Source organism: Oncorhynchus keta, chromosome 6, assembly GCF_023373465.1.
Source record: "Oncorhynchus keta strain PuntledgeMale-10-30-2019 chromosome 6, Oket_V2, whole genome shotgun sequence".
NCBI lineage: Eukaryota > Metazoa > Chordata > Actinopteri > Salmoniformes > Salmonidae > Oncorhynchus > Oncorhynchus keta.
The window spans coordinates 22,723,218-22,794,613 of record NC_068426.1 but is presented as its reverse complement, the minus strand read 5'-3'; the positions used below and the strand labels follow the sequence as shown (position 1 = coordinate 22,794,613).

General features: G+C 44.4%; 2 protein-coding genes and 2 long non-coding RNA genes across 7 annotated transcripts; 1 reads left to right on the top strand and 3 right to left on the bottom strand.

The window, feature by feature from the left end:
• Positions 1-25,344: 25,344 nt before the first annotated feature.
• Positions 25,345-31,462, bottom strand: LOC118385242 (general transcription factor 3C polypeptide 4-like). 4 transcript variants are annotated; one of them, XM_052521132.1, is made up of 6 exons: positions 31,099-31,248; positions 30,731-30,979; positions 27,146-28,878; positions 26,895-27,025; positions 26,153-26,241; positions 25,899-26,081 (listed from the first exon to the last, which is right to left on the bottom strand). In XM_052521132.1, the coding sequence occupies exons 2-6, from the start codon at positions 30,918-30,920 to the stop codon at positions 25,918-25,920; spliced, it is 2,307 nt and encodes a 768-aa protein (XP_052377092.1). In that variant the 5' UTR covers positions 30,921-30,979; positions 31,099-31,248; the 3' UTR covers positions 25,899-25,917. The 4 variants fall into 4 exon arrangements, with proteins under 4 accessions (XP_035628110.1, XP_052377092.1, XP_052377091.1 ...); XM_035772217.2 differs by lacking the exons at positions 25,899-26,081; positions 30,731-30,979 and adding an exon at positions 25,345-25,758 and having other exon boundaries at positions 27,146-28,882; positions 31,099-31,460; XM_052521131.1 differs by lacking the exon at positions 30,731-30,979 and having other exon boundaries at positions 25,901-26,081; positions 27,146-28,882; positions 31,099-31,462.
• On the top strand, positions 31,223-44,155 carry LOC118385244 (uncharacterized). The gene is made up of 3 exons (XR_004825986.1): positions 31,223-31,348; positions 43,765-43,815; positions 44,047-44,155. It is a non-coding gene; the product is annotated as an uncharacterized LOC118385244 (long non-coding RNA).
• On the bottom strand, positions 34,176-35,070 carry LOC127930755 (uncharacterized). The gene is made up of 3 exons (XR_008139336.1): positions 34,999-35,070; positions 34,565-34,900; positions 34,176-34,405 (listed from the first exon to the last, which is right to left on the bottom strand). It is a non-coding gene; the product is annotated as an uncharacterized LOC127930755 (long non-coding RNA).
• Positions 44,156-59,507: 15,352 nt separating the features above from the next.
• Positions 59,508-65,895, bottom strand: LOC118385243 (barH-like 1 homeobox protein). Its single transcript, XM_035772221.2, has 3 exons — positions 64,549-65,895; positions 61,038-61,263; positions 59,508-59,842 (listed from the first exon to the last, which is right to left on the bottom strand). Exons 1-3 carry the CDS (start codon positions 65,000-65,002, stop codon positions 59,551-59,553), a joined length of 972 nt encoding a protein of 323 aa, XP_035628114.1. The 5' UTR covers positions 65,003-65,895; the 3' UTR covers positions 59,508-59,550.
• Positions 65,896-71,396: the final 5,501 nt, after the last annotated feature.

The following is a 71,396-nucleotide window of genomic DNA, read 5'->3' as shown; positions in this document are numbered from 1 at the left end:
ATTTGCCTGATTGCCATAAACTTGGGAAATATACATTTGGGGGGGATTGGGGGGTGCAGCAGACTTTTTTTTAAACATTAAGTATTTATGATGCTTGATAGACATATAAACTGCGAAAAAAGCATTGACTTGAATATTGATTATTGCTAATTAAAGTTGCTTCCTCTGGACAGCCCTCCTTTTCACAACTCTCCTATTTATGCCTCCTCGTGACATTTATCTGCTTGTGGTTCGGTCTACCAATTAGCTGTGGGGAGCTTAAACAAGCCAGTCATTAGTTGTAATTAGGAAGTGGTTAATTGCGATGCATTAAAGGCAAGGCCCATCACGGTGAAGGATGGTTGTTGTCGCCACTACTGGAAACAGGGTCATGCTCACAACAAATACTCCCCTTGTGCAGAGTGTTTTTTTGTCTTGGTGTTTATAGTGCCTTCTCTTCCTCTTTGGTTGTTTTAGGCCCTCCATTTTTTATTAACTTCTAGCTGCAGCTCTTCTGTGTTAGAAAACCTCTCTAATACAGTCATTGAGCCTCCACAGATCTCACTAGACTGAGGCTGGGGTCTAGAATATTGGCCATACAGCTGCCTCACTGGGGTACAGTGTGGAAGGAGGGTACACGTACAACAGAGAGAAACAGAAAGTGATAAAGAATCACTTAGACGGAAATCATTCAGTGAGTCTCTCAACTTGGAATTGGGGCTCTGCATACATCGTAGTAGATTATGGAGTCTGTGTTCTCGTGGCTGATATTTTACATGAGAGTGAGGTGAACCCGACACTAACCTCATGCTCAGTCTCTAGTGTGCCGTGGTACAGTGGAGCATGTCAGACAAAGATATTAAAGATGGCAGTTTACAGGGAAACATCGGATTCTCCGGGTAACACAACTCTAAGAGAATTTGACAAATTGATTTAAAAGCATGAAATACGTTCCCCAATCCACAAACAGTCCCCTCACCTTTTAAAACGTATTTATCTCCTTGTCTCTCTCCATCTGTCTCTTTGGGAGTGTGCACGCTTTTGTGTGTGTGTGTGTGTGTGTGTGTGTGTGTGTGTGTGTGTGTGTGTGTGTGTGTGTTGATGTATTCAGTATTTTCGCATGCATTTTTTATGTCGCAACAGGGCTTTCATCGACTGCTGCCATCAATTGGTTCATTTCTTAGATTTTCTTTTGCACTGGCTTGTTTTGTGTGTGTGTGTGTGTGTGTGTGTGTGTGTGTGTGTGTGTGTGTGTGTGTGTGTGTGTGTGTGTGTGTGTGTGTGTTACTAAATTGCTCCATCCCCCATGTACAAAGTATGTGTTTGTTCAAAGGGAGACTGTGGCTATTCCTTTGTTTCCCTCCGCTGTCCCACATTAGGAATCAGACGTTATTCCCCAGGCAGCCCAGGGTTTCAGACGCCCCACTAATTGGCTGTAATCCCATTTTTAAATGTGAAAGCCCGCTAGCCTCCAGTCTCACAGTTTACAAGCAATTAATGCATGGAACACCAATATCGCTGGTCACAACTGGTGTCTCAATATTCTGATCTCGGCCCATTTCTGGGGCGGTTGACTCTTTCAACGTCATGGACCCAGTGTAAACAGACATGCAGCGGGGCCTGGTGGGGGTGAAGTTTGGAGGAGGGATTTGGTCGGAATTGTCAAGTGTCCGTGGAGACGTGGGCTTTTGGAATGGAGGGATTGTTCCTAGGCACTGATGAACTAATAATGCACACAGCGTTTGGAGGGGCTGAAATCTGCACATGAAAATCGTCTCTCTTTGCGCTCCTTACGTATAATGTGCCGCCGATGACAATCCCTGCCGCTCACAGTTTATATGCAAATAACTTCCCTCTCTGATCCTCCTCCTCCTCCTCCTCCTCCTCCTCCTCCTCCTCCTCAGAGAGTCACCAGCCGAGAGAGATAGAAGAGAAAAAGAGAAAAAAAGTTGGATGAAACAGAAAAGAGGGGCTTTTTTGTTGTGTTTTGTTTTCGTTTGTCTTGTTTATTTTTTAAAGTATTTTTAAGAGATGATAATATATTAACATTTTACCATTTGTTTTTCCCGAAAGGAGATATGCAGAGTCTCTGTACATTTTGGAAATTAGAGACTTTTCCTTTGTGTTTAATTGGAACATATCGCTGGGCAAAAGCATATATAATAAAATCTGTTGTGTAAATGAAATGTTAAGTAATAATTATATTATTTTAGTCTACAAACATCTCTCCTTCACCTCTGAAGTAAATGTTTTATTTATCTTCTGTCCACCTGTACTTTGTCTTATTCTCTCTGGTCTCTGCATTCTCTATCCTCCTTCCTCTGTCTCTCCATCCTCTATCCCCCTTCCTCTGTCTCTCCATTCTCTATCCTCCTTCCTCTGTCTCTCCATTCTCTATCCTCCTTCCTCTGTCTCTCCATTCTCTATCCTCCTTCCTCTGTCTCTCCATTCTCTATCCTCCTTCCTCTGTCTCTCCATTCTCTATCCTCCTTCCTCTGTCTCTCCATTCTCTATCCTCCTTCCTCTGTCTCTCCATTCTCTATCCTCCTTCCTCTGTCTCTCCATTCTCTATCCTCCTTCCTCTGTCTCTCCATTCTCTATCCTCCTTCCTCTGTCTCTCCCTTCTCTATCCTCCTTCCTCTGTCTCTCCATTCTCTATCCTCCTTCCTCTGTCTCTCCCTTCTCTATCCTCCTTCCTCTGTCTCTCCATTCTCTATCCTCCTTCCTCTGTCTCTCCCTTCTCTATCCTCCTTCCTCTGTCTCTCCATTCTCTATCCTCCTTCCTCTGTCTCTCCATTCTCTATCCTCCTTCCTCTGTCTCTCCCTTCTCTATCCTCCTTCCTCTGTCTCTCCATTCTCTATCCTCCTTCCTCTGTCTCTCCATTCTCTATCCTCCTTCCTCTGTCTCTCCCTTCTCTATCCTCCTTCCTCTGTCTCTCCATTCTCTATCCTCCTTCCTCTGTCTCTCCCTTCTCTATCCTCCTTCCTCTGTCTCTCCATTCTCTATCCTCCTTCCTCTGTCTCTCCATTCTCTATCCTCCTTCCTCTGTCTCTCCATTCTCTATCCTCCTTCCTCTGTCTCTCCCTTCTCTATCCTCCTTCCTCTGTCTCTCCATTCTCTATCCTCCTTCCTCTGTCTCTCCATTCTCTATCCTCCTTCCTCTGTCTCTCCATTCTCTATCCTCCTTCCTCTGTCTCTCCATTCTCTATCCTCCTTCCTCTGTCTCTACATCCACTGCCCTCAGCCTCCCGCTTGGCCTTCCTGTAGAGTTCTAAGGCCTGCTCCTCTCAGACGAAAGAGAATAGGAGAGGAGGATAGAGGGAGGACAAGATTGAGGGGGGAAGGGGGGGTGAAAAGAGAGGAGGCATGTCAGCCTGCTCTCCTCAGTCACGGACAGTTAGTTAAAGCAAACACGGGTGGGCCCCCGAGAGACCGCGGGGCGGCTGGGAGTGCCAATCACGGCCGAGCCCAGGGCATTCCTGAGCACTGCACGCCTTAAGCAACTTTTTATTAATTTAATAAACATCCCAGAGGAACTGAGTGGTATGGACGCCTCTGTTTCTGTATGATATGTTAGATTAAAGACAGACACAAATGTCAAATTCAATAGCCTTGTTCAAGCATTGTACAAGTCCCTACATACGGGGTCCAGGGAACAGCCCAGCTCGTCGATTACCTATCAACTAGACTCTGTAACAGCCTCCTCCCATCTGACACCACCCACCAGCCATTAACCACCAACCACCAGCCACCAGCCTCCAACCACCAGCCTCCTCCCATCTGACACCACCAACCACCAGCCACCAGCCTCCACCCACCAGCCTCCAGCCTCCAATTTTCTTTCACATACACACACATTTACTGAGGAAGTAGGCCGAAATAAACACATGTGGAGTGGTTTAAAAACGAGTTTTAAGGACTCCAACCTTAGTGTATGTAAACTTCTGACTTCAACTGTATATCTGTAAAGTAGAAACATAAAAAGCATGATATATATCCAAATCCAGTACTATGATGATGACTATTATGATTTTACTTCACAGTAAATAAAAAATAAATCTGATATTGACAAGATCAGAGATGTATGTAACAAATAAAATAAACGTTTATTGGTCGCATACCGAGATGTTACATCTGCTTGAGTTTTTAGCTCCAACAGTGCAGCAATACAATATCAATACAATACCAATATGCAAATAATCCAGAAAGTCCAAAACAAGAAGGAAATGCATCCCCCATACATTAAATGTATGTATATATCCAAAATGAAGTTGCAGGGGTCTTTTTGATGCATTGGCCAATACAATACTGTAGCAGACACTTTTATCCAAACTGACAATAGCGGGAATCAATTTAAAAAAGAAAAAATGTTTATTCACATTTTTGAACAGTCCATTTATATTTTCCAACGGGGTATACATTTGGGTGAGGTTTTTTTCTTACCTGAGTAGCCTCGTTTCACTACCAAAAATAAAATGAAACCATCTAGTGTTGAGCGAAATAACAACACAATGTCAAATACAGGTAGCCTAGTCAAATAATTAACATCCAATCATATTAACCGTTACTCTCTCGTGGTAATTCCACTAACGGGAATGCCTGACCGCTTGAAGGATGTTTTGGACACTACAGTGTAAATGGTTAACTTTGTTAATAAAGCAAGGCCCCTGAACTCTTGTGTATTTTCTGCACTATGCAATGATATGGGCAGCGACCATGGAATGTCACGTTCTTTCAAAATCGAACCCAGAAGCAGACCAGGACAAGGAGAGTAGGAAGAAGGTGAGTATTTATTTACAAGTGAATGTGAATGGGTAGATATATCCAGGTGGCGTAGCGGGCAGCGGTGGTGAGTTGATGGGAGTAAATAGGTGGATCCAATGGGGTAGCGGAATCCTCCGACGACCAGGTGGGAATGGGGTAAATGATCCGGGTGAGTAACTGAAGACAGAACAAATGGAGGTAAGTTTAAGGCAAGCAATACGTAAAAAACAGCTAAACAAATTCTATCCAACTTGAGGCTGATACTATGGCACAACATACTGTTCATGGCTAACGATCCGGCAGGGAATGGATGTCAGGTCCGGGCTTATGAAGAGGAGAGATGATGATCAGGACCAGGTGTGCAGATAGCTGATGGGATACAGGTGCGGGTAATCAGAACTCCCAACTGGCTACATTGCCCGGCAACCAGACAGGGTGCGTTCCAGGACGCCGGAAAAAACACTCCAGGACAGAACACAGGCAAAAAACAGACTCAGGAAACGTGATTCGTGACATGTAATGCTTTTACAACATGCAGAAGAGCGCTGGTTATCAAGGGGCAAACTATTGAGGCGTTTTTTTTTTAAATTGAGAGACGAGCTTAAAGTTTTCTTTACTGACCATAATTTTTACTTGTCTGACCGCTTGTATGATGATAAGTTTCTCACACGACTGGCCTATCTGGGTGATGTTTATTCTCGCCTGAATCATCTGAAGCTAGGATTACAGGGACTCTCCGCAATATTCAATGTGCGGGACAAAATTGAGACTATGATTAAGAAGTTGGAGCTCTTCTCTGTCTGCATAAACAAGGACAAAACACAGGTCTTTCCATCATTGTATGATTTTTTTGTGTGCAAATAAACTCAAGCTTACAGACAATGTCAAATGTGATATAGCGATGCACCTGAGTGAGTTGGGTGAGCAATTACACAGGTACTTTCCCCAAACGGATGACACAAACAACTGGATTCGTTATCGCTTTCATGCCCTGGCTCCAGTCCACTTACTGATATCTGAACAAGAGAACCTCATAGAAATTGCAACAAGCGGTTCTGTGAAAATTGAATTGAATCAGAAGCCAATGACAGATTTCTGGATAGGGCTGTGCTCAGAGTATCCTGCCTTGGCAAATCACACTGTTAAGACACTGATGCCCTTTGCAACCATGTAACTATGTGAGAGTGGATTCTCAGCCCTCACTACATACAGGCACAGACTGTATGGGAAATGATTTAAGACTGAGACTCTCTCCAATACAACCCAACATTGGAGAGTTATGTGCATCCTTTCAAGCACAACCTTCTCATTAACATGCGGTGAGTTATTCACAATTTGGTGAAAGATGGTGAAATAAAGAGCACAATTATTGATTATTATTATATATTTATTTGTGCCCTGGTCTTATAAGAGCTCTTTGTCACGTACACATGGTTAGCAGATGCGAGTGTAGTGAAATGCTTGTGCTTCTAGTTCCAACAATGCAGTAATAACCAACAACTACTGCCTTATGCACACAAGTGTAAAGGGATAAAGAATATGTACATAAAGATATATGAAGGAGTGATGGTACAGAACGGCATAGGCAAGATGCAGTAGATGGTATAGAGTACAGTATATACATCGGAGATGAGTAATGTAGGGTATATAAACATAAAGTGGCATAGTTTAAAGTGGCTAGTGATACATTTTACATAAATTTCCATTATTAAAGTGGCTGGAGTTGAGTCAGTATGTTGGCAGCAGCCACTCAATGTTAGTGGTGGCTGTTTAACAATCTGATGGCTTTGAGATAGAAGCTGTTTTTCAGTCTCTCTGTCCCTGCTTTGATGCACCTGTACTGACCTCGCCTTCTGGATGATAGCGGGGTGAACAGGCAGTGGCTCGGGTGGTTGTTGTCCTTGATGATCTTTATGGCCTTCCTGTGACATCGGGTGGTGTAGGTGTCCTGGAGGGCAGGTAGTTTGCCCCCGGTGATGCGTTGTGCAGACCTCACTACCCTCTGGAGAGCCTTACGGTTGTGGGCGGAGCAGTTGCCGTACCAGGCGGTGATACAGCCTGACAGGATGCTCCTGATCGTGCATCTGTAGAAGTTTATGAGTACTTTTGGTGACAAGCCGAATTTCTTCAGCCTCCTGAGGTTGAAGAGGCGCTGCTGCGCCTTCTTCACAACACTGTCTGTGTGGATGGACCAATTCAGTTTGTATGTGATGTGTACGCCGAGGAACTTAAAACTTACTACCCTCTCCACTACCGTCGATGTAGATAGGGGGGTGCTCCCTCTGCTGTTTCCTGAAGTCCACAATCATCTCCTTTGTTTTGTTGACATTGAGTGTGAGGTTATTTTCCTGACACCACACTCCGAGGGCCCTCACCTCCTCCCTGTAGGCCGTCTCGTCGTTGTTGGTAATCAAGCCTACCACTGTAGTGTCGTCCGCAAACTTGATGATTGAGTTGGAGGCGTGCATGGTCACGCAGTCGTGGGTGAACAGGAAGTACAGGAGAGGGCTCAGATCGTACCCTTGTGGGGCCCCAGTGTTGAGGATCAGCGGGGTGGAGATGTTGTTACCTACCCTCACCACCTGGGGGCGGCCCGTCAGGAAGTCCAGTACCCAGTTGCACAGGGCGGGGTCGAGACCCAGGGTTTCAAGCTTGATGACGAGTTTGGAGGGTACTATGGTGTTAAATGCTGAGCTGTCGTCGATGAACAGCATTCTCACATAGATATTCCTCTTGTCCAGATGGGTTAGGGCAGTGTGCAGTGTGGTTGCAATTGTGTCGTCTGTTGACCTATTGGGGCGGTAAGCAAATTGGAGTGGGTCTAGGGTGTCAGGTAGGGTGGAGGTGATATGGTCCTTGACTAGTCTCTCAAAGCACTTCATGATGACGGAAGTGAGTGCTACGGGGCGGTAGTCGTTTAGCTCAGTTGCCTTAGCATTCTTGGGAACAGGAACAATGGTGGCCCTCTTGAAGCATGTGGGAACAGCAGACTGGGATAAGGATTGATTGAATATGTCCAGAAACACACCAGCCAGCTGGTCTGCGCATGCTCTGAGGGCGCGGCTGGGGATGCCGTCTGGGCCTGCAGCCCTGCGAGGGTTAACACATTTAAATGTTTTACTCACATCGGCTGCAGTGAAGGAGAGTCCGCAGTGAAGGAGAGTCTGCAGGTTTTGGTAGCGGGCCTTGTCAGTGGCACTGTATTGTCCTCAAAGCGGGCAAAAAAGTTATTTAGTCTGTCTGGGAGCAAGACATCCTGATCTGCGACGGGGCTGGTTTTCTTTTTGTAATCCGTGATTGACTGTAGACTCTGCCACATACCTCTAGTGTCTGAGCCATTGAATTGCGACTCTACTTTGTCTCTATACTGACACTTAGCTTGTTTGATTGCCTTGCGGAGGGAATAGCTACACTGTTTGTATTCGGTCATGTTTCCGGTCACCTTGCCCTGGTTAAAAGCAGTGGTTCGTGCTTTCAGTTTCGTGCGAATGCTGCCATCAATCCGCGGTTTCTGGTTTGGGAATGTTTTAATCATTGCTGTGGGTATAACATCGTCAATGCACTTTCTAATAAACTCGCTCGCCGAATCAGCATATTCGTCAATGTTGTTGTTGGACGCAATGCGGAACATACTGTATCCCAATCCACGTGATCGAAGCAGTCTTGAAGCGTGGAATCAGATTGGTCGGACCAGCGTTGAACAGACCTGAGCGCGGGAGCTTCTTGTTTTAGTCTCTGTCTGTAGGCTGGAAGCAACAAAATGGAGTCGTGGTCAGCTTTTCCGAAAGGAGGGCCGGGGTGGGCCTTATATGCGTCGCGGAAGTAGGAATAACAATGACCGAGGGTTTTACCAGCCCTGGTTGCTCAATCGATATGCTGATAGAATTTAGGGAGTCTTGTTTTCAGATTAGCCTTGTTAAAATCCCCAGCTACAATGAATGCAGCCTCAGCATATGTGGTTTCCAGTTTAAATAGAGTCAAATTAAGTTTGTTCAGGGCCATGGAAGTGTCTGCTTGGGGGGGAATATATACGGCTGTGATTATAATCGAAGACAATTCCCTTGGTAAATAATTCTAAGTCAGGTGAACAGAAGGACTTGAGTTCCTGTATGTTGTTATGATCACACCACGTCTCGTTAATCATAAGGCCCCCGGCCCCTCTTCTTACCAGAAAGATGCATGTTTCTGTCGGCGCGATGCGTGGAGAAACCAGTTGGCTGCACCGACTCCGATAGCATCTCTCCAGTGAGCCATGTTTCAGTGAAGCAAAGAATGTTAGTCTCTGATGTCTCTCTGGAATGCTACCCTTGCTCGGATTTCATCAACCTTGTTGTCAAGAGACTGGACATTGGCGAGTAGTATGCTAGGGAGTGGTGCGCGATGTGCCCGTCTCCGGAGTCTGACCAGAAGGCCGCCTCGTTTGCCCCTTTTACGGCGTCGTTGTTTAGGGTCGCCGGCTGGGATCCGATCCATTGTCCTGGGTGGAAGGCAAAACACAGGATCCGTATCGTATAGTGTGTGTGTAGCAGGCTTACAATGTTGGCAAAAAACAACATTTGAGAGTGTGCTGACCCTGGTGCTATAGGGGGTACACGCAACTGGAGGTTGAATGTTTGAAGGGGTACTGGACTATAAAACGTTTGGGAACCACTGCTCTAATGAATTGAGCCACGTGCAGCACCTCTACATGACATAAGTATAATACAATACTGTAAAATACAATACATGATTACAATACAGGTGGAAGATGTATGATTGCCATCCCTATGAGCGTACCACCCTCCTTCAGGCCATGGATGAGGCAATGATTTCAATCCAGACCTATGTCAGGCTTGAATTTCCCATACCAAAAGGTTATTCCCCAGGTGCATGAACAAGTAGCATATTTACTGCGATTTCAATGAGAAACTATGTCCAAATGCTCAAGACAGGCTTGAGGCAAATTAGTGCCTGCTAAACATTATGTTTCTTTAATTTCTTTAATTTTATGATATTTGAAGGATCTCTTCAATGATCACACCTTTGATCACACCCAAATTATGGACATTTGATGTTCAGTCAATTTTAATGAGTCGTGGAAGTGTATTGCCTAATGTGAAAACAGTGTAATGTACTGTAATTTACAGTACTGTAGCATACTACATTCAAGGGGCAATTTAGATTTTTTTTATTGCTATTTTATTAACTGGTTGAGAAGATATCAATATGTTTTGGTGATTAAACCAGTAAACTCATTATATTTCACAGTAAACATATATTTTGGATCAATGGTTGTGTGGTGAAAGACGTCTACAAACAAAATGAATGCACAGTGAGAGATTCTGAACGGAAGAATGGCTGTGTCACAAGTGTTACCAGTTTGAAGTGTTGTACTAAGAGTTTTAGAACATTCACCACATGCTTGTGAAAATAGGCACCAAAGGGATTTCAAAAACTGTTAGGAGGTAATACACCTCTCAGATGATGAGAGGTGCTGGAGCAGAGGACCACAGGTGTGTGAGGATACAGCAAGCTAACTAACAACCAGCACAGCAGCACACAAACATGCAGAGGGGAGACATAACCAGGCCCTTGTCAAACACTGGAGGTGACTATTCCCCCTGTATTATGTGTGTGTGTGTGTGTGTGTGTGTGTGTGTGTGTGTGTGTGTGTGTGTGTGTGTGTGTGTGTGTGTGTGTGTGTGTGTGTGTGTGTGTGTGTGTGTGTGTGTGTGTGTGTGTGTGTGTGATGCCCAACCCTCTCCGAGTTGGGCATCTCCGGCGCGGCCCACGCTTGGATTGCGTCCTACCTGACAGGTCGCTCCTACCAGGTGACGTGGCGAGAATCTGTCTCCTCACCACGCGCTCTCACCACTGGTGTCCCCCAGGGCTCTGTTCTAGGCCCTCTCTTATTCTCGCTATACACCAAGTCACTTGGCTCTGTCATAACCTCACATGGTCTCTCCTATCATTGCTATGCAGACGACACACAATTAATCTTCTCCTTTCCCCCTTCTGATGACCAGGTGGCGAATCGCATCTCTGCATGTCTGGCAGACATATCAGTGTGGATGACGGATCACCACCTCAAGCTGAACCTCAGCAAGACGGAGCTCCTCTTCCTCCCGGGGAAGGACTGCCCGTTCCATGATCTCGCCATCACGGTTGACAACTCCATTGTGTCCTCCTCCCAGAGCGCTAAGAACCTTGGCGTGATCCTGGACAACACCCTGTCGTTCTCAACTAACATCAAGGCGGTGTCCCGTTCCTGTAGGTTCATGCTCTACAACATCCGCAGAGTACGACCCTGCCTCACACAGGAAGCGGCGCAGGTCCTAATCCAGGCACTTGTCATCTCCCGTCTTGATTACTGCAACTCGCTGTTGGCCGGGCTCCCTGCCTGTGCCATTAAACCCCTACAACTCATCCAGAACGCCGCAGCCCGTCTGGTGTTCAACCTTCCCAAGTTCTCTCACGTCACCCCGCTCCTCCGCTCTCTCCACTGGCTTCCAGTTGAAGCTCGCATCCGCTACAAGACCATGGTGCTTGCCTACGGAGCTGTGAGGGGAACGGCACCTCAGTACCTCCAGGCTCTGATCAGGCCCTACACCCAAACAAGGGCACTGCGTTCATCCACCTCTGGCCTGCTCGCCTCCCTACCACTGAGGAAGTACAGTTCCCGCTCAGCCCAGTCAAAACTGTTCGCTGCTCTGGCCCCCAATGGTGGAACAAACTCCCTCACGACGCCAGGACAGCGGAGTTAATCACCACCTTCCGGAGACACCTGAAACCCCACCTCTTCAAGGAATACCTAGGATAGGGTAAGTAATCCTTCTCACCCCCCTAAAAAGATTTAGATGCACTATTGTAAAGTGGCTGTTCCACTGGATGTCATAAGGTGTATGCACCAATTTGTAAGTCGCTCTGGATAAGAGCGTCTGCTAAATGACTTAAATGTAAATGTGTGTGTGTGTGTGTGTGTGTGTGTGTGTGTGTGTGTGTGTGTGTGTGTGTGTGTGTGTGTGTGTGTGTGTGTGTGTGTGTTTGTGTGTGTGTGTGTGTTTCCATCTACATTTCTTATTTTTGCACTCTGTGGCCCTCTGTCAATATCTCTATTTTTCTCTTTCTCCCCTCTCTCTCCGTCTTTCACCATTTCTCACTGTATCACTCCATATATTCATGAATTCCTGTTTGTGATGAAAACTTATGCATGAAAACAGAGGGTGGAAAAAACAAACAGAGAGTGAATGGTGACGGAGGTTCGTCTGGCCTGGGCACCGCGCGTAGCGGCAGACGCAGGGTGGTCCTGAGGGACATGCCAATGCGGGAGACTATGATTCCATCTCTCTCTCTCCATCTCCTTTCCCCTCTCTTTCTTCCTTTCCACCCACCCACCTTTCATCCCCCATCTTTCTCTCATCCCCCCTTCTCCTCTCTCCCTTGTCTCTCTCTCCCTCGCAGTGTCAAAGCGAGTTACAGGCAGAAGAGCACTCCCTCTTAAATAATTCACAGGTTGATTAATAGACTCACAAGGGTATAATTAGACAGGGGAGAGACAGTGGCTAGTGTAACCAGTACAGTGCTTAGGGGAATTAGAGAGGGAGCGGGGTTACTGAGGAAATAGAGAATACGGAGGGGGTGGAGGGGGGCACCTTTCTGAGGCTAGGCGGTGTGTGAAGCAGCCTCTCCAGGAGCATTGAGCCAGGGCTTGTTTGATGTGTAAATTGGACAGTTTGATTCCGTCTCCTTTAATTTTTCACAACGTACAGGGCCCCCTGGGTACTCCACCACTAAAATAAAATTGTCCTCTCATCTTTTCACTTTTTAAACCCCTCTTCTTTTTTGATTCGCTGTATCATCTCCATACTTTTCAGTTATCCTCCTCCGATCAGAGTACAGGGTTTCACCTGTATTCGTGTCATGGAGCCATCAGCATGAAAATGCACTTACACTGCGTCTAAGGCCTCTTTTGTATTCTGAAAGGGATGTGCTTTCCACTGCCAGACCCGTCTTCAACACAAACAAACAAACAAACAGAACAATGAAACAATAGATCTCACTTTTCAGCCCAGACATCATTTCGGTTGTTGCTGATCTCTGTCGGCTTCACTTCCACTGTTAAAACAACAACAACAACAACAACAACAACAACAACAACAAATCTACTGAAATACATCCAGACAGATACACAGACGCAGTGTCTTTTCAGGGGCTTTTCTCCCCTTCTGCAAAGTGACTTCTGACTGACTTATGATACTCATATATGTTGTTCTTCCTCCTCGTTCTCTCATTCTTTGGTGTTTCATTGTCGATTTCTCAGCTTGCTTTCCGCAGACAGACAGACAGACAGACAGTCCTCTGTGTGTGTGTGTGTGTGTGTGTGTGGTTTCACAGTGAGGATTGGAAATGTGTGTATCCAAACAGGCCCGATGTGTCCATCCAGATCTGGGCTCTGATGTGCTGCGTGTCTGGCCGCATGTCGGCTTGTCAGCTCTAATTTATCCCTCTCTGTTCTTTCTATGTTCTATCTTCCGTCTCCTCCAGATGTTGCGCCCGGTGTCAAAATGGATCTCTAGATTTTCCACTGCAGAAAAAGGGGGAGAACATATTCTTCTGTTTGTACAAGCTGATAGATACACTTTGAAATTCAATTCCATTTTCTTTCATGCCACAAGACACGCAGGAGGAGATGAGCCCCATTTGCTGAGATCTGTCTGCCACCTTGATGCCACTGGCGCTTTCTTTCCTCGGTTATTTCATTAGGTGTGTTGACTCATTTATTTGAGTCCCCCCACACACAAAAAAAATGTATCCAGTGCCCTACCTCTCTGAGTCTATTGCCTTTGATAATTATGCTTTCGTTATTGATTATGTACAATGTCATTGGCCCTTTCTTTGTTGTCCCCTCTAGCAATACCAAACTAACGATGTTCTGGCACCAAAAAGCCCTGGTACTTGTTGTTCTCCTGCCCCGCCACCAGGAGGCGCTGAGAGGAGCAGTAGCCCCTGCATGTGTTGATTTATTTATCTGTGATGGATTAAAGCCTGTATACCTGATAAAGGGGATGTCAGAACAGCTTTGACAGCCACAGAGGCGGCAGAGTGTGCACGATTTGGTCGCCGTGCGGTGCCGGCAGATACAAGGAGCGTCTCTGGCATCTTTGAAGTCTTGACAGACGAGAGTCTCTGAACATCCCCTTAATCTTGCCTTCCCTCAGAGAAGCAGCGCCAGCCAGGTATATGAGCGTGCTCACTTCTCTGTTTGCCTTGTTCTCTTAATGACACAAACCATTCAGCGACCATGCATGATAGCATTTCATCTAGCATAATGTATGGTGGCTGCTTTCTTCAAACGCCCCAGTGCCTCTCTCTGCATAAGCCAGCTGGAGATAGCAGCAGACACAGACAGGCCTTTGGCACACTGGGATATTGTGTGCTGTGTGCGCTGTTTGATTGTGCCTCATTGTTTTTGTGAGCCCACTAAAAGCAAACACAAGGAAACTGCCGTGTAGAATTGTCTGGAAAGCAGATCATTGGAGATGTGCTTTGTACCTGGATGGCTGTGTGTGTGCCTGTAATGGCCTGTAGTAGATATCGACAACATGTATGTACTTATCATCATGACAGTGCTAATGGAGAGCACTGAACCTTTAACCATCATAACCATGCTACTACTTCAACACCTACTGTATACCTCATGTCTCATACTGTACCTGGAGGATATAGTCAACCGTAAGTGAAGGATATAGTATTGATACCCTTTACATGTCCTTCTCTTTGGTTAGTCTATCTTTTCTCCATGTTGATCCTCTCTCTCATCGCACTCCCATGACTTGCAGTTACCCCTTTCTCTCTCTCTCCTTCCCTGTGGTTGAGTCTGGAACTGGGGCTGTGTAGAGTAGATGTAGTTGATGTGTAGTGCTGCTGAGGCTGCTGCTGCTGAGAAGGCTTGGTGGATGTGTGGAGCTGCTGTGAAGGCTTGGTGGATGTGTAGAGCTGCTGAGAAGGCTTGGTGGATGTGTAGAGCTGCTGAGAAGGCTTGGTGGATGTGTAGAGATGCTGGGAAGGCTTGGTGGATGTGTAGAGCTGCTGAGAAGGCTTGGTGGATGTGTAGAGCTGCTGAGAAGGCTTGGTGGATGTGTAGAGCTTCTGAGAAGGCTTGGTGGATGTGTAGAGATGTTGGGAAGGCTTGGTGGATGTGTAGAGCTGCTGAGAAGGCTTGGTGGATGTGTAGAGCTGCTGAGAAGGCTTGGTGGATGTGTAGAACTGCTGAGAAGCCTTGGTGGATGTGTAGAGATGCTGAGAAGGCTTGGTGGATGCGTAGAGATGCTGAGAAGCCTTGGTGGATGTGTAGAGATGCTGGGCAGGAGAGTGCACTGGGGTTAATTACTCCGTTACTGGGTGGCTCAGGAAGTGGCTGTTTAAACAGGCCTCAGTCAGCAGGGGACTAGGCCTCATTACTCCAGCTAAAGCTGTGACCCTTCCCCACCGCCTAGCCACCACCTCTTACCACCGTTTTTTTAGGCATGCCAGAGAATATTCATACAGAAGAGGTAGAGAGAGACAGAGAGACAGAGAGAGACAGAGAGAGAGAGAGAGAGACAGAGAGACAGAGAGAGACAGAGAAAGAGAGAGAGAGACAGAGAGACAGAGAGAGACAGAGAGAGACAGAGAGAGAGAGAGAGAGAGAGAGAGAGAGAGAGAGAGACAGAGAGACAGAGAGAGACAGAGAGAGACAGAGAGAGAGAGAGAGAGAGAGAGAGAAGAGAGAGAGAGAGAGAGAGAGAGAGAGAGAGAGAGAGAGAGAGAGAGAGAGAGAGAGAGAGAGAGAGAGAGAGAGAGAGAGAGGAAAAGGATGGAGGGAGAGGGAGAAGAACAGTCAAATAAAACAGAGTGGGGATCTTGGGTTTAACTTGTGTGGCTCTATTGCATCATTACCTGAGCTGTGGCAGGGCTACAATTATCCCCCAAATACCCTGGCGTAACTAGAATAGCATCTACGAATCCGATTACCCCCCCCTTCAACCACACCTCCAACCCCCGCTCCCTCTCTTCCTCAGGTGTCATTTGCAGAAAGGACAGTGAGTTGAAATGGGGTCGAGGCTGTCTATGAACAGGACACGGTGGAACAGTACAGAGCTGTCACTTTACTGTATCAGTTCTTATTATTTATATTCCCAGGAGGCACAAGGGCAGGTGCTATAACTTCTCATTATTTCATCGTCTTAACATTTTGACCTGAGTTGTCTTACATGTACGGTATGACAGTTTGTGGCAATTAGTTTGTCTGACCATCCAAGGAAATATCAAAACACCCCCTGAAATGGAAATATAACACAATTGTACTGCAGGTGTGTATAAAATATATTTGTCCACCTCCCTATAGACTTTCCTCATCCAGAGGACTTAAAAATGGATGTTCTCCAATTATAAATGAGAGCTGTGTGTGGGAGAACTAATCCAAGGGTTTTGATAAATGAGTTGTAAAGGCCTCAGTTGTGGCCTGCTGAACTGCATGATCAAGTTTCAAGTCAATTCCTCTTTGTCTGCTCCTAGAACTCAACTAAAAATAAATAGTCATTTTGACTGAAAGACGCTCTCTTTCATATAAACACCCGCACGCACACGCACACACACACACGCACGCACGCACGCACCCATGCATGCACGAACGCACTCACGCACGCACACACACACACACACACACACACACACGCACGCACACACACACACACACACGCACACACGCACGCACACACACACACACACACACACACACGCACGCACACACACGCACGCAAATGTCTCTGGAGAGGCTGTCAAACACTATCAATAAAAATCCAATTTGATTTGAGGGAAAATGCTTGATTTGTGGGAGACATTGGATCTCCAAACTATGTGATTTTAGCTCAAATCCTGAACAGAGCTTCCACAATATAATTGAGGGCAGAAATCAATAAAAGCAGCTGGGTATGGCTGGCGGTGAGCTGTGGTGTGCACAGGCGCATCCATATTGAGAGTTGTTGGCTGTTCGATCTGTGTCTGGGATAGGCTCAGCTTCACTAGCCTAATCACACATGGCGCCGGTCGATGCCAGGACTTAGCCATTGGCGCTCTCCATTGGCATATGTTAAACACGACTCTCCCTTTCCCTTCCCGGTTTAAAAAGCTACACCTGAGATCCTTGACCATTTAAAGCCAAAAAACAGGGATTATTTTAAACATAGCCGGAGGTGAGGGTGAAATTCTCTGCTCCGGTGACCTGGGTGTGTGCTGGGTCGGGCAGCGTAGGAGAGAGGGACACACAGGATATTTATGGTATTGATTTTTCAAAGTAGATACAGCGAGATTTAGAGGGGCTTGACTCTTAAAATTCTCAAGAAGGGAAGTAGGAGGGAGGTTCAGAGACATTCATCTGCAAAGCTGTGCTATGTTGTGGAATGAGGCCTCAATGTATATCAGAAGAATCATTAAGCCAGGGTCAAGATGGAGCTGGTGCTCCTCAGCTTAGCCTCTGCTAGCTAGGTGGTCGTAGTCTGTGTCAGATAGGAAAGTGGAAGTGAGAACTGACAAGAGTTCTCAGTGATGTAGAGATGGTGATTTCTCCTTTTTCGTTTGGCGTGAGCAAATAGAATGAGCATCTTGCAGCCTGATCGTGGAATATTGTTGTGTACTAACTCATATTTCATGTCCAGACAGTGCTCATATTCATTCACCAGATTGACCTGCTATCCTCTCTGTGAATGTAAGCTTACAAAGGATGCACTTATTTATTGATAGAAAAAATGATGCGCTGTTCAGGTTAGACATAATTCAACTCTTTTCACCTTCTGTATCCCTAGTCCAATCTGTATCCCTAGTCCAATCTGTATCCCTAGTCCAATCTGTATCCCTAGTCCAATCTGTATCCCTAGTCCAATCTGTATCCCTAGGATAATCTGTATCCCTAGGATAATCTGTATCCCTAGTCCAATCTGTATCCCTATTCCAATCTGTATCCCTAGTCCAATCTGTATCCCTAGTCCAATCTGTATCCCTAGTCCAATCTGTATCCCTAGGCCAATCTGTATCCCTAGTCCAATCTGTATCCCTAGTCCAATCTGTATCCCTAGTCCAATCTGTATCCCTAGTCCAATCTGTATCCCTAGTCCAATCTGTATCCCTAGTCCAATCTGTATCCCTATCCCAATCTGTATCCCTAGTCCAATCTGTATCCCTAGTCCAATCTGTATCCCTAGTCCAATCTGTATCCCTAGACCAATCTGTATCCCTAGTCCAATCTGTATCCCTAGCCCAATCTGTATCCCTATCCCAATCTGTATCCCTAACCCAATCTGTATCCCTAGTCCAATCTGTATCCCTAGTCCAATCTGTATCCCTAGCCAATCTGTATCCCTAGTCCAATCTGTATCCCTAGTCCAATCTGTATCCCTAGGCCAATCTGTATCCCTAGTCCAATCTGTATCCCTAGTCCACTGGATACAGTAGGACAATTTGTCCTACCTCCACCGAGCAACACAGTCCTTGCTCCCCAGCTGGTTGAGGTGTGGCAGACAACCATCGGGGTCGATTCCCTGCCATGACTCCTCACCCTCCAGTCACGACTCATGACTCAGGAGCCATATTTAGAAATGATGGGTGATCTCATTGTAATTGTCCTTTGGAGTGCCCCAATTATGCCATTAAGGGCCCCTCAGTGATGAGGCTAATGGCGGGAGACCTCGTTTGCATAGCATTCTCTTAATTGAGCCTGAGGCCTGGCGTGAAAACAAGACTCCGATTATGTTACTGATGGAAAGGGAGGACGTTGGTCTGACCTCCGGCAATAATTTCCCTGACAGCTATATTAATTAACAGCTATTCCGTTACATGGGCTTTAGGAGGGATAAATAAGTGGGCATGGTGACGAGGTGTGTGTGTGTGCCCTTGTGTAAGGCCCTGAACTAGGGCTGTGTCTGAAATGGCATCCTACTCCCTATAGAGTGCACCATAGTGGCCATAAGCCTCTGGTCTAAAGTAGGGCACTATATAGGGAATAGGATGCCATTTTCGAGCCAGCCAGTTGTTCTAATGGAGAAGCCACAGTCCTATATGAGGGATTGAAGGCCAAAAGGGGCTTGGCACATAGGATGGATCCTCTTACCCATCATTCCCTAAAGGAGGTAACCTGGCCTGTGCCAGTCGGTTAATAAATCACCACACAAAGCCTCCACTAATACTTTTAATTGTGAATGAATTAGACTGTTTCATCTGGAGAAGCTACTGTATCAATGTATTGGTATGACCCAACAGCCGGGTCTTAGTTTACTTGTGCCTGCGCTGTGCCTGCGCTGTGCCCTTTCCATACAAAGCAGTTTTGATATTAGATTGAGATACTGTTAGCTATTGTACAGGAACCATATAGTTATTGTTTAGAATACAGATGTAGATTTCCTATTTAATTAAGACAGCCTCTCTCTCTCTCTCTCACACACACACACACACACACACACACACACACACACACACACACACACACACACACACACACACACACACACACACACACACCTCTTGTCTGTGTGTGTGTGTGTGTGTGTGTGTGTGTGTGTGTGTGTGTGTGTGTGTGTGTGTGTGTGTGTGTGTGTGTGTGTGTGTGTGTGTGTGATCAGGATGTAGCTTATCTGAAGTAGGTGAGCCAGGCAGCTCTTTTGTTATGTAAAGAGGTGCCATGTGATCCTGTAGTATAAAATAGGAGAGGAAAAGAAACCGTTCAGATACACTTCTCTCATCAGATAATTAACCATGACTTTGCTCCATTTTCCCATCCTTTGCATAAGTGTCTGATCGACTTTCAAAAAGCTGATCGGCCAGAGAGAGAGAACCTCCTCAGAGATGTCCTCCGGGGCTCCAGCAGAATGCTAGAATGCTGTTAGCTCACTACAAAGTTACAGTAGGGGGCCGCTGCTGGTGGGTGGCACACATTTACAAATACTTTCAGAAAAATCCATTATGGCATGGAGTTGTTGGAATTGATGTTTCAGAAACTCTTTGTCTTGTACCCTATTAAAAATACTCAACTATTGATGTCCACGTGGAAGCCAACGGGAGAAAATATTTTGATAAAATACATTATATGTCCATGTCTAGAGTTTTGAGGCAACACTTTTGTTCAACATGTAGGCCTAATTTTCTGATGCCATCTTGGCATCAAGTGTCTATACTACATTCAAAAAGGCCATTTGACAATGTGATTTGTTTCTCAAAATCTGCACAAAATTTGTGGTCTTCCTTCCATGGTCGCTGTAATTCAGTAAGTTTATGTAATTAAAACTAGTAATGACAGCTGCGTATTTTCCACATGGTTAAGCTGAAGTATGTTTCTCATACATTTGTCCCCTTTCCTCCCTGTCAAAACTTCCCCTGCACCTGTCACAATTAGAGTTTTGTATAGCCCCCATGCTTGCCCCATGCCCCTTCACAGCTCCCCTGCTGCCAGTTTTTAACTACACTCCACTCTGGCCTCTGCTCTACTTGTTACAGACCCAACATGAGTGCAAACAATCAAAGTGTTTGGGAACGCTGAAAAATGCATGGCTATCCATGACAGACAGATAAAGCAGGGCAATTAGCCACGTAATCCTAGAGCATCGTACTGAATCATCAGCCTCAGCTGTCCCTTCTCTCTCTCTCTCTCCCTCCGCTCCTCTATCTCTTTCTCTCTATTAGATAAATGTACTCTGTGTCGTCTCCCCATCAAATCAAGTAACACTTCCCCTAATTGGCTTATAAATAATACAGCAGGACCTTCATTATAATTTCATCAGTGGTAAACATTGCGGGGGCAGTTGGTAAAGAACCTATCCCTCATTAATTTCTTAATTTGGGTAGATGGAATGAAGGGGAAGTGATGGAGAGATTGAGAAAGGTAGGGATGAGAGAAAGAATGCGAGAGATGTGGAGATCGGGTGAACAGAGACTCGTATCACCTCAGGCAGAGGAGGAGGGAGTGAGGGGAGGGATGGTTGAAAAAACAGGAAGGAAGATGCTATTGCTGCTACTTTTGTTAATAGATGTCAGATATTCAATTCAAGGGTTTTGTCAGTAGCTCTCTGCACGATAAGCGATGTGGGCCTACCTCCCCTTTAAAAAGAAACCACACACACACACACACACACACACACACACACACACACACACACACAACTCGCTCCCTAGTCTTGGTCCTTGTTCTTTTTATACCAACGTAATGAATATTTCATATGAAAAAACATAAATATTCATTTTAACGGTTTCGCACAGTAGTTATTACCGGTATTTCTTACAATAAATAAATAAAAAATACTCATTATAATTTCTGCATAACCAATCCCCGAAATAATCTCATACATCCTCAGACACTTAAACACACACACTCAGGATTATTTACACTGCTAACAAACTCATTTATAATCAGAACAATAGTAAGCCAATGCCTTATCTCCTTTGTTGATTATCTGTCCAGAGCTACTACAGTATCATTACTATGGCGAAGAGAACTCCTCAACCTGTGATAAAGGCCTATGTGAGAGATATAATAGACATCGTTGTGTCTCATTGTATTTACTTGCATGATAAAAATACACATAATTCGCTAACACTGACAATTGCTGTATAAGTCTGTTTAGCAAAGACGGTGACTAAGTTTCCCTTGTCAGATAAAGTCATGGGAAGCAGCCATTATGATTCCATAATACTGTTTAAGGGACTTTTACATGAGGTATGAGGTGGATGAATATGACACGCTCTGATCTCTGAAAGACTGATATTAAATAAATCTCTCAAATGAGCCATTTCCATTCCTCTTCCTGTTGAAATGTGGGAATAATAAAAAGACACAATGAGCCCTTCAGCCGTCAAAAGGAGAGGAAAGTATCCTTGGTACGATTCTGGATCCAGTCAGACACCTGAAGGCAATCTCTCTTAGCTGTAACTCAACACTGTCACTATTATCGAAAGCTGCCACCTCAGTGGTGTCATAACTGATGGGTAGAGACATCCTAAAAAGGAGAGTGTCAAGATTTACAACTACAACACATGTACTATGTGTCTCACACAAAGAAGAAACAAGCTGAATAAAGCCAGGTATAAGTTAGACTTCTCTTTTCACTTGACCTCTGACTCATCTGGACTGATCCAGGAAAGGACTCACTGACCAATGACTCCGCCATTCACATCAACTCCATATCATACAAATCCTTTTAGCTAGAAGGACATTCTGGTCGCTAAGTACAGCCAACATGAAAACACGCCCAATGACGTGAACCTACCAGAAGAGCTAAATGCCTTCTATGCTCGCTTTGAGGCAAGCAACACTGAACCATGCATGAGAGCACCAGTTGTTCCGGACGACTGCGTGATCATGCTCTCCGTAGCTGATGTGAGTAAGAGCTTTAAACAGGTTAACATTCACAAGGTTGCATGGCCAGGCGGATTACCAGGACGCATACTCAGGGGTGGTGAGTGGTCAGACTTCAGCCACCCAAGTCATAGACTGTTCTCTCTGCTACCACACGGCAAGAGGTACCAATGCAACAGGTTTAGAACCAACAGGACCCTGAACAGCTTCTACCCCCAAGCGATAAGACTCCTAAATAGTTAGTTAAATAGTTAACAATAGGGGGACTCATCACATAAACTGCTGCTACTATTTACTATCTATCCTGTTGCCTAGTCACTTTATTCCTAATTATATGTACATATCTACCTCAATTACCTTGTACCCCTGCACATAGACTCGGTACTGGTACAAGTTATTGTTACGCATTGTGTATTTATTATTACTTTTCTATTATTTCTCTATTCTTTCTCTCTGCATTGTCGGGAAGGGCCTGTAAATAAGCATTTCACTGTTAGTCTACACCTGTTGTTTACGAAGCATATTTACAAATAAAATTGGATGTGACACACCCCCTCAGACTTATTTAACTCTGGCTGAGACTGGCGGACACCATGTTGAAAATGAGCTGAATTAATGTAGCAGTAAAACACAAGCCTCCCTGCTCATGCCCTTTGTACTGCTACTTCTCGTTATTAGTTCCACTCCAGCGGCCCCATGCTCAAGAACAAGCAGCGTCTCTAATGATGGACATGTCCCCCTCCTCCTCTCCACCACTGGTCTCGGGTCAGTGCCCCGGCACCTCTAGGGACAGAGAGGAGGAGTCTACACGTTAAAGGACCATGTTAAGTCTGCTTTAAAACAAACCCCCCAGACTCACTTCATTAGCAGGAACAAGTTAGTTAGAGGATGTGCCTCAGTTTGGAAGTAGTTTAAAAACTGAGGAGAGAAAAGTATTATCTCGGGAGTTGTGAGCGGAGTGAAGTGACTTCAGAAAAACCATTTGTTCTCCCTAATGTTTCTTGTGTGTTTATTTTTGGGGTGCAAACATTGCAGACAGTCGTGTTCATCTCAGAGTTAGGGAACTGTCTGTTACTTACGTAAACAAACATTGCAGACAGTCGTGTTAATCTCAGTTAGGGAACTGTCTGTTACCTACGTAAACAAACATGGTTTAGGGTAATAAAATGACTATGGAAGATTCACTTTTCCATATTAGACTAAAAAAAAATGTACAAAGACTTAAAAAAGTTTATTTACACATCAGGAAAATATCATCCAATGAACTCTTGGTTACAGATCAGGGTCATGGAAAAGTCCCGATGACCCAATGAAATACGATAGAGACGTGAAAGTTGTGAAACAGCACAGTGACAAGGACAAACAGGATTTACAGCACTTGATAAGGGAGGTGTGAGTGCTGTCATATTTGGGTACTATAGGGATCAGCATCTCTGGCTTTACAGCACTCTGTTAGTTGACATGAGATTGCCAAATAGGGCAGAAGATTGGATAGTCCAGGTGAGACCGAGGTAAGAAGTCAACGTGAACACAAAAAAACAAACACTTAAACACCAGACGATCCCATAAGACTTTCCAGTGTAATGAAGCAGCTGCAGTGTAAATGGATGGAGAGATATTTGGGTTCTGCAAAATGCATCTGTACCAGAGGCTAATGGGAGGAGCTATAGGATGATAGGCTCGTTGTCATGGCTGGAATGGAATGAAAGGAACAGAGTCAAATACGTGGTTTCTATATGTTTGATACCGTTCCATTTATTCCATTACAATGAGCCTATCCTCCGATAGCTCCTCCCACCAGCCTCCACTGAGTTCTGTATACATGAGAGCATAGGACATATCAAATTCTCGCTAGATAAACAAACAAAAGGAATAGCATATTAAATAAAAGCGTGAAAAGGTGTTTTTGAAGGTTTTACGCGATCCAGCCGTTGACATGAAGGCTATAAATATTGTATGCATAGAGAAGAATCCTCCTTTTGAAGTCTTGTGAGAGCTAAGACAGAGGAAGAAAGGGAGGGGAGACGGTAATTACTGGTGGAAATGCTCTTTGACAGATTGTTCTATTAAAGTAGGAGGTTGTTCAAACAAACACAGCTAACCTCTAACAGCACTGGTCTCCACCTATCAATGACAAGAACATTCTCACCTGAAGAAACACTTCCCCTTGACAAACAAGACACTTACTGGGAGCCAATCACATGATGGAAAAACCTGTATGCTCCTTATAATGCAAGTTTGTCTATGAAAACTTTTATGCTCCGTATAACGCTACAGAGTTGGTCTAAGAAAAAGACGGGTCATATTGAACGAGAGAATATTGAATGGTAATCATTCGCAAAGTGCTAGTTTCTAATGAATGATTCAAACCCCGAAGACGTATTTTCAGTGTGGATCGTCAAAATACCGTGGTGTCACATACTACCGCCATATCGACCACAGAAAACAGGCAAATTATCCAAATTTACTCAACTACTAATCTCTGAACATGTCTACTGATGACAATGGGCTGAGGATTCTGGGTAAAACTCTGGCTCTCTCATCAAGTGTTGAGAGCTGCGAGCCGGGCAGCTTCCTCACGCAGGGCTAGCCCCAGGGCAGCCTATCATCTCCAGTGACACCAGAGGGAGGGTGGAACCTCACCCCTCTGCCTGGCCAGGGCTGTGCATGAGGATGTAAGGGATGAGACGACAAGATGGAGAGCAGTGCTGTTACTAGCCCAGTCTACTAGGTCCAACTCCATCTTTGATCACTGGCCACTGACCTCCATGTTTCCGAGATATGGGGAAGGAGTGGGAGGGGGGCGGCGCGGAGAGCACATCAAGTACACATCCTTCCCAAAGTAAAACAGGGTTAATTGTATTTAACAATATGCACTCTTAACCCCCCCACTGATTAGAACGAGCATCACATCTGCCTGCCGCCCGGCTCGGTTCCTCATTACTGTGGAATCTCATTACAATCAGCCCCCATGGGAGACACAGCTTCAGTTTTAAACACTTTCTATCCCTCTCTTCCTACCTCACACTCCCCTCTCTTTCTCTCAGTCTACAATATCGGAAGTCCTCATCTAAGAGTCATTTTTTTCTCCCACATGCAGCATGGAAATTGCTTTACACTGCCAATTAAAATAACATACATTTAGATTGTTTCCCCTCAGTCAGTGAGGATATGTATGTGTTGCTCTCTAATGGCAGAAGTAGACCTAAAATAAGGCTGACACGCCAAGCCCCCCTGTTTTGCCTAACAGAATAACACACACGTGTTTGGAAATGTAGTAAAAAAAATGAGGAAAATAAGGAGGTTAACTTATGGGTCTGTGAACTCAGAGAAAAGGTTAGATCCATCTCCACACACTCAACTTTCTCTCTTAATAAACCATATTCATATCAGTGGGGTTTCAAATGTATATTCAAAACCTTTATTTATTTATTTTTAATTAAAAGGTTGTGGTATAATTCATTTAAACCTATAAATAATGCTTGGCAATAAGTAACAAGTAAAAATAAAGAAAATTGTCCATCTAGTCCAAGCAGGCGCACAAGTGTTGCAGGCAATGTAACCCCGGCTCTCCACAAGCCTGTCCTATAGTCCTAGAGGAGGGGGGAGTCGCAGAATGTACAAGGACCCTGCAGTATCCTCTTGATCCAGTCTGGGTCTGCAGTGAGGAGGGTGGAGGGACACAGGGGAGGGGGCACACTAAATAATGAAGCTAACATTGAGTATTTTATCAGATTCATCTGTTCAATCACAAATCACCTGCTCCACTATTTGAGCAGTAAACAGACAACAGATTGATCACTCAGCAATGTTAGGCTTATTTAAAATCATATATGCTGACAGTCTGACAACTAGTAAAAACTAAGCCTGAGAAAAACGTACGTACATTCTCAAGTACTTTCTTATATTGTGTCAACGCTGAATAAGAAGATATGCTGATCAGAGAGCAGGATGAGAGTGAGCTGCCAGTTAATACCTGCCCTGGAGAGAGAAAGAGGAGGACGGAGTGAGTGTCAGAGAGGTAGAGAGATGGAAAGTGACTAGCTGCTTACCCTCAGGCACTGGCAGTCTGGCGATGCTATCCTGCAGCAGGCAGCGTCTGTACGCGAGTGTCTGGCACGCCTGGTAGGACAACACACACCTAAAAGAAACGGGCGTACTTCAGATGAGCACTAACACTGTAGGAGGGATATCTCAATAGTGGCTTCCTCTCCTTGTCTCCTTCCCTTCATTTGCAATGACTGGGAGGGGGAAAAAAACAGAAGAGGTGAACGCAAATTCCTGGCTGACGTCCTTACTCAACACATCCCTAGGAGATGGGGAGAGGAAACCACTTTAGACTATTGAAATGTGCTGTGGGACATAGAGGCTGCAGGCTGTCCCAACCTGTCCACCAGGAGCAGCATATTCCATCCAACTACTGAGCGGTATGGTGGGATAGAGGAGGACAGGAGCATATCAAAAGGTGGTTCTGTGATAATAAGCAAACAGTCACAAAAAAAAACATTTAGCTGCTGTGTGTGGAGTCACTCGTCAGTGTCTGTGGACCTTTGGAGACTTCTCCTTCTGCTTCGTATTGTTCAGAATTCAGAGGCTTATGCGCCCTAGTTTATACCGAGGAAATCTCAGAAAATGTGATACGGTGGAATTCATCAGTAAATGCAATTGACTAATGACTAATTATCAATTATGAAAATAATATGGAAGGTCTAAGAAGTAGAAACCCTGGATTTACATGACAGGAATCAGGTGATTGGCGGTTGAAATATTGAAGAAAGGGTTGATGGCAATTACCTGAGCCACATGTGTCCGTTGGAGCAGACAGCCTGCTTGCGGTCTGTGAAAGGCAGCACCTCCTTACACAGACTACAGTACTCAGGGAATGTCTGCTTGTTCATCTTCTTCTGGATGTGACCTATCAGGACCTGCGGGTGCAGAGAGCAAGACGTGTTGAATCATGCACAACAACAGGGTACGGCGAATGTTCAAACAGTCGTCTATTGCTCAGGCTTATAGCTCTGGAAAAGGACAACTGAAGAGCTAACCTGTGCAGCCCTGTCCTCATACGTGGGGTCGCTGGTGAGGAAGTCACAGACACCCCGCGTGGGGATACTGGTGTTCTCAGTGATCCAGGTGTGAAGGTACACCTCCCCCAGAACCCTCTTCATGTGCTCCCTGGTCAGGTGGGCCTCCACCGCCTCGATCCAAGCTATCACCTCCCCCGTCTGCTCCTCCAACGCCCGGGCCTCTGGGTCCTGCAGCTTCGACACCACCTCCTCTTCCCCTCCTCCACCCTCTCCCACGACGCCCCCCTCCTCATCCTTCACAAACACCTTGGAATCCTCGTGTGTGGGGCGCCAACGTGCCTCCACAGGGGCCTTCTGCAGGGACTGGTAGAGCACGCGCACCAGGAAGAGTTTTAACCTCCACAAGTAGGGGGAGCCTGTGTTGTGTACCTTGTCGTCCAACTCCTCCTGCAGCAGGGCCGGGATGCGTTTGTCCCTCAGCACCCTCCAGCGCACCAGGTCCAGCAGGTCAGTCTGTTTGAACAGGCTCTGGACCGGGGACTCCAGCAACTCTGCCGCCGCGTCATTGGGTGTCTTCAGGGTCACAAACTGGACCTGGTAGGGCCTAGAGACCGGGTGCTGACCATTGGTCATCCCCTCAGTACTGACCAGGGCCAGGTACGCCCCGTGGGGGCTGACCGCGATGCCGTGTATCCTCCGACCTGCCAAACCCTCCGGCAGCACGATCTCCTCCTGCTTAAAGGCCACGGCCATATCAGTAAAGATGGGTGTGAGCTTCTTGACCGTCCCGTCCATGGAACAGGTGTAGATGGAGCTGCCCTGGCGGCTGGCTGTCATGGAGACGATGGGGGTGGAGTGCAGGCCCGTGACGTGTGAGTTGTGCACGTTGAGGCCCGCCTTAGAGATGAGCAGCAGGCACCAGAAGAGGTAGGAGCCCCTGGCCGCCACCACCAGGCTACAGTTACAGTTCTGTTTGGGGTGGAACAGGGAGATACACTTGATGTTGTGTACAGGGATCTGGTCTGACTCCTGCCAGAGGACCACTGGCTGGCGCAGGGTGAAGTAGCCCTTCACCGCCTTCAAGTTGACGGGTAGGATCTTGACGGGCCCTAACTTGCTGCCCACGATCAGGCCGCTCATCTTGCGCCCGCTGTGCTCGTACTCCCACCAAGCCAGCACGCTGGGGGACAACACCCCAGACTGGATGGTGTTACAGGACAACACAGAGTCCTTCCCCAGAATGGGCAGGCAAAACTGCCACACCACCAGGTCTCCGTTCTCCATCAGCACGGCCAGCAGCACCGTTCCCACGTCTTTACACTCGTTGTTGGTCTGGACGTGCTGCGTGGTGCACACACTGGACCACTCCATCCGTACAGGGGTCTGCATGCGGTAGCGCCTCTGAAGCTCAGCCAGGTCCAGGAGGTTAGCCTTGAGGGGCTGCCCACCCGGCACGGAGTAGCCTCTGCTCTCCAGGCTCTCTCCATACAGCTGGGTCAGGTCAGCCACCATAGTCCACTGTAGACGCTTGGTGCTGCTGTGGATGGTCAGCCGGTGGTCCAGGGTGAGGGAGGCTAGGAGGCACCGGCCATTGGCGTCACAGCCCAGGGGGGACCAGCTGGTGTACAGGATGCCCTTGTGGACGCCCACGGTGGGGTTGAGCACTCTGTCCAGCATGAAGGACTGGCTCGTCGCAGGGTCACTGGAGCTGGAGAACTTGTCTTTGGCCCTCAACAGCTCTTCTGCTGGACCTACCTGGTGGACAAACAAAACAAATGTTAGTCATAAGTCATCTCATTTGATGGGGAGAAAATAAAAACGTTTTGCATCAACATGAACCTAGATTGCTTGCTTAGATTGCTAGCTTAGATTGCTAGCCTGTCCAATATATAGTATGTTTGGCAATGGGATAAATTGTTAATTGCAGGCATCAGTCAAAAAGTAAACACATCAGGCAGGCGCTAGATACTTTTGGTCATGTAGTGTATGTGGACACCTGCTCGTCAAATATCTTATTCCAAAATCATTGGCATTAATATGGAGTTGGTCCCCCTTTGCTGCTATAACAGCTTCTGTATGGACCTCACTTTGTGCATGGGGGCATTGTCATGCTGAAACAGGAAATGGCATTCCCCAACTGGTGCCACAAAGTTGGAAGCACAGAATCGTCTAGAATGGCATTCCATGCTGTAGCGTTAAGATTTCCCTTCACTGGAACTAAGGGGCCTAGCCCGAACCATGAAAAACAGCCCAAGACCATTATTCCTCCTCCACCAAACTTAACAGTTGGCACTATGCAGTTGGGTAGGTAGCGTTCTCCTAGCATCCGCCAAACCCAGACTACCAGATGGTGAAGAGCGATTCATCACTACAGAGGATGCGTTTCTACTGCTTCAGAGTCCAATGGCGGTGAGCTTTACACCACTCCAGCCGACACTTGGCATTGCTCGGCCATGGAAACCCATTACATGAAGCTCCGGACAGTTCTTGTGCCGACGTTGCTTCCTGATGCAGTTTGGAACTCGGTAATGAGTTTTGCAACCAATGACAAACTATTTTTACGCACTACATGCTTCAGTACTCGGCAGTCTCGTTCGGTGAGCTTGTGTGACCTACAACTTCGCGGCTGAGACCTTGTTGCTCCAAGATGTTTCCACTTCACAATAACAGCACTTACAGATGACAGTTCTAGCCGGGCAGAAATTTGACGAAATGATTTGTAAAAAAACTACGGAAAGGTGACATCCTACGACGGTGCCACGTTGAAAGTCACTGAGCTCAATGCCTTAGACTGCTGCGCCAATCGGGAGCATAACCAAGCTTCACATGTGTAGGCATTTGCTCTTTATCAAAAAACAACTTATTTACCCATCAGGGTCAGACGGCAGGCAACCACACCGGGAATTCTCTTCAGGTATTCAACCTGAACACCCGTCGTCACCCCTGAGATTACTCCATTGTTGTGCGCTCTACTCCGAAATTCAAAACACAACTTCTGTTGCTCAGATTATATTGAGGCTCATTTGCAATCTTCCTCTGTTCTTCAGAAATATAATTAATCAAAAATAAGACCACTCCTGGTCACTTTGACAGACTCCACTTTCCCCAGCGCATACTTCACCATTTGACACCTCAAACCGGTTTTCCCCACATATGCAGCCATACTCAACATAAGCATCCCAACAAGAAGCGATTCATTGTCATTCATACACTTATCCTCCACTCCAATTTTAGACTATGTCCTTTTTTGTTCCAGTTTTCGATACTACTGTTGTCCCTTCAGAACATTCGTCTTCACCAACTTTGCTCAACGCGCTGCTTGATTCCAACTCAGCATCCACTTCCTCCATCTTTTCCTGAACTGAAACCGTAGTCCTCAGAGGTTATATTTGACTAACATCTATTGAAAAAGTATGGATTTCAGCAAACAAAGATAAACAGTCAACTACAGAGGACAAACATGGGCACAAGGTAGGCATTTCATCATTTACATTTTTTAAAGTATTGACCTTGGGCAAATGGTTTTAGAAGTGTGTGTGTGGGGGGGGGCATAATATATATTTTAAATTATACAGTTGGATAAACACTCCAAAATAGCCCTACCCGACCACTCAGACGTTGCCACATTTTGAATCACATTCCGATGATAAAACTGGGGGGGGTCAAATGCAATTTCAGAATGTGGAGGGGAAATGTCCCCATCCCCAGTGAAAGTTGCACCCCTTTTAGGAGATAGATTCCACAAAGCCTGGTCTCTGCTCCACTCCGTTGGTGAAGTCATCAGAAACGTCATTCAGCAAGGAGTGGAGTTTAGTCCTCTACCCCTGTGAATGAACTCAGCTGGAGCCCCTCCTATGAGACAGGTAAAAACAACTTCACAACTTCTATTTTGGTAATGCACGGTTTTGAGGTATGGAATGAACGCAAAGGCAAGCTTGCTAGCTAGCTAGCTACATGTGTGAAAGATTCACCTTCAGTTCACAGACTTGGTCCGGCACGGGAATGGAGGTCCGGTGCAACACCAAGTCTTGCTTATTGCCGTGAACATCGCACACAACCTCCATCAAAGAAATACCACTTGTGCTAGAGGCCGAGATTCGGTGGTCCTCAGACCACGTGAGCGGCTCCAGGCCGCTGACCGGACTCAGTAGCTTTATCACCGGATCCCTCTTCACGACTGGCCCGAGTGCTGCCCAGGGATCATTCTCCCGTTCGGCTTCGGTAAGTTGTCCTACCGCTACCCTATCCGGAGCGCGATTTGGGCTGCAAGCGGCCATTTTCCATGTGAAACATAAAACAACGCGTCACCACAGAGTTTCTGAACCGTCACTACGGCGAGGAGGAGGGACATCTCATACCACTAGGAAAAAGATGCGCAAAGCTTCAGTGTAGAGATCGGTTGCCGTGCAGAGATCACTAATGTATTATGCCTAAATTAAGGTAGAGATAGCTAGATAACATCAGCAAGTTTGATATCCAGCCATGAGTATGTATCTGTCTTGATTTAGTCCACGAGTTGGGAATATTGTTTATGGTAGAATATGAAGTATTACAATGTGTCATAATACAAATAGTGATAAAGGTTGAGATAACCGCATTACTGTCTCTGGATGGTATTTGGTATTTATTAGGATCCCCGTTAGAAAAATAAATGAACATATGTTTTATTACCCTACCAACTAACCCTATACTCATTAAAACCCACCACCGTATTCCATTACTAACCCAATCTGATTCTACCCCAGGCCAACAGCATGAGAGGAATTTGTGCATTTTTATTACGATCCCTATTAGCTAACGTCGTAACGTTAGCTAATCTTCCTGGAGTCTAATACTAATTAATAAGACATTACAAACAATTACAAATTAAGACTTTACAAACATTTAACAAGTAGACAATACAGACAATTAAAATACCTGACAGGAAACACATTTAACATTCAGTTGATGCGTTCTATTTCCTGTCCAGTAATATGGTCACATTAGATGCTTTTATTTTTTTCTTGAAGGTGGATTTACTTTTTGCCTGAGAAGTATGGATTGGTAAAGAGTTCCATTCAGCTATGACTCTATATAAAACTGTAGATTTAAGGCGATTTGTCTGGTTTGGTGGTTATGCGTGTTGCTAGTATGAACTAACTGGCCTGAAAAATCTTGTGGTTTTTTGAAAGATATAACATCCCTAAAAGAAAATCAGAAGGCTGGATAGTAATTTGTTTTCAACGTGAAGCCATGAGAGATTTTGATGCATTTGGATAATATTCATACGGTTAGAGCAATGAAGAGATAATCTGACTGCCCTGTTTTGAGCTTTTTTAAATATCTTTCTTTGCTGCAGATGACCATATAACTGGACAGTACTCTAAGTGTGATAGGACCAGGGATTGACCATATAACTGGACAGTACTCTAAGTGTGATAGGACCAGGGATTGACCATATAACTGGACAGTACTCTAAGTGTGATAGGACCAGGGATTGACCATGTAACTGGACAGTACTCTAAGTGTGATAGGACCAGGGATTGACCATATAACTGGACAGTACTCTAAGTGTGATAGGACCAGGGATTGAATCACCTGATTCAGAGTGCTAGATGTTACATACTCTGAACATTTTCTTGTAACAGCAATTCATTCATCAAATCAAATGTATTTGTCACATGCACCGAATACAAGAGGTGTAATACCTTACAGTGAAATGCTTACTTACAACCCCTTAACCAACAATGCCGTTTTAAGAAAATACCACAAAAAAAGTGATAGATAAGAATAACATCTATGTGTTCTGACCATGATACAGCTGCGTCCAACATTTTTTTAACCTTTATTTAACTAGGCAAGTCAGTTACGAACATTCTTATTTTCAACGACAGCCTATGAACAGTGGGTTAACTGCCTGTTCAGGGGCAGAACGACAGATTTGTACCTTGTCAGCTCAGGGATTTGAACTTGCAACCTTCCGGTTACTAGTCCAACTCTCTAACCACTAGGCTACCCTGCCGCCCCGACATGACACCTAGTAGTTTTTTTTTTTCACTTGCTCTACATGCGTTCTATTCATCAACAAATTACATTGGGTATCATCAGCAAGCAACCTGGGGCAGCAGGTAACATAGTGGTTAGAACGTTGGACTAGTAACCGAAAGGTTGCAAGATCGAATCCCCAAGCTGACAGGGTAAAACATCTGTCGTTCTGCCCCTGAACAGTTAACCCACTGTTCCAGGCAGTTAACCCACTAGGCCATCATTGAAAATAAGAATTTGTTCTTAACTGACTTGCCTAGTTAAATAAAGGTAAAATAAATAAAAATAGATGTAATCTTGAACCAAAAACAATACATTTTGTTTTAGAAATGTTCAACACCATTTTGTTCATATCAACCCACTCAGGCAGCATTCTCAGTTCACTACTCAGTACATCTGTCAGCTCATTACATTCTGATGCTGCGCTATACATTGTAGAGTCATCAACATGCATTGCCACTCTTGCTTTGTTCATAACTGAAGGTAAATCATTAGTAAAGATAGAGTACAGCAGTGGGCCTAAGCAGCTTCCTTGAGGAACACCAAAGTGCATATCTTTACTGTTTGAAAAGCTGCCATTAAAGAACACATTTAGCCTTCTCCTGGATAGATAGCTTTCCATCCAGGATAGAGCTGCAGACTTGAAACCATAACATTTGAGTTGACCTAGTAACAGTTCATGATCAATTACATCAAAAGCAGCACTGAAGAGACACTACCACTCAACACACCCTGTAACTCTTCTGAAGTCAAATCTCGTACTCACAAGTACTTCTCTGCAGCTGCCACCACAACATCTATTTTCTGTGACTTGCGTACCATCTCTGCAGTACAGTTGATAACCATTGCTATGAACGATAAGAAGCCAACCTTACTGAAAAATACTGTATATCACTCATTGGCATATCCCTCTGTTCTGGAACAGATCTACTATTCACAGGGATCCTCTCAGAATCCCTCACCCTTGATCCACCCTCATACTTTCTTCACTGCCTCAGAATACGACACCTGCCTCTCTGACCCTGGCCACCTCAACCTGCCTCTCTGACCCTGGCCACCTCAACCTGCCTCTCTGACCCTGGCCACCTCAACCTGCCTCTCTGACCCTGGCCACCTCAACCTGCCTCTCTGACCCTGGCCACCTCAACCTGCCTCTCTGACCCTGGCCACCTCAACCTGCCTCTCTGACCCTGGCCACCTCAACCTGCCTCTCTGACCCTGGCTACCTCAACCTGCCTCTCTGACCCTGGCCACCTGAACCTGCCTGTCTGACCCTGGCCACCTCAACCTGCCTCTCTGACCCTGGCCACCTCAACCTGCCTCTCTGACCCTGGCCACCTCAACCTGCCTCTCTGACCCTGGCCACCTCAACCTGCCTCTCTGGCCTCAACCTGCCTCTCTGACCCTGGCCACCTCAACCTGCCTCTCTGACCCTGGCCACCTCAACCTGCCTCTCTGACCCTGGCCACCTCAACCTGCCTCTCTGACCCTGGCCACCTCAACCTGCCTCTCTGACCCTGGCCACCTCAACCTGCCTCTCTGACCCTGGCTACCTCAACCTGCCTCTCTGACCCTGGCCACCTCAACCTGCCTCTCTGACCCTGGCCACCTCAACCTGCCTCTCTGACCCTGGCCACCTCAACCTGCCTCTCTGACCCTGGCTACCTCAACCTGCCTCTCTGACCCTGGCCACCTCAACCTGCCTCTCTGACCCTGGCCACCTCAACCTGCCTCTCTGACCCTGGCTACCTCAACTGCCTCCTCTGACCCTGCCTCTCTGACCCTGGCTACCTCAACCTGCCTCTCTGACCCTGGCCACCTCAACCTGCCTCTCTGACCCTGGCTACCTCAACCTGCCTCTCTGACCCTGGCTACCTCAACCTGCCTCTCTGACCCTGGCCACCTCAACCTGCCTCTCTGACCCTGGCCACCTGACCCTGCCTGTCTGACCCTGGCCACCTCAACCTGCCTCTCTGACCCTGGCCACCTCAACCTGCTCTCTCTCTGACCCTGGCCACCTCAACCTGCCTGTCTGACCATGGCCACCTCAACCTGCCTCTCTGACCCTGGCCACCTCAACCTGCCTCTCTAACCCTGGCCACCTCAACCTGCCTCTCTGATCTGCCCTGGCCACCTCAACCTGCCTCTCTGACCCTGGCCACTCCTCAACCTGCCTCTCTGACCTGGCCACCTCAACCTGCCTCTCTGACCCTGGTATCGGTTATATATAGTGTGAGGCTTAAGGTTACGGACATGGATGGGGTCAGCAAAGGTCAATTCACACCATTGCCAATTTCCACCTGCTGTCATTGTATCCTGTAGTTTGTACCTTTTAAACCCCCCAAACCCTCAGTAGACTACAGTCCCATGTTATGTGCTTGTGTACAGCATCAGTGGAGGTGGTTGCCTGTACGTTGTCGGAACCCCACAGTGATGTTTTGATGCATGGTTCATCATACGTGTTTGAATCATTCAGTCTCACAGTCACCTCCCAGGGGGGAGCTGCTGCAGCGCATTACCGGCTACACACAATCGCGGCTGTAATCATCATGACGAGAATGAAACGTATTTAGAGCACATCGGCGTGGGTCATTCGGCTCAGGAGACCGAGGAGATGTTAGTTAGTGGGACGGCAGCCGTGAGGCGGCTCGATCGGGTGCTCAGGACCCTGCCGGTATCCCAGTGGAGACTGGCACGTCGGAGATTAGCGGTCATAGCGGTGGGCTTTGCTCACCTTGAGTGCCGTCAACTGTGAAAGTCTTACCTGACAGGTGTTGCTCTCAATCAGTGCTCCTCTGCCCCCCATGCTGTCCTTGGGGGGAAGTCGGGGACAAGGCAAGCCACCCCATCCTTTCCCTGACGTCTACCATGGTAGGTAGGCCACTGAAACACACTGGGAGACCCTTGGTACCTACTATAAATCCCCTTTCAATGAGAAGTCAAGGATTTCTCATCTGTGGGAACCAGAACCACAACACTCAGTCTGGTTATTTTGAGTTGTTAAGTCACCCCAGAAGAGGGCAAGGTGACACAGTGTCATGATTTGTTTTAGGCCTATTTTACCTGTGAGCCTGGTTTGAATGAGTGCGTAAAATGTGAAAAATCTTAATGATAAAGTTGTTGGCTGTAACAATAATATTTTGTCTGCTATGCATGACTTCTCTCATTCAGCCAGCAGGTTTCATATTCCCTTACCTTACATCTAGAAACAACGTACACCTAGAAACTTTACAGTTAGCCATGGATTAGGCCTTGCAATTGATATTTGTGTCGTTTGGGAATGTTTCTTTGAAGCATACAGTACCAGTCAACGTTTGGACACACCTACTCATTCAAGGGTTTTTCTTTATTTTTACTATTTTCTACATTGTAGAAAAGTAGTGAAGACATAAGAATGATCAAATAACACATATGGAATCATGTAGTAACCCAAAACGTGTTAAAAGCAGCCAACAAGTGCTCAGCATATGTGGGAACTCCTTCAAGAAAGGCATACCTCACGAAGCTGGTTGAGAAATATATTTTGATTTGTTTAACACTTTTTTGGTTACTTCATGATTCCATATGTGTTATTTTATAGTTTTGATGTCATCACTATAATTCTACAATGTAGAAAATAGTAAAAATAAAGAAAAATCCTTGAATGAGTAGGTGTGTCCAAACCTTTGACTGGTACTGTAGATAACTATAGACGTTTGATGATGAGTTATATATGCTCTGCAAGAGCTATTATTGTGTAGTGTGTTTGTATCTCTCACTAGGAACTGTAGCTTATTAAAGGAAACATGAAAATTGATTGGAAAAAATAGTTCCTGGGAGACTAACGAGCAATTCTATATATCCACAGTGATAATGGCTGAATTATTCATTGTGTGTAATGATTAATTAAAAAAGGCCTCAGGTCCTGTGGCAGGTACAGGCTGCTGAGGCACACACTGGCATTCCCAGACGATGTGCTAAACATCTCTCTCCTCTCTGTCTCCCCTTCTCCTTCTCTCCCTCTCTCTCTGTTCTCCCTCTTGGTTCTCTACCCCTCATGCCTTCCTTCAGTGACTGCAGAATTCAAATCATTGCACCCTTAACTGCAAAACATGAGTCATTTTAATTGCAATAATCTACTTAATCGTCTCACTTTTAATCGTCTGTCTATTATAATTCCTTTATAGGCTTCCAAGTACATTAACACTCTTAACTCCAATCATTTTTCTTACATGCTGGACAGCATGAATTTGGGACATTGTCTCTTCTCTATGACGGCACACATTGTTCAGTTTCTTTTTTGTCTGTCCAATAATCCTATCTCAGTTGTGTCCCAATGTTTTCAGAGCCTGGTGGTTGTTCGTTGCTGACAGGGCCAGGTGTGACGTGGCTGTGGCTGTCCTGTTGCCTTTCCTCTGCCCTGGTCTTGGCAGCTGGTGGTAGGCAGGCCATGCCCAGTGGCTATGCAAGGGGAGGGCCAGGAGGGCCGGGGTCCAGGCCTCTGTTTGGTCCCTGATAATGGAACGGGACTGTACCGCCCATATGGCACTTGTGGGAACACTGGGGCTCTGGAGGTTGTGGCACACAGAGCCACCAGTCTCCCGTTAGATATTGAACAGGACAAGGCCAGACCCGTGGGCTCGCCCATTACCCACCCAGCATTATGGATCCGTTTGGTGAGTAGAAATAACAAAGATAGAGGCCTGTAAATGCCTACTCTAAGGACACCCTGAAGAAGTCAATATACTTGTACAGAAGCTGCTACAAGCACAATTAAAGGACAAATGTCGTCATTTGTTTGCCATTTTTGTAACGCGTTCACTGACCATGCTCCTCTAACTTACAATTTACCAAACCATCAGGTTCAGTGAAACAACAACTGAGAGGATGTCCTTTAGTTGGAGGTCAAGGAAAAGTTGGTCTGCCAGGAACCATGAGAGGCTAACCTAATGTACAGACTATAGAACAGCCAAGCTCTGTGATGGGAAGGCAATGAGATGGACAGGGGGAGAGCAGTACCCCACCACTATCCCACTCTGGCACGGGCCCTTTCTGGCTCTGATCTGTGCATCATATGACTAGGCTGGATTGGGGGGGGGCACATGGGATGGAAGGAAAGAGGAAGGAGGGAGGGTGTGTGTGTGACGGAGCTGCAGTACAGTCAGAATGACTGCCCTGAGCTAATGCTTACCCTCTAGATTACCTTTGTGCTCCTTACTGTACCACACATGCAGTTGAAAACAGATCTAAAATGATCTCTTCAGGGTGACACCTGCAATTTGTAACGCAGACCTAAAACAGAGAACTAGAAGAGGTAATTCATATGAAGTCAGCGGAAGCATACAGCTTGACCCAATCCTGCCCTCGTTTCCTCCTAATATATACCGTTAAAAAGTGAGGCCAGACTTTTAAACACTTCACTCACTGAACTCTCCTCCTCCTCCTCCTCCTCCTCCTGCACCAACCACCTCCCTGGAACTGGAACAAAAGCCACCAACCACCTCCCTGGAACTGGAACAAAAGCCACCAACCACCTCCCTGGAACTGGAACAAAAGCCACCGCCACCTCCCTGGAACTGGAACAAAAGCCACCGCCACCTCCCTGGAACTGGAACAAAAGCCACCGCCACCTCCCTGGAACTGGAACAAAAGCCACCGCCACCTCCCTGGAACTGGAACAAAAGCCACCAGCCACCTCCCTGGAACTGGAACAAAAGCCACCGCCACCTCCCCATCTCCCGCTTTTCCGTTTTATTGGTGACAGCTGCCGCGAAACAAACTGGGGAGAGAGAGAGAAATGATGTGTCAGTGGAAGGTCCTTTAGCCCGCGCTGCTAATCTGTCACACGGCGTTTGTTGTTTACCATTCCTCACTGCTCGCTCGCTGACTGGCCGGCAGTGCGCACGCCGCCGTAATGGCGACAGATGCTGACCCGCAGAAGTGTGAATCTTGCCGATTTTCTCCCTGCTGTCAACCTGTAAATTACAGCTATCGGGAGTAATTAGAACCAATAAAAGCCTTCCAAGGTTCACCCCTCTAGCCCTGCCACACACACACACACATCTGACACACCACACCACACACACACACCGTTGGCCTGACAGTGACCTGAGAGTGAGGGATTATGGGATGGACTGCAGGCACTGACCAGTCACTAAATGACACACCATGTGTCACTCCTCTGATTTTTCTAGACATTTGTCTGGCAAAATGGTTAGGGAGGTCAATGCCCTTGTATAAATAAGTAGCCAACAGTGTTTACGATACAATCATTCCAAAAGATTTGAAAGATTGTGCTTAAAACCTAGTACTGTACTGTAAGTCGATGTTGAAATGATGAGGTTCCATGGACCTTGTAAGTAGCCTCTTAGCAGGGATCTTCAGTAGAACTCTGTCTGGTCTTCGAGTGCTTTAGTACCAGTAATAGCAGACCTTCTGACAACAAAAAAGTTTTACCTAAACTTGCAGAGGTGAATCTGACTTGGTCTAGAGTTTGAACCTCTACCAACACTCTGTGCTTGTTGATCTGAGTGAGGCCTGTATACACAGATCAGTCCATGGACAGTGACTGTTCCTCTCAGGGCCATCCTCTCAGACTGTAGTTCCCAGTGCCCTCTCCTTGCCCTGGCATCCATGTACAAGCCGGCTGCACCACAGTTCCCACCACTACTAAGCATGCTCTTAAAAGCAGGGGCGGTGCCCCTTTAAGTAAAACACCTAATATGAAAGGTCACACAGCCAGGTCTTGTCATCCTCTCCCTGCCTCTCTGTCCTCCTTCTCCTCTTCCCCCTCCTCCCTTTGCTATCCCTCAGCGCCCACTTCCTGACCATCAGAGCCAATCGCTTTCCAGCCTCACCTCCTCCGCTACCAATCTGTCACCCGGGCACGGGGGGATGCCACCCCGCCGGCCGCCTTCCGTACACTGCAGTAATGGCTTCTGGCAGCCCCAGAAAAATAAGTAACCGGCAGAAAAACGACAGAGAGAGAGGGAGGGAAAGGGAGGGATGGGTAAGGGGCAGTTAGTTGAAGACCCACTCTCACTTTCAAACGGCCCCCTCCTCCTCTGCCATTATTCGACCCCCGTTCCCCTCGTCTCACCCTGCTTTGGCCCAGTCGCTTTGCGCGATACTTCAGTGAATAAATGAGTCGTTTTAATCCGACTGACAAGCTGGCATTCCCCAGCCCTGGCCTCCATCTGTACTGGCGGCCAGCACAGCAGCAGGCCCCAGGCAGCCCGGTGTGCCAATCCAACACACAGCTTATCCTGGCTGTAGCTTCAGGGACAGAAGGGTTGGAGCTCCATGCGGCAGCTACACTCTCCACCAAAGAGCTATTTATATAAGAAAGGGATTAGCCGCCACAAGCTTTGATGGACTGGAAAATAGAAATACATTTAGAGCTGTTTACTCATTGTCTCCTGCAAAGCTTCTCTTATCGTTACAGTAAAGATACTGTAAAAGTCAAGGTTATATTGAAAAAGGAAAAAGGAAGCATATAAATTCAAAAGGCTGTTTGTCTGATTTATTTCACAAGGTCACAAATCGATTGTGGTTTGTAAATGTCCTAAGTCAATAATAGGTCAGTGATGCATTCGACTTTATTAAATGTGAAAATCCTTATCGGGTCATAGTCTTTGGCAAGTCCACCCACGCGAACTGTGGCAACACCATGGAGAGTTTCATATCATTTTTTGTTGTTGTTGACCCCGACACTATGGATTCGGCTAATCAACTGATATATTAGAGATGATCATATGTTATGATAATTATATAATGCCTCAACCCCGGATTCCATTCTTCCCAGCACTGAGGGGTTAATTTTGCCCTGTCATCTTTGGCACAGCTTCGGACCACATGTACCATCGTTCGTTCCCTCCATCCTTCATCCTCCCAGAAACCCAGAGAGAAGGGAAAAAAACTGGCCATAGGAGGTGCTAAACTCTGTGTTCCATTTCCTCTCTCCTCACACACTGCTCTACTCCCACCATGGGACTTCTATCTCTCTTTCCCTCTGCCATGTGTCACCTCGAGAATCGTTGGGAAGGGACCGATAGCATTTGAGTGCCCAATTAAGCGCAGGAGCTTAGCTCGCCACCCTCCCGCGGCCCGTTCAGGCACGTCACAGGTGAGAGGTGTGCCATCTCCACTCGGAGGCATCGCTGCAGCCTCCCCCTCACACTCCTGCCACCTCACTCCTCTCTGCTGACTTCCCACTGTCTGTTTTCCCCCTTCTCTCTTCCCTGTTTAAAGGTCCCCCATAGATTTGATTGCAGCTTATCCCTGGAACAGGAGGTGATGACTGTTTGATCCATAGCTGCTGAAGCCTGTGCCAGTGATACACTGGGGTTGGGATGGATACAGATTATTAGTAGGAGAGATACTCAGACAGTCTTTTGCTGCCTTTGGTGAAAGATTTAGCACTGTTGCCTTATATTAGCCTGGTAAATACATAAATTAAATATTGTTTGTAAGCAAGGTCAACATGTACTCATTATCACTAGGATTCAATAATGGCTTGGTTTAAGAGAAAATGACAAGACTGACTTCATGAAACAGCGAGGAACGTTTGAAGTATAAAAGGAGTAGTTTATTCCCTTTACAGTGGCATCCAACCAAAGTCCTTAGAAGGAAGGAACGCTATAGTGGATTATTTAGGTTAGCTAGACCGTGGCAGCTGGGCAGCATTGAACACCAACCAAATTGACTTAAATCACACTTTTTTAAAAGTATATTTTGTGTAAGTAAGTTAATATCTCAGAATGGTGTTTCATGTATTATTGAACACCAGGGCAGAGACAGTGTAAAGGGACGGCAAATGTTTTGAATGTGGATTGGAGGAGGGGGAGGGGGGGGGGGGTAGAAGGGGACTAGGGGTGGGCAGGGTTTGGCATCTCCCTGTGGCCACAGAGGAGCATGGGCCCTGTTAAGGACTTTGTGAACGATACCCGCCTCTCGAGCCATTCCATATTAACCAAGTGCTTTGTAAGTGTGCCATCATTACTATTCATCACAAATAAATACTTTAGCACAGAGCTTAGCGTCCCGCTGTTTTACAGTTATCCATTATTTCTGTCGACCGGCTGTCTGGTCCGGTCTGGCCCCTTCCCTCTTGCGGCTTGCTGCCTCCTCTGTCACTGTTCGTTCCCATGCCCTTCAGCCCAGTGGCCAAGCTTCCCTCCCTGCCCAGTGGCCAAGCTTCCCTCCCTGCCCAGTGGCCAAGCTTCCCTCCCTGCCCAGTGGCCAAGCTTCCCTTCAGCCCAGTGGCCAAGCTTCCCTCCCTGCCCGGTGGCCAAGCTTCCCTCCCTGCCCAGTAGCCAAGCTTCCCTCCCTGCCCAGTGGCCAAGCTTCCCTCCCTGCTCAGTGGCCCACATTATCTGCCCTCAACTGAGCTCTAGTGCCCACAGGACAAGGGGGACAATGGTCTGACCTGCCTGCCCTGCGGTCTGCATGCTCACCAGATATTGTCCTTCACTATCCCTGTTTCAGTCTTCTTTCTCTCTATCTATCCTTCTCAAGCTATTTCGTTTCAGTCGTTATCTTTCTACTATTTCTCTCTCTCTCTCTCTCTCTCTCTCTCTCTCTCTCTCTCTCTCTCTCTTCCACTGAACCCCGTCCTCTGTTAGCACCGGTGTTTTTTTGGAAGGTGATCCGTCTCTTTCTCCTGCCATCCGCTGGTTGGTTCCAGCGCTGCGCGGCGTGTGTGCTGGCGTGGACTGAGCCTGGGCCAGTGTGTTCCGGAGCTGATGAATTGCAGGCGAGATGCGGGGCGGCAGCCGGCGAGGAGCGGCGGCGAGCGGCCGTCATGCAGCATCAGCGTCTGCCTGTGTGATGGGGGAAATCGGAGAGACAGCGCTGACAACTTAATTTAACACAGAGCTGGGGGAAGCCAGAGTGCCACTGTGCTCTGGATAATTGATAACTCTGTCATATTGCCACCACACCACACCTGATTAGAGAGAGGGACAGGATGGACAACATTAATGCAAAAAGTTGCACCTGACCAATATACTCCTAATGCATTACAGATAGATTTCAGGATATTTGTGTACCTCTGTGTGTAATATGCATGCCAATTGTGTCCTATGTGCTTGCAAGTACATGTGCAAGTGTTGATAAGCACTGTATGTGTACATGAATAGGCCTATGTGCTTACCTGTGCCATGTCTTTTTGAATGTTTGTGCTTGCATTTGAGTTGTGAGACGTCCGCACAGTATATACAATACTAACCATCTTCGCTCTCTGGCACCTGTCTGATGCTCCTGGATACTGTCACCCCTCACTGAGCCTTTGTGGGCCTCTGAGGAGAGAGACAGCTTCCTGGTTCCCCCTGACGTCCCAGGCTGGAGACCCTGTTGTGCTGGAAACTGGTTGACTGCTAATGTCTATTAATTACACATAGGCACTCTAATATCAGCATCTGGCTCCTCCATGCTCCTTGCAGTGATGCTGATACTGTGTGGTAACACCTTGTAGATGCGACAATGTAATAGCATGGGCTGTGATGCTACAGCCCTGCTACTATATGTCTACAGTATTACCTAATAAAATACTAATGAGTTGTAAGCATGTTTACTCAAACATGCAATTAAGTGAAATGGAATGAAATTGCATTATTCAATCTGTTCTTCTACAGTGGACCAGACCATGCATCCGCCCTCTCTTAGGTCAAGGAAAAGGAGATCAGGTAAGAGTTGCAGCATGTAAACACAAAGACCTCTTGGTTGCTTATACTATTGACAATGAGCTAATAATAATATCTAGAGGTCCATCCTCCCAGACCAACCCTCTCCTCGTGGCCATAACAGGACACAGCAGTGCCCTACCCTGCACTACACACCAGAATAAATGAGCAATTGACCACAAAGTGTCAGCCAGTCATAATCCCCTTTTAATTTTCTTTTGGGGCCTGAGCCAGGCCTCTCCTGCATCCCTCCAACCTGGTTACTGGCTGATGACAGTATGGTCTGAGTGACAGCGGAGGGCTGTGGGGGTCTTTACCAGGATTCAAGGAAAGAAAATACAATAACCAGGCAAGGCCGTCTCAGCCCTCACACAGCCACCGCTCTGTTTGTCTTACACTTGAGAGGGATTTATGTCCCCACACACATGTGCACGCACACGTTCACACACACATCCATGCACACGCACGCATACTCTCACGAACACACACGTTCACACAGTCGCACAAACACACACAGGAACACACAAATGTGCATGCTCACACACACACACACACTCACACAGATACATATATATGCATGCACACTCAAACACAAACCCACTAATACTACTCTATATGAGGTTATTTATGTCTTCATTTATACAGCTTGGTCTCAATGTGCGGGTCACAGTGCCACAGCTGTCCAATCCTCTACAATCCCACAATGCCAAGAGTGATACCTCCTTTTGAACAGCAATTTATTTGCCGTTATTCAAGAGTAAAGGTCTCGTCATTAGAATGTATGCTTTCACAACGCGTAGGAAAAGGGCAGGCGCTGAATGGGATTTCACTCTCCATTTACGTAATGAAACAGAGATGAACAGCAGATGCTGGCTAGAACTCTTCTCTGGGAGAGAAAAAAAAACCAAATAGCGCACATCTTTTGTAGCATATTTGCCCGAGAGGTGGGTTCAGTCAGTGGAACAAAATGGAGAAGGTTAACGTTATCCTAGCAGATGAAGGAATACTTCATGATGTTCACTCACTGCAGGAATCTTCTTGCCAGCAGCATTCATTGTTACAGTGTTATACCAGTGTACTGGCGGTGACTGTAATGCCGTCATTGTGTATAGTCACACAGACAAAGGAGTTCTTCTCACCTCAGATACTGTATGCTATTTATCTATTTATTAAGCCAAAAAAAAACACACTAAAAAACTTTTCCCCCTCGAGTGAAGGTCCTTATTGGTAACATAAGGGGTAAGCATATTTTTTCCAGTCCGGTCTCATTTAAGGTAATTCCTATGTGAGTCTGGCTGTTTGATCCCGTTGCCCATCTGAAGTAATTAAAGGGTTATTAGTGAAGAGCTATTCATGCTCACTCTCTCCTGCCAACTGTTTCATGCCATCTGCTGCCTGTGCACGTGCTTTGACATTGGAAATATGCTGTGGAATCAGCTCTGGTTGGTGTTGAAAGCATAGGACATGAACAGTACGGTAATCATGATCTGAATGTAGAGGCATACGTGTCACCTCAGCGTATGTGTTTCTTTGTGTGTGTGTGTGTGTGTGTGTGTGTGTGTGTGTGTGCGTGTGCGTGTGCGTGTGCGTGTGCGTGTGCATGCGTGCGCGTGTGTGTGTGTGCAAAACAGAATTGTTATTTGTGAACTCATTAACCTATTGTATCTCTCAGCCTATGCTAGCCAGTTGCATCATAGCCAGAGCTTTACATTAAATCTGTAGATAATGGTATTCTGTATTCTACATTTAATATCTCTCTCTCTCTCTCTCTCTCTGTCCCCACCTCCTCCCTCCTCTTCTCACTCCAGCTCTCCCCTCTTTATTTTCAGTAATATTGAGGGGATTATAGCCCTGCTGGTCCTTTGGTGGGTTACTGTTTCATTTTATTCTTATTCAAATCTTAAGAAGCTTTATTATTCCCGCTTGATACTACCTCAATAATCCAGCCCACACCTGGTTCTGTGTGTGTTTTGGTTTTCTCTGTCCTTGTGGGGACCAGAAATTCTCCCAAGGATAGTAAAACAAGTGGGGACATTTCACTGTTTTTCATTTCACATTTCACAAGGAAAAGGGCTATTTTAGCCTTTAGGGTTAGAATTAGGGGTGAGGGTTAAGGGTTAGATTTACGTTTAGGGGTAAGGGAAAATAGGACATTGAAGGGGAATCAATTGTTTGTCCTCCACAAGGAAAGTGTAACAAACGTGTGTGTGTGTGAGTTGTTCAATGGGGACATGCAACCTGTTCTGCTCATCAACATAAACATTTTGCAATGTGGGTTTGTGCTGTGTTGATGAATTAAGGAAACCATCTTCGTGTTGGTTGTTAGTGTTTACACAGACACAATCTGAAGGCTTTATTATACTGGATGACAGTTCTGTTGTTGCCATTTAAGAAAGCTCTTGTTTTGTTTACCACTTCAGACAAACACCTGAGTTTCCGAGCCTCCCATGAACTCACTCAGTGGTTCTTATCACTGATGGGCCTCCAGACAGTGCTTGTTATGGTAGATATGTGTGTGCTATATACCTGTACTTGCTTACAGCAAACACCATTGATTTTCTGATATCTCCTCATCTAACAGGAACTCGAGCAGTGTTGTCACAGCAAAGCTTCATAGATCAGACACGGTGATTTCTCCTGCAGTTTCAGTGACCTGGGGCAGTTTATTTAGCAACACAATGCAGCGCTGTGCACAAAGACACGTCGCTCTGCATGGTTTAGACTTTACGTTCTATTTTAAACTTTTCATATGGCATCTGTTGTGGTCTGTGTTGATCTAATGTTCTGCCTCTGATACCCTCTCCCGGCAGTTGTATATGCAATGCAGTCCTACATGTATTATGTGATGCAGCATTTTTTTGGTAAGCAAGACAAAAAAGTTCAATATTTATTTTAGTTTCATTTAACATGATCAAATTAATAGTACGTGTGATGTAAATGCATACATATATATATTGCCACGTTCATCGTTTGATGGATTGGACCAAGGTGCAGCGTGGTAGGCGTACATTTTTCCTTTATTTTAAATGACACCGAAAAACCAACAAAAATACAAAAAGGAACGTAAAGCTACATGCAGTGCAGAAAGCAACTACACACAAACATAGTCAGGATCCCACAACTAAAGGTGGAAAAAAGGCTGCCTAAGTATGATCCCCAATCAGAGACAACGATAGACAGCTGCCTCTGATTGGGAACCATACCCGGCCAACAAAGAAATAGAAAAACTAGAATGCCCACCCAAATCACACCCCGACCTAACCAAATAGAGAAATAAAAAGTCTCTCTAAGGTCAGGGCGTGATATATATATATAGTCATTTCCAATTTATATAGTTCATTATATATTTAAATGAATGGGATTATTTTAATCAAGTTAATCTAGGGGCTGTAAAGTGACTTCATTAAACTGTTGTCTGGCTGCTTAGATAACACAGAGGTGTTATAGCCCTCCATCTCTCTGTCTCTCTCTGTCTCTCTCCCTCTCTCCATATTTCTCTGTCTGTCCTCTCCCATTCTCCCTCTCTCCCTTTTCTGTCTCTCGGAGATCTGCTCTGAGCTTCCTTGCAAACAGAGACATAACCAAATCCCCCCTGCCACAGCACCGGGGTCATGCCATCAAAATGACTCTTTTTATTACAGTTCATAAACACCGGCTCCCCTGGTGGCCCCGGGAAATTTCACATAAACTTTGATCAAACAGACGTTAGCCTCCCTTGTCCTGAACCACCTCTCTCCACGTGTGAAAAGAGCCCTGCTCAATCACAGGCACGGAAAACACAGCAAAAACAGTGTAAATAGCAAGGCAGTCACTGATATATCAAGTCATTATTGACCGGACCACTGGGGGAATATATCTCATAAAAACAATATGTTTCTCTTTTCTCTCTATTTTTATAGCTCTTGTTGAAGGGGAGTGCTGTGTCACCAGTAAACTTTGTGGCTCAAAGGTTTTTAACCTGTATAGAGTTAAATCAGTTTTATATTGATTGCTTTGTATTGAAGTTAATTTTCATGGTCTGGCTCACCAGTTCTATACATGTATCTATCCATCCAGTTTTACAGGCCTGTTGAACGAGTGTTGTGGAGAGGAAGTGAAGTCATATCCTGTTGGTAGAACCATGGCGGAGGGGAACTGTAATGGCTTTTTTGGACAATATCTTACAGTAATAGTATGTGCTATTACCATTAAACACTATGTTCATTGTTACTTTAATGTGATTTGGTGACAATGGGAAATGTTTGTTACATGTATATTGTCTAATTTTCTATTATTGAAACTTGATAGTCCTTGTAAATACAGAAAAAGTACAGACAGGAACTGTTTTTCAAGTCTGACTAAACAGTGTGCTGCATGTCTCTGGGTACAGCAGGGTAACCTTAGAACCAGAGAGATAGGGTGGCCTGTGCAGGATGTACCTGGCAGGGTTATTGGAGAACCTCTGCCCCCTACCTACACACCTTTCTTCCTATTTGATCCTCTGTGATTTTCCAGTCTGTTCCTGGACCAGCAGACACCCTCACAGTAGCGCTGCAACCCGGTGTGTGTCCTCAGGAGCTCCTTGGTGTCTTCGGGGAGGTAGAATGAATCTATAGTGTCTGTGAGGACGTGTGTGTTTGAACACCACACGGTGTAGACCTAGGTTCCCTATCTACTGGGACTAGTTTTTCAAAAGGTATCTATCTGGATTTTGCTTATCGGATAGGATTAAATGCATATAAATTGAATGAATAGAACGGAAGTCCCCATTAAAGTCAATGATTTGTCCGTTCTATTCATTTTATTTCTATGCATTTAATTATATCTGATAGGCGAAATACAGACAACTTTTGAAAAACTGGGCCCTGGTTTATCTCAGCTTTTCCTCCTCCACGGCCTCCCCCTTACTTTCCCTCTCCGCCTTCATTAGCTACCCTAACTACTGTACATCTTGTCTGTTCTATCTCGTCTCCTCCATTGCATTCTTTTACCCATCTCCCCATGTCTCTTTCACTCACCCATCAGGTAATCCACAGCTTAATAACTGTGTATCTGCCCCATGGGTCAGGTACTGATGGTCAGCCCAGCGGTATGTGTCCTTTAAACCTGATGAGCATGTTATACTCCCTACACCACCCCATCTCCCTCTCTCGCACTCTCTCTCACTCTCGCACTCACTCACTCACTCACTCACTCACTCACTCACTCACTCACTCACTCACTCACTCACTCACTCACTCACTCACTCACACACTCTCTCTTTCTCTCTTTCTCTTTCTATGTTTTGTAGTATAGAATGGGCAGATACATTCCTTGTGCACATAAAAACAGCAATGGTCCTCCCCCTGAAAATGAAATCCTATGTTATTTGTCTACCAGAATTCGTATAGCCTGTCAGAGTGAGAGAGACAGAATGTGCAAGGTTTACGCTGTGTGTACGTGCGTGCATGCATTCATGTGTGTGTGTGTTCATGCTCGTATGTGTGTCTGCATGTATCCGTACCGAAGCTGAGGGTTCTAGGTTTGGAGCATCCACTCTTGGCACTCCTAGGTCTGTGGAGACCTGCATCTGTGCAGGATCAAGGGGTGCAGGGCTGCTAGCACGGAGAGCCAGCCTAATCACATGCCAGCTGCAGTCCATAATGCCTCTGCCACATCCTTGGCAGCCTAGGCCTCTGCCCTTCTCTCTCTGCTCATCTTGGCACTATAAGAAGGGTTTGCTTGTGTATTTATTCCTCTTCTGTTCAGGCCTCAGGATATATCAGTGTTACAAACTTTACCATGGCTGAATGATTAGAGAACGTGTTGTTTGACTGAAGGACACATGATTAGACAGGTTGGTTGATATTAAGTGTCATTAAGCCATGTAGTTACCTGGCTATTACATATATATATATATATATATATCTTTTTTACCTTTATTTTACTAGGCAAGTCCGTTAAGAACAAATTCTTATTTTCCAATGACGGCCATGGAACAGTGGGTTAAGTGCCTTGTTCAGGGGCAGAACGACATATTTTAACCCTGCCAGCTCTGGGATTCGATCTAACAACCTTTCGGTTACTAGTTCACCTCTCTAACCAGTAGGCTACCTTCCGCCCCGATATAATGTAATGGTGTGAATAGCTTGCATGTTAAAATATTAACAGATCAACTCAGTGAGATGAGATGTATTTCATACTTCTCTTTTTATAAACATACTCAATACAAAGTGTTATGAGAGAAGTCAGGAAAAGTTTCTTCCCGTGAACGAAAATGTCTGGCTGGAGACGTCTGCAGGCTTTAAAGTACCGTTCTGAGAGCACCGCCTTGTTTTCACCTTGTTGTTTTCACTGCGACAATATAGTGGTTCAGTCTGGGGACTGTTAAAGGAACTGTACAGAGTTAAACTGGGACTCTCGGTACCCATCATCCTCCAGTGTTGTGAGGCTCTATGAAGACTGTGGCGCCGTGGCGAGGCGGCGTCACATCCAGTTAGCAGAAGTGCGACGCGCTAAAGAGGTTAAACTGCTGCATCTGGCACAGACAATTGTATTGATAACCGTTTGAAGATGCTTCTCTCCTCTACCTGGCATCACACTCCTCATGCTTTATTCGTCTTGCCACTCCAGACTAACTTCAAACCCCCGGTGTGTGTATCCCTGTTCAGCTGTGTGGAACAGGGTGAGGAAGCCCTGTGCTCTGTTTGCTGGTGTTGCTAGCTATCTCCATTATAGAAATCCGCCCTCTGATCTACTAAGCTATATGGCATTCTTGTCACGCCCTGGCCATAGAGAGGCTCTTATTCTCTATTTGGGTTAGGCCAGGGTGTGACTAGGGTGGGCATTCTAGTTTCTTTATTTCTATGTTTTCTATTTCTTTGTTTTTGGCCCAGTGTAGTACCCAATCAGAGGCAGCTGTCTATCGTTGTCTCTGATTGGGAGTCATACTTAGGTAGCCTTTTCCCCACCTGTGTTTTCTGGGTAGTTGTTTTCTGTATACTTTATTTGCCTTTTCTCTTTGTTATTTTGTTCGAGTGTTTTGATCAATAAATATCATGAACACTTACCACGCTGCGCTTTGGTCCGATCCTCATTCCGACCAGAGACGTAACAATTGTTTTAAAAAGGACATATCAAGGATCATTTTGCTATTTGATTTTGAATTTTAAGGCCCTTTGAAGTATCAGACAAAAATAAACAAAAATGATTTGATGCAAAATTTAATTTGGCATTACTGCTATTAGTCAATAGAAACAGACTCATGACCTGGAACAAAAGGAAAGGAAGTTTGTTGTGAAGTGTCTGTCCTATATCTGAGAGATAGAAGACATATCAGTAAACTGTTGTATTTATTCCCTTAGTTTATGCACTAAACCCTATCCGTATATACTTCCATTAACTTTTTAAATGGTCCCAGGGACCTTCAGACGAGTCTTGCAAGGCTTGTTGGCGTCCTAGAGCCAAACGGAGTCTAATCTTTCACTAGAGTGGTCATAATAGTTTGTAGGCCAAACCGTTCGGATGCTGCAGAGGTTTTCGTGAGAAGACTGATTTTTGGGGTGTCTCATGGTCTGACAAACACCGCTCAAGCTCTGCTACCTTTCACCGCAGATGTGGAAGGGCGATATCGGCGGATGCGATGTATTGAGACGCACCCCAGATATCTCTAGCTTAAACAGACAGATTTTGATGGGGATTTTCGTATAATGTTAATTAGATTTCCACAGGGCCACTGAAATTGTAGGCTAAGGGTTAAGCACAAATGTCATAGTCTATCTCTGTGTCTTTCTTGACTTATTAGTTTATTTACTGTTTGTTTTTTTACTCCTCTCTGCTATCTTGTCTTCTCTCTTCTCTTCCACCTTCCTCCTCCCAGCTCTCTATCTTTGGCTTGTTAGCCTGGGGTCTTTGCCTTGGCTTGGAGCTATAGCTCAGTCGGGCAGCTGCTTGGCCAGCCCTGGGGGTCCACAGAGGCGAATGGGAGGTCAAGGAGTGGTCGTTGGAGGTAGAACATCTCCCCCAGCAGTCAGCCTCACTGCTGCTACTGGCCTCACATGTCCAATTGACCAGCCTATACCCAACACACATGCACACGCGTGCACACACGCACGCACGCACACATACACACACACACACACACACACTCAAAGAGACATTGTTGCTCGCTGTCCACACTGCACTTACTATAGTTGTAGTAAAACTGGTGAGAATTGCCACCGTGACGCAGTAAGGGTCCTTAGGTCTGTTTGCCTGTTAATGGCTGGTGACAGCAAAGGCGCAATTGGGCAAACAAAACAACGATGTCTTCATCATGTTCTTCATCATGTTCTTTATCATGTTCTTCATTATGTTCTCCTTCATGTTCTTCATCATGTTCTCCTTCATGATCTTCATCATGTTCTCCTTCATGTTCTTCATCATGTTCTCCTTCCTGTTCTTCATTGGGTTCTCCTTCATGTTCTTCATCGTATTCTCCCCACCATGGCTTTACGTCTGCGTCTCAAACCCCTGTCTAAAGCGAGAGAGCATGTGGCCATTTCCTTAGCTTGGTAGTTCACTCTAATCAGTGCCACCTCTAGCCTTTTGGGGGTCCTATGTGAGATTTGGTGGGGGGGGCTCCCCCACTTCACGGGTAAACTCATTTCATGCAATTCTACTCATGCCATGGGGCAGAGAAAAGAGAAAATGTTGCAGTTTCAATGATAATATCCTTTAATTCTACAACATTTTATCATGAGGTGGAAAGAAATTGTTGATGTTTTAAAGCACATTTTCTGCAATTCTACACATTTTGCAATGGGGTGGTGAGAAACTTTTGCAGTTTGAAAGCTCATTTACTGCAATTCTACACATTTTGCAATGGGGTGGTGAGAAACTTTTGCAGTTTGAAAGCTCATTTACTGCAATTCTACACATGTTGCAATGACTTATTGCATGTTCACATGATATCTGTGTGAGAGTGACTAACAAAATCCATGGGGGCCCATTGGAGATCAGGGCCTCTGGGCATTTGGTGATGATTAGGCCTACTACAAGGTGTAGATAGCTGGCTAGACTACCTTACCTAGCAATCTAAAAAATGTTAGCTGACATGGCTAATTAAGTGACTGTCAGTGACTGACATGACAAGTGGAAAACTGCTGATGCACTATCACATTTTGAAATTGCACCTTGTGTTTTCTACTTTTCTAACTATTTTCTAAAACATGTTTCTTTTTTGGGGGGCACAATGTACAGCTCGTAGTCTGCCTATAGAAAGATGCAGCTCTACCTGTAGTGTGATGTTTACATTTTTGTCTTCAGTTGAACTTATATTCTTAGCCCCTACAACTTTTACTTGTCTTTTTCAACTCTAATTTCCAAAAACTCCCTCCGCCCCGACCCCCACTCTCAAACACATTGAACAGTGAGACAAAAGCACACATGGTCCTCTCTTGCTTTCTGCCAGCTAGCAGCAGACAAGGTATGAGCGCCTGCCAGACTTCACACGGAAGGGTGTTAAATATACATGTATACCACACCTCATGACTTATTGATGCTTCTCTCCTCTCTTTATGTTTATGAGGTGAGAGGCCTCCCTGTGGTCCTGTACACTGACCCAGGGGTCCACCGGGGTGTCCGAGACACTGCCTGTTCCTTATTATTTAGTTCACTTAAATTAGACCGTAACATGTGGACTCTCCTCCATATATGCATGCTGTACACAGGGATCACATAAATAGTAATGGAAGAGGAGCTCCTCTATTGTCTAGGAGCTGCATTTATCATCACTGGGAATCATATTTAAGTAGGGTGATGTTTGGGTAGAAATTGACATTATATGGTGGATCAAGATTACCGCTCTTACTGTAGAAGACAAAGACATAGATAAGAAATCCATTATACAGTTTCCGAATTCAGTAGAGATTTGGGGAATTTCACCATCCTCAGGCTTAGGTATTTTTTGTTCAGGCCAAATGGTAACTAGGTAGCTAGATAATTAGTTTTGCTAATGGTACCAGGTCTGCAGTGTATACGGAGATTTGGAGGCAGCAGAATGCCCCCATCCAGCACGAGGTGCTATAGTGTGACGTGGAGACTGGTGGGCACTTATGGTCTTTGAGGCTGCTGTCCCCTCACTCTACTGTAGGCCTCTGTTGTGGTCAGGGTCAGTCCTGTGTGAGACATTGTTATTGCTCGGGGGTGTATTATCCCAGAAACATTGCTCTGTTCGGTAGTGGGGGGTCAGGGGAGGGGTGGACATTGCCTTGAGAGGCTGCTTAGGGACCTCTGCGGTAGACAGGAGCTCAGGCCGGCCCTAACACCACAATTTATTGATTAGATAATCTCTGTGTCATGTGATGCCTGTGTGTGTGGCTTACACTGCCTCCCTGCTGGGGGTACATGGCAGTAATCACTGACTGGGGGGCATGCCTTGAACAGGAGGCACCACCTCTTCATCTGTTAGTCCTGATTTCATTCATCTTCCCTTCTCTCTTCTCTTCTCCTTCAGCTCTGAGAGGGAAGCGGGAAGCTTAAGCTTTCATTATTTGCTGAGATTGGTATGTCAATCTCTGCGCCCCTGACCCATGTTTGTAGTTCTCCCAGTTTTATCAGGGAAATTATTAGCGGGGTTACCTCCTCTCTGCATGGCAAAGCTTTTCTTCCTCCTCTCTCTGCCTCATAACTTGGGCCACAAGAGGATTTGCTAACCCTGACTTTGCCACAGGAATGACTTACTGTTTTTTCCCCTGACTCCTTCACTCTCGCCAGTTTCGACTGATATTTCAATCTTCTCTACGAAATGTTTATCTTTCAATGTGCCAGAATACAAATTCTTGGTATTTTTCTCTGTTCTGTCCCCTCTCCCATCCTACCCAATGATATGGTAGAATAACGTGTGTTGTTCTTGACTTTGTTTGTGTGAGAGAGAATGGCGGGCCTACAGAATGATGGGGTGAGAGAGCCATGGTTAGGGGCTGTTTTTCCTTGGTTCAAATAGTCCAGGTGGCCATTTGATTAATTGGTCCTAGACATGGCGCTTCGAGAGAGAACATTCTATAACTTGGGTGACTGGAGTCTTTGACACTTTTTTGGGCCTTCCTCTGACACCACATAGTATATAGGTCCTGGATGTCAGGAAGCTTGGCCCCAGTGATGTACTGGGCCGTACGCACGACCCGCTGAAGTGCCTTGCGGTCGGAGGCGGAGCAGTTGTCATTCCAGGCGGTGATGCAACCGATCAGGATTGTGTATTGTGTCATTTTGGAGTGTCTTTTATTGTAAATAAGAATATCTTTCTATGCACTTCTACGTTAATGTGGATGCTACCATGATTACGGATAGTCCTGAATGAATCGTGAATAATGAGAAAGTTACAGATGCGTGAATATCATACCCCCAAGACATGCTAACCTCTCACTATTACAATAACGTGGGAGGTTAGCATTTTTCGGGGTATGATATTTATGCCTCTACATGTCTCATTCATCATTATTCATGATTCATTTCGGATGATTCGTAACCGTGGTAAAATTGTATAATTTAAAATCTAAAGTTCCGTTGGGCCAAAATAACAAAAAACGTTTCACTGCCCCAATAATTTTGGAGCTCACTGTATGTGTTCACCTTTACACTTCATACACAGCTTAGTTGCAAATGTTCAATAGTATCCAGTGTGATATTGTCATGCAGTATTACTGGTTGTCGGTCTTTTTTATATCAAATATTAATGACAAATGCTTACGTATTATCTTTACCTCCATTATTATAAGTTTATGGGTATAATGGGAATTTATTTTTCACTGCAACAGTACAGCCTATGTTCATGGCCTACATTTAAGCTTAAGTTGGTTCAATCACTATTGCAAGTAGCCTATTATTTTCGTTTTCTAACAAATATGGGAAACTTAACTTGATTTTTTTTAAAGGTTGTGGATATTAAGTTACAATAAGACTTTATAATTATTCACTATTAAATAAATACATCACAAAATAGTTAATCATTTGAAATTCAATTGGATATGCAGTTGCTAAATAGGAGAAACGGCCTCGAGTATTTTATTAGAACTGTTTGTAAGAAAAGCTAAATATGCTATTCTGTATCATTTGGCATTTATCGATTTGTCCATTCTCTGAGGCTTCCTCTGGATTAAATAACTTTGCCTGTTGATTTGAAAAGTCTGCAGTAGTAACCAAATCTACAGATAAAATACTGATTGAAAAGGCACTGTGAAAAAAGACTATCGCCCACTCTACAACGCAAATTGCGCTTTGATTGACTCTTAATTTCCTCTGAAGGGGGTTTTTGTTTAGTTTTTATTCTGAGTCAATGAGTTTAATCAGAGTCACTGATCCTCTGAGTCTAAGCCTCCCCGTGTTGTGTTTTTGTTTTGTCGGGAGCTCAACGAGACTCTATCCGCACTTCATTAACCCTGAGCCGGGGACAAACCGCGGCAAGAGCCGAGGGATTTGCACGTATCCTTTCACATGCAAAACTATCCGCGTCATCCAGCAAGACAGAGAGCTTTCCCTGAAATCAGCTGCGCACTTCGCAAGAATAACCCTTTTCATAAATGTTGAGGGGGGTCATCGTTATTTGAATCAGTCATGGATCCTTATGATATACTTCTAATTGGATTTTTTTGGTGGGAAGGTGGGAATTTGGGACAGGTTTTCCTCTCCCTTTTTTTCAAGTCCCAACCAACCACGGTGTGATGTGTAGCCTTTAAAGGCTACTATTTCTCAGTTAGGCTATAGCAAATGTACGCACTATACATGTGTCAATTAGTCAAAGCCAGTGTGATGTTTTATGGAGTGATTCGCTGGTGGTCAATGGGAGAAGGGAGAACATGTGCCATGCGAGCGGTGACTATTATCGACTTTCAATTAAAAGCTAATAAAGTATTTGGTCTAATCGTTAATATCCTATTGGCCAACTCTGTCAGACTAAACTCCCTAACCCTGTGCTTTATAGTCTGATATTTTGGTTGGTTTAAAGTTAGACTCCTATTAGGAGTGAGGTTGGGGTGGAGGGTGGGGTTGGTGGAGCAGAGGCACTGCCGAGCCGCTGACCAGATGTCCCAACGCTGATCCGGCCCACAGTCAGCGTCGCCCGGTCACCAGCTGTTGGAGCCGTTTGGCAAAGAGCACATCACAAACACTCTCAAGGAAGAGGCATGGAAGCAATCAATTTCCAAATGGGATCATTTAAGGCACTTAAACAATTGCACACTTACATTAATATTTCGTCTATTGTTTATGGAAAACTAATGAAATTGAATTATTAATGTAGTCTGCCGGTGTAGGGTATAGGTCTAGTGTATTAGCCTATTTGCAACATGTGCTAGCCTAGCTGAATAAATTGACCTCTTTTTCCAATGATTGACGCTCGATGCAATTGCTCGAATCCGTAGCAGCCTATTTCCATGATTTATTAGACCTATGTTAGATTTAACCGACTTCACGTTTGAGGCATGGCGTGTGTGTTTTAATTGTCGTTGTGTGTTTTATTATATACATATTCCCATTAATGTAACGTTTGGCAGAACTATGAGCCTAAGCCAAGGTGGATGAACGTTGAAATCCATCTGTATTTATTCATATCAAATATATAGCCTACCAAAATACATTTCTAGTTATAACTTATAAGATAGGCAAACGTTTTAGATATCAAGGCAGAATAAAATGTCTCAAATTGAAATCTCACCACTCCAAAGCGTTGGATAAATATCTAGGCGTGTTTTAAAGGTTAAGTTGGTTGTTCCTTGCTCTGGCGGTGACATTCTTTATGAACATTTTTAGGTTCGACAAAATTAAATCCATGACATTAAACAAATCGTGAGGGGGGTTGAGGGAGTGTCTGACAGACATGTTAAAAAGTATTCAAACACGGTGTTTCTAATATAATTATACGAACCTTAATTGGATTTTATCAGGCACATTTATCACAGGTTAGTTATACATTGACTCTCCTTTGTCTCAACAGAACACGTTTTGTTGTTTTCTGATGAAATATACCAAATTACAATCTTTGTTTGCAATTACATTCTGGCATTATATATATATGAAAGGATGTCACCGTGTCATTTTCCTGTACAGTTTGGCTAAACATGAGGTTGTCATTAATGATCAATGTCATGAATTAATCCATTGATAAATTGGAAAGTGAGCTGTTGACTCGAGCAATGATTGCAGGACCAAATCCATTTGTCCATTTCTACTTCCGGGAAAAAACGCCACTTACCAGACCTTGAATAACCCCAAAACAACAACTAATCAGATATTAGATTGATTATAAAATATAGCCTTGATAAAATAATATAGAGGACTAAAAGTATAAGGGCTACAGCCAAAGTCTGATGCTCATTTTAAAAGTTGACTTTGTGTATCAAACGAGTGCATTGCTCTTTGGTTGAACTCGAAGGTGAGGATGGTGATGACGAAGACGATTATCCTACATGTATTCCATTTGCAATCAAAATCGATGTGGGCCCTGTATTTGTCATGCGTGGGTTTTGAAAGATATAACGTAGTCACGTTATTAAATGAAATACCTTTATTTACACGTATATAAAAGTAGATCCCCCTCTAGCGCCGACTTAAGATGTTTGAACAGTTTGACAAAAGGTTCGTTTAGCTAACACATGGGGAGGGGAACAAAAAACGATCCAGAAATAAGAGAACCATTCCACAAATGAATATCTGCAATATACATTTTCACTAAAGAGAGTAAGTAGCCTAACAAGGTTTCCACCGGTTTCGTATGAAATAACGTAAGTAAGTAATGCACAACGTCTGTTTAATACACCTATCAAATCAACAGGCACACGACCCAAATTTGCAACCGACTCAGTCTTCAATCATTATTTGTTTATCAAAAATGAAGGGTTTGCAAGGATACATTGCGCCTTCGTAAATTGATTTAGGCCTACCTCTTACTTTGACTCCGTATTTGATATCATTCGGACTTTAGGTAAAAACCTTATGATTAGACATTTTTAAATACATGTTCATCTCATGGACCTTCATTGTTCCCCCCCTGATTATCTCTGAAATGATAGGGAATAAACCTTGAGCTCTTGCTAATCTATAGTTTTTGTACAGAATCTTTGTCATCTGAAGGAAATAAAAAAATGAGTGAAAGAAAAATATCTTCAAATCAAGATACTTTAAAAAATAGATTTTAAAATATTCGTTTTTACATGTCTACGTCTGCTGATTCTTATGTTGTTCCTTTGTAAAAAAAAAGTGAATGAAAGTCAACTGGTCTTTGTAAAGAGAAAGAGAAAGAATAACTGTTATGAAATGCCTTTGGCTCTCCTCTAATTATTCAACTCAATTTGGAATGCCATTTCAGTTTACAGACCAATTCATTTGTTTGTTATGCATGTTTTTTCTCTCCATTGTATCCTGACAAAATAGCCTAATAATCATAATAATAGTAATTTTATGATTTCTTAAGTCTGAGTAAAAGTGACATTGCCATAAGACTTGGTGCCAGCAACTAGTATCTGTAAAACGATCGTGTCCTTTCTGATGTAGCCCACGCTAAAGATTTTTATGGTAAACAAAAATATAAATATATAAGTTAAATACATAGAGAAAAATAAATAGGCCTAAGTTATAAATAAATAACTTCAGTATGGTAAAAACCTGTCCACTTTAGAGAGTTGGAAATTTAGTCATGAAGTTCATAGTTTGATGCCAGCTTCTTTTGTCACCAGTTTGAATCGTTTTTCTCTCTCTCCGTTTAGAGTCCCAGACTGCCAGGTATGGCATATATCCGGAGAGGCCGTCTCACCGCTGCTGTGTTGGCCGGGGAAGCACACCGGAGAGAAGGGGGAGTGGAGGGGGTTCACTACCCCCCTGCAGACCGTGGAGAAGAATCCGCGGAACGAGAGGTCGTTGCAGAGCGGGAGGAGGCGCCGAGGGTCCTCTGTATAGGTAGAGCGCCGCTCCGGGGTCCAGGTTGGACATCAGGCTTTGAGGGTAGAAATAGGGCGAAGGAAACATTCTCTGAAGAGCAGAGTAATTTCCAGCCTCCGCTAACAGTTCCAGTCCAACCGCTGTCTGCCTCTTCCACTTTGTTCTATTCGGACAAGAAACAGTAGATATTAATTAGTAAGGGAACTCTTATCGTAAAGTTCTAAATACGTTTGAAAAGTACAGTTCAAATATTTTTATTATAGGACTCGGATCATAAAGTTTAGAATTCAATCACATCTGCATGCATTAAAAAAACATATTTGGGGAAAACCCGTTGAAAATGTATGCACAAATAAGATACGTGGTTCAATTTCAACGAAATTATTTTTTTCTTACTGGATATAGGCCTTCCTTGTTAGTAAAAACGTTAACAAAACATGTAGCATATTTTCTTACCACAAGATACATTTTATTTTCCATTGTGAGGTTTGAAATGCACATTTAATTTCAGTCATTAAAGTTCAGTAAATTGGAAACATCTGTAATCAATGGGTGAATTTTCGGTTTGGGATTGTATTGGTGTCATCATGGCGTCGGAAATGTGTTTTCCATTATTTTTCAAATAAAGATTCAAAGTGTGGCTACTCTCAGTGACGCACTTCGGTTATTCTGTTAAATCATTCCCCCGTTACGCGTATTCACGCGGAAGGGTAATCTGTCAGATTTAGATTGTCAATTGAAAAGCACTCCTCTATTAGGTAAATTATTTATAATTATAATAATTGAGTAAATGTAGTAGCGTGGGTGAATTATTGATATGGCATACATGCAACGATAGATTATTAATGCACCAAAGTGTTGTGTTTTTATATTTATTAATGTCGTTTTGCTGTCTGAATGTCAAAGCTTCATTAGGAAACCATTTGTTTTTTTCCCCTCCAAAAATGATTTAAAAAAAAAATATATTTCTACCGTCTTCCGTTCCGTATTTGAATCACATTGTTCAAAGTTTTAATGCAGTGTCCCCCCATTGCCAATATTTTAAGATTTTTTTTCTGTTACAATTTTCTCCTTTATCGTGAAGAAATTGATGCAGTGTGTGCAAGTTTTGAGAAATAAAATCGATCTATGTGACCTGGCTGCATATGTGACAAATACATTTGTCTGACTGACATGAGAAAATCATTCTGTCTATAGGTGAAGAGATGACAGGTGCACGCGCGCACACATATTCTATTTTGAGCTCACTGCATTCATCCATTAAGCCTGTATCCCACTATCAAAATACTTATCGTCCTTTTAAATAGGTTAGAATTCGTGTAATTAAACTAAAGGCAACCAAGTGTGGCAGTGCTTACCTCCTGTTCTGGTACCAGGTTTTGACCTGTGTGTCTGTGAGGTTGAGGGAAGCAGCCAGCTCCATTCGGTCTTGCACGCTCAGGTACTTCTGCCGTTCGAAGCTGCGCTCGAGCTGGGCCAGCTGGTGGTCGGTGAAGGCTGTTCGCGCCTTCCTGGGTTTCTTCAGCCGAATGTGATGCGGACTGTCCCTACTACTCGAGATCTCTCGACCTCCTTCCTCTTTCACTGCTCACAAGAATAGGACAAATATTTTATTTAACCTTTAATTTAACAGGGAGTCATTCTGAGACCACGGTTTCTTTCGTCTGTAAACTATACACAATTATAAACTGGCAGGTTCAAGCCCTGAATGCTGATTGGCCGACAGCTGTGGTATATCTGATCGTATACCACTGGTATGATAAAACATGTATTTTTACTGCTCTAATTATGTTGGTAAACACTTTATAATAGCAATAAGGTACCTTGGACTTGTGATATATGGCCAATATACCACGGCTAAGGACTGTGTCCAGGCACTCCGCATTGCGTCGTGTTAAGAACAACCCTTATTAGCCATGGTATTTTGGCCATATACCACACCTCCTCGGGCCTTATTTCTTAAACATGAAACACTCAACAACAAGAAAATACATATATTTCAAATGTTCATAAAGCCTATCAAATTGATGGGTAAGAACATTAAACCAACTTTGTCTCAGCATTTCGTATTATTCTGTAAGTAAATGCAAACACTCCATTTAGGATGATTTGTTACTTTTGGTATGGTTACATAAGACAGATGTTTTTAAGGCAAATGAAAGTAGGATGGATGGGTGGGCATATAGGTTGCGAGTTCGAATCTCATCATAGAAAAATAACATTTGAGCTAATAAGCAACTTTTCAACTAATGAATACTTTTTATCTACTTTGCGACTACTTAGCATGTTAGCTAACCCTAAATCCTTCCCTTAACCCCTAGCCTAGTTAACTTTAGCGAGCTAGCTAGCTAACGTTCGTGAGCTAGCTAAAATTCATAATATATCCAATGTTTTGCATATTCGTAACATATTGTACGTTTTTAAAATTCTGACAATATTGTATATTTAGCAAATTCGGAACATATAACATGAATTTGAATTCGTAACATATCATACGAAATGCGTGCTGGACATTAACAAATTAATACCAACCATACGAAACGTAACATAGGAAACGTAACACACCATACTAAATGGAGTGTCTATGATTTAAGTACAGAATAATGCGAAATAGGCAGCAGGTAGCCAAGTTGTTAGAGCGTTGGACTAGTAACCGAAAGGTTGCAAGATCGAATCCCGAGCTTACAAGGTAAAAATCTGTCGTTTTGCCCCTGAACAAGGCAGTTAACCCACTGTTCCCAGGCTGTCATTAAAAATAATCATTTGTTCTTAACTGACTTGCCTAGTTTAAAAAAGGTTTTAAAAAATGCTCTGAGACCAGGTTGATTAAACAGGCACGTAGGCCAATAAACCCAGGACAGACTGGGATTTCATCAAAATATAGGCCTAGCTACATTTACAAATGGACATATTTCAAAGTTTGTTTTTCAACATTCATATAGCCTAGTTTTGGTGATCCAATGTTGGAGGACTTTAGGCCACTCTCCATTGCGCCTAGATATTTTATGAAGATGTAGCCTATCTAAAAAAAATGTATGTCCCTTATTGTTTGCACATTTTAAAATATTGTTTCTGCAATGTATTGTGTGTAAGATTCCCATTTGTTATATTCTTTACTTTGCTGTTGGTTTGGGTCTTGAACTGTAATAAACCATGTTCAGTTCATTCTCCCCCATCCCACGCTTCTCTCCAAAAAGAGGCTACACGACGTGAGAGCTCTTGCTAGCTGAATAGTTGAGTCGTCTCTCAAGAACCACAATAATCCGGCTAATTGAGCCACAAGGGAAGGGAGTCTTTCAACCGCGACCGGAGAAACTTCACAGGGCTGCGGTTAAGAGCGAAATAAAGAGTCGGCCGGCCTCGCGCGTTACAAATCTGATTAGCACTGGGACAAATTGCATCAAATCCCCAAAATATTAGGAGGCGGATTCGCTGAAATCAAAGCAGCGTACTAGTCCCTACAAGGTTTATGGAGCAGAATTGACTGCGTTGATATCAATGAGAATCTGTCACACACACACACACACACACACACACACACACACACACACACACACACACACACACACACACACACACACACACACACACACACACACACACACACACACACACACACACACACACACACACACACACACACACTCTGTATCCAAAGTAGAATGATGTGTTATTCATGTTCATGTTTCTTTTCGTAAACTGGGGTGAAGTCATTGACCTGCAGGAAAAACGTTAAACTCTTGCTATAAAAGATGATGTAATAACATTGTTCACTATAGTATAAATAACATGTGGGCTTAGATAATATGACTAATATTAACCAATAGTCTAATGAATAATAACAATAAGAATAAGAATATGAATACTAATAATAAATATATCCTTATTATAATCTGTTTTTGTCACGGCAACCTGCCATTTTCTTAAGGGGTGGATATATTTGTGTTTTGGTTGTATAAGTTAATCAGATAAATATTTCTGCTTTGCTTTATCTTGGCCAGGTCGCAGTTGTAAATGAGAACTTGTTCTCAACTGGCCTACCTGGTTAAATAAAGAGCAAATGTATTTTATGTATTGACTAATTCCTGCAAGAAGGAATTGACCTCGCCTATCAACGGATGACTTAGTAGTATCCAGGAAGGAATTGACCTCGCCTATCAACGGATGACTTAGTTGTATCCAGGTGCTGCATCATTCAACTGACAATCGAGGTGACATGTATGTTGTGGCTGGCATGATTGGAAACCGACAGATCTTTGATGGCATTTATCTGGAGGCGACCCTGTCATATTTTCCCCAGCTTTTCTCTTGCCTCCCTGACATCAACAGATGCTTTTAAGACGTCTGCTAATGCAAGCAAATGCGTTTGAAAGGAACAACGGGTTGACAGCAAATCATTGGAGAATATCAACAGTGTGGATGTAATACTTAAAGAAAAGGCTAGTGTATTATTCTTCAATTAACCTATTTAAACTGTAACTATAGCCGATAGAGCTCCTGTTGTCCAAGATAATATTGTTGGTAAACTTTCACCAAGCGATTAATCTTTATAGGGTTTACAGTCATAAGTGTACATATCATGTTCCATATAATTTAATATTTGATTAGATACATATTAGATGGGATTCATTTTGTGCAAGCATAGATACAATACTTTCTCCCTAGTCTTCCGAGTCAAAATGTAAAACCTTTAAAACTTCTAGAGTTAAAATCAATGATATAGCAAATCAACTGGCCTAATACCTGCATGAAGCTAACACACAAATGCAGAACAGCAGGCCTACACAAATTAAATGTGAAATTATGTGATAAATAGACCTATGTGTAATTGATTTTAAAACATTATGTTTGTTTACATCAGTCTTTTACCTTTGTATTCGCTGTCTGACGACGAGTTGCTATGAATTTTGTCCATGAAGTCCTCTGCGAGCTTGGAGGCAAGTCGCCCGGTTTCTTGAGTTGGCAGGCCATTACTGGAATATGGGGCGCAGGCGGCCAGCGGTTTGCAGTCAGCTAGAATATCTCTGATCAGAAAGGAAGAGGTGACGGTCCGCGGCTGTGACCCGGCGGAGATCTGTCCTTGTTGGAGATGAAGCGGCAGCCCGATAGCGTGACCTTGCCTCTGCGATGCCTCATCCAGACACTCCCTCCTCGGCGACCGGGGAGAGGAGCAGCCGCTCTCTAGGTCTGACCTCGGGCTGAACTCCAACGGTGACCGGCATTCTCCCATCAAACTGTCCCCTTTCGACATGACCGGACTTCCAGGTCTGTGGGAAAGTAAAGAGTCGATCCCAAAGCTGGACCCATTGGTGGATGCCTCCATTGTTTACCGGCGCAACTGAGTTCTTCGAGGCCTCAACTCAAACTATCATTGGTATTCGAGGCAAGTTCAGTTTGAGCGGCGATTGCTGAGATGAGACTGCCTCAATTTATCCAGCTGGAAAATCCAAAGATGTTACGGAAATCACAAATATTCATCCACGATGTTTTCTCCTCTTCTTGATTGAATTTTATAGCTGGCAAAATGGCAAAATCTCCAGGTTATCGATGTTACATCAACCCTGCATCCAACTATTTTGTCCGAAGTACAGCACTCTTCATAAAATCGATGCAGCTTGGTGCTATTCTCTGTTGGGAAGTTTGATTGATTTTTCTGGATCCAATTTTTTACAATTTTTTTTAGAAATGAAAACTCGTCTGTAAGATTTCTCAATTATTTATCAATTTATTTCAAATATTGACAAAAAACTACATTGAGTAGAGGCAGTGGAGCGGCATTAGCGCAAGGTAAATAGGCAGGCGATTCAGCACCACGTTTCAGCACCACGGACAGAGACAACAGCGAGTGTTGCAGGTAGAATTCAAGACCTGGAAATGACGCAGCGCGAGGACACAATTGCTGAAATGTTAATCACTTAAAAAGTGGTTCGCTTGTGTGACCCGTGCGGCGCTCGATGGCAGAGGAAGGTAAAGGCATCCTGAGCCAGCATAGAGATGCAACAAGAGACTCGAAACCGGTGGGCAGCTGCAGTCGAGAAGACGTGCACTGTAAAACAGAGGTAACGCGGGTTAAATAGACATAACTGTGAACGAAAGCACAGAGATGAAACTTGAGAAAAACTCAGGAGCTAGGTTTTTAAGGACGCCCCGTCCACGTGAGTCCCCAGTGACAAGACTTCATTGGTTGAGGGGACTTTTTGGGTGCTGACGGGCTTGTGGAGAGGAAAGTGGACCCCCCACATTCTCACTCATCCCTCCTCCTCGCTCCCGTTCTTTGATTAAAAGAGACATTGAATTCACTAGGATACTCAGATCCAACTGTTTACAGACATTTTCCCACTATTTGCTTTCATTACATCATTGATGAGGCTTATAATGGGGTTATTATGTGGAGCTGGTAGGACTTTTCTCTCGCATCTCGTTCAGTCAAAACTTAACAGGCTTTAAAAAAAAAAAAACATTATGGACAATTTTTTACCTTTGCATTTATTGAGTCAGAATTGAGCTTAATTGTTTTTCCATCTATGTTAGAGTTGTTTTATAATTATAAAAATACTTATATAAAAAAATATGAAGGGTGTATTTGATAACTTTTTTTTCTGATTCAAAATTAATTCCGAAACGATTTGTATATTATTATTATTATCAGCAGCATCAGCATCAGCATCAGCATCAGTATCAGCTTCATCATGTTGTTGTTGTTTTGTTACTGGTATGAGAAATGCATATCATCATAATATTTATTCCTATAGCCTAGATTTAACGTAGCCTGCATTCATTTCTAATGCGTTGAGGACACAGCCAGTGCTGTGAACTCATTGTTTAAAAAAATATTATGACACAAATAATATTTTTATTTTATGGGACAACAAATGTGTTGTTGTTGCATAGGCATATGCACCGAGAGCAAGACTTTCATACATGCATAATTGGGCCACAAAATACTACTCCATACACTTCTTTTCTGGGGGTGAACAAAGCTCCAGCATCGAATAGTCAACGTTTAGCTCATAATAAGTAGCCTATCTAATAGTAATACAATGCTAATGAGGAATAATAGTCCGAACAGCATGTGCTGAAAGGATGGCGTGACGCAAACTTTAATGTGCATGAAATGCCATTGTCTCCACTTTCGTTTTTTCCCCTCCAAAACAGTTAGCCCCACATGACTCCCCGACAGGCCCTAATAATCGAACCCCCCATGTGACCGACAGATTGGAGGCGAGCGTTGGTCTCGACACCGGCAGGTTAGTGAATCCGCTCCCCGCTTCCATAGTGTCCTATCGCGGCTGCAAGCTGTCACATTAAGGCGGGGACAGAGATGGAAAAGAGTAGCCTTCATACTCATCCTAACGTTGTATTTCTTTACTATTTACTTTACCAATTTAGTCTACTTGGGCTCCGGAGGTGGGTTATGGACATTTCATTTGAACAACTCCTGTTCCTTGCCATTTAAAAAATAAATAAACTAATTAGCTTTTTTTTATAGGTTTATCTATTTCACAACTCAAATCTGGCCTGAGTTTACAATTCTCAGATTAACAATTACATGGCTAAAATATAAAGTACATAATATAGTAACAACTGTATGCAAAATAATTCAAGTGGAAACACATTGCTTTGGGTCTGTCTTTTGTAAAATAGTTGTCGTGATTACCTTTGTACATTTATATTTCTGAGCTACCCTTGCAAGAGTAATCTAAAGGAATTTTCTGTACACTTTCCCACTTTATCGAACAATTCCACCAGGGAATGAGACCAGACTGTAGACTTGCTTATGGTGTGCTGATCTCTTTGTCAATATGTTCCACTGCTACCACTTGTCTCTTCCAAGTGTATGGATGGTCAGGTGTACACTTCCTTTGTGTGTGTGTGTGTGTGTGTGTGTGTGTGTGTGTGTGTGTGTGTGTGTGTGTGTGTGTGTGTGTGTGTGTGTGTGTGTGTGTGTGTGTGTGTGTGTGTGTGTGTGTGTGTGTGTGTGTGTGTGTGTGTGTGTGTGTGTGTGTGTGTGTGTGTGTGTGAAGGTGAGAGATGTAATGCAGTGTAATGACTTGGCTGGTCAAAGGAAGCAGAGATTTTCAGTGTGTGTTAATGTTTGAGAGATCTAAAGCATACAATCACTTTCTATCACATTTCTGTCTTAAAGGGTAATACCACTCAAAACGATATTTTGGTATTTGTTTCATTAGTCCGCTGTTGATACAGTCCCATAATGTTTTGCATGTCAGCAATCAAGTTTTCAAGATATAGTACTTTCAACATACAGAAACTGTCACATTATGATGCATTTTGTAAATATGACATAATGGATGAAACCAAATGTATTTTAATGTTATGTCTTGCACACACATTTTGGGTGTTAGTCAGTTTTTTATAGTCCAAGGTTGGTGTCACAGTTGTAAGTAATGGTCAATATAGTCTGTCGATTTTCAAAACGAATAATTGTGTATCTGAATAATATGTGCATAACAAATGGTTTCCTCACACTGTAGAAAGTGCAGCTGAAATGAAGAATATTTATATCTAGACTAGCAAACGTGGTCTCATGACAATTCGTATTATTCTGTATGTAAATATGTGACAGTCCATTTAGTATGATATATTACGCTACATTAGGTTATATGAATGGAATAGCAGTTGTACAATATCATACAAATTATAGGATGTATAGTATCATACCTCTTACCCTGTCGTGCAATAGCATACAAATTGGATGACCTAACTTTATATCTTTCTCTGAGACCAGGTTGCTTGTTAAGCATAACAACAAAGGAGAATTACTGGGAGAATTGAATTTGGCGGTTAAGGGAACTAATGACAAAGGTTAGGATAATCAACAAACGTAAAAGGTTAGGAAAACTAAAAGAACAAAGCTTAGGAGAATTTACGTAGCAGGTGAATTGGGTTAAGTTTAGAATAACAGTTAGGGGAAGAGTTAGCTAATATATGACTCAAACACTCAGCCTTTGGATTGCTAGATGGTCAAGGATTACACCCATCCATCCTCCCTGACCAACCTTCCTACTTTAGTTTCTTAATAAAGTAAACTAGTAGGTATCATTGGTCTTTGAGTTTCTCATAAATACTTAAAGTATGTTTCATATGGCTCTGAGGCCAGTTTGTCACTTATGTTAATATTTTCTTTCTGGACACTGACTAATTTATGCTGCTAGAAATCCCTTTCCAGGCCTCCCGTGTGGCGCAGTGCTAGATGTGCCACTAGAGATCCTGGTTCGAGATCCTGGTTCGGACATGACTGGGAGACCCATGGGGCGATGCACAATTGGCCTAGCGTCGTCTGGGTTAGGGGAGGGTTTGGCCGTCAGGGATGTCACTGTCCCATCACGGTGATCACGCTCTAGCGACTCCTGTGGCGGTCCGGGTGCATGCACACTGACACCGTCGACAGGTGTACGGCGTTTCCTCCTACACATTGGTGTGGCTGGCTTCCGGGTTAAGTAGACATTGTGTCAAGAAGCAGTGTGGCTTGGCGGGGTTGTGTTTCGAGGACGCACGGCTCTCGACCTTCGCCTCTCCCGGGTCCGTACAGGAGTTGCAGCGATGGGACAAGACTGTAACTACCAATTGGATACCATGAAATTGGGGAGAAAAATGGGTAAAAAAACAAAAACAATAAGAAATCCCTGTCCACTGTGAGTGATAACACTTACAGGGGCCCCCATTCACTCTGGGCAATATGTGAAAACAATATGGTGATTTTTATTTATTCATTCGATTGGATGTGTGTTACATATATATCTAGATTTGTTTTGTAAAATACAGTGTCGTCTTTGGATAAACTTTGGCATCTCTATCGTTTTGGGACATTGAGTATAACATGGCTTTCGATAGGAGATATGTAAAAAAGATGACTTCACACAAACAAGCAGCATAAAAAAAACCATCAGGATTGGCACATCCAGACCAGTCAGGGATGCAAATGATGCACCTTAAAAAGCCATCAGGTAGGGGACTTGACAGACAATAATGAGAATCGCTGAATCTTTTATAAGGTTAACACTCAAATTTTCCAGTCAGCTGTCACACAAGAAACAATTTAGCACAAGCATGCGGGGGAAATAAACCTTCATCATCTCATTAAAGTTGACAAGGCCCAGGACCGGCAGCTCTCAGCGCCAGGCAGCGTCACCTCATTTTGTGTTGGTAATTTGCAGCAGAAACAGACCTCTCTCCTCCAGAAAAAGAGAGGCAGAGAGAGGTGAAATTATGAGGAAAGCAATAGCGAAGGGGAATGGCAGAGGCTCTTGGAGTGAGTGCAGAAGAAAGGGGAGGAAGGATGGAAGGAGGTAGGGAAGGTGGGAATATGGCTAGCTCACCAGGAGTCTGATTCTCCTTTAATTGGAAGCATTGGGCATTGTCAACTGAGGATTCTCAGCCACTCATGACAGGTAGAGCCGTCAGAATGATAACCCACTTGTCAGTGCAAAAGACCAATAAAAACAAACCACTTTTGATTTAATTGGAGAGGCCTAGTCTGTGTGTGTGTGTGTCAGAGAGAGTGAGTGACTGAGTGGATCGCTGGAGGGCAAGGGGTAAGGGGTGCATGTGTGTGTGTGCGTGTATGTGTGTACAGTTTGGTGTCTGTAAAATAAATCATCACTCTAGCCTTCAGTAGCACTCCCTTCATCACCTCGCTGCCCCTCTCTCATCCTTGGCCAGCCAGGAGCCAGGGAAGAGCGAGGGGAGAGCCAGGGGAGAGCCAGGGGAGAACGAGGTGAGAGCCAGGGGGATTAGCCAGGGGAGAGCCAGGGGAGAACGAGGTGAGAGCCAGGGGGATTAGCCAGGGGAGAGCCAGAACCAGTAGCGGTGCGTGGGTGTGGATGTAGTTTGAGGTTTTGATGTTGGTGTGCTGTGCCTTTTTTTCTCCACACATAGTGTTGTGTTCCTTCCCAACAACTTAACTGTAGTTTCATCTGTCCACAGAATATTTTGCCAGTAGAGCTGTGGAACATCCAGGTAGACTCGTCAACAGAGATGTTAGAATGTTCCAGAGATTTCTCTAAATCTTTAGCTGACAGTCTAGGATTCTTCTTAACCTCATTGTGCATTCTGCGCTGTGCTTTTGCAGTCATCTTTGCAGGACGGCCACTCCTAGGGAGAGTAACAACAGTGCTGAACTTTCTCCATTTATAGACACTTTGTCTTACCATGGAGTGATGAACATCAAGGCTTTTAGAGATACTTTTGTAAACATTTCCAGCTTTATGCAAGTCAACTATTCTTAATCTTAGGTCTTCTGAGATCTCTTTAGTTCAAGGCGTGGTTCACATCAGGGAGTGCTTCTTGTGAATAGCAAACTCAAAATTTGTGACTGTTTTTTATAGGGCAAGGCAGCTCTAACCAACATCTCTAATCTGGTCTCATTGATTGGACTCCAGGTTAGCTGACTCCTGACTCCAATGAGCTTTTGGAGAAGTCATTAGCCTTGGGGTTCAACCTACACTTTGAATGTTTAAATGATGTATGTGTTGTGATAATTGTGTTGTTTGCTCTATAACTTGTTAGTTCATATGCCTTGCCACTGTGATATACAGCATATGCCTAAGACTGAGACAATAAGAAGACACAGTGGCAGAATAAATTCAACTACACCTGTTTCATCATTAAACCGGAGAGCAACATCTTTCCGGTGAAGTCCACAAAACATATTGTATGTAACAAATAGTTACATGACCTACAGCATGACCAAGCAAGTT

What these genes read in the sequence shown, in the direction of transcription:
- LOC118385242 (XM_052521131.1), bottom strand. Translation starts at nt 31,404, where the DNA reads ATGGCCGCTTGCAGCCCAAATCGCGCTCCGGATAGGGTAGCGGTAGGA. An exon ending in ACCAAGTCTGTGAACTGAAG is followed by an intron (nt 28,883 to 31,098) that starts GTGAATCTTTCA and finishes TTTGTCCACCAG; the next exon opens with GTAGGTCCAGCAGAAGAGCT. An exon ending in ATGAGGACAGGGCTGCACAG is followed by an intron (nt 27,026 to 27,145) that starts GTTAGCTCTTCA and finishes CTGCACCCGCAG; the next exon opens with GTCCTGATAGGTCACATCCA.
- LOC118385243 (XM_035772221.2), bottom strand. Translation starts at nt 65,002, where the DNA reads ATGGAGGCATCCACCAATGGGTCCAGCTTTGGGATCGACTCTTTACTT. An exon ending in GTCAGACAGCGAATACAAAG is followed by an intron (nt 61,264 to 64,548) that starts GTAAAAGACTGA and finishes TCTTGTGAGCAG; the next exon opens with TGAAAGAGGAAGGAGGTCGA. An exon ending in ACCTGGTACCAGAACAGGAG is followed by an intron (nt 59,843 to 61,037) that starts GTAAGCACTGCC and finishes TTGTCCGAATAG; the next exon opens with AACAAAGTGGAAGAGGCAGA.